General features: G+C 43.2%; 4 protein-coding genes across 6 annotated transcripts; 3 read left to right on the top strand and 1 right to left on the bottom strand.

The window, feature by feature from the left end:
• The first annotated feature begins 5128 nt into the window (after window positions 1-5128).
• LOC133927346 (probable histone acetyltransferase HAC-like 1) lies at window positions 5129-15027 on the top strand. Its single transcript, XM_062373770.1, has 16 exons — window positions 5129-5335; window positions 5534-5636; window positions 5752-5899; window positions 6071-6580; window positions 7415-8853; window positions 10093-10389; window positions 10485-10766; window positions 11436-11564; window positions 11694-11894; window positions 12005-12147; window positions 12269-12581; window positions 12684-12823; window positions 13155-13233; window positions 13325-13708; window positions 14147-14364; window positions 14518-15027. The coding sequence occupies exons 1-16, from the start codon at window positions 5175-5177 to the stop codon at window positions 14627-14629; spliced, it is 4659 nt and encodes a 1552-aa protein (XP_062229754.1). The 5' UTR covers window positions 5129-5174; the 3' UTR covers window positions 14630-15027.
• A 572-nt stretch (window positions 15028-15599) lies between these two features.
• On the top strand, window positions 15600-25253 carry LOC133927345 (protein HIGH CHLOROPHYLL FLUORESCENCE PHENOTYPE 173, chloroplastic-like). Its single transcript, XM_062373769.1, has 13 exons — window positions 15600-16533; window positions 17305-17517; window positions 17594-17798; window positions 17890-17965; window positions 23100-23235; window positions 23336-23440; window positions 23549-23626; window positions 23839-23928; window positions 24016-24081; window positions 24467-24523; window positions 24622-24699; window positions 24803-24850; window positions 24992-25253. The coding sequence occupies exons 1-13, from the start codon at window positions 15808-15810 to the stop codon at window positions 25061-25063; spliced, it is 1950 nt and encodes a 649-aa protein (XP_062229753.1). The 5' UTR covers window positions 15600-15807; the 3' UTR covers window positions 25064-25253.
• Window positions 25254-31008: 5755 nt separating this feature from the next.
• On the top strand, window positions 31009-35428 carry LOC133927344 (delta-aminolevulinic acid dehydratase, chloroplastic). Of its 3 annotated transcripts, none has more exons than XM_062373767.1 (13): window positions 31009-31454; window positions 32027-32320; window positions 32416-32527; window positions 32611-32684; window positions 32833-32901; window positions 32978-33061; window positions 33146-33215; window positions 33466-33521; window positions 33617-33738; window positions 33852-33923; window positions 34015-34096; window positions 34171-34248; window positions 34926-35428. In XM_062373767.1, the coding sequence occupies exons 2-13, from the start codon at window positions 32030-32032 to the stop codon at window positions 35094-35096; spliced, it is 1281 nt and encodes a 426-aa protein (XP_062229751.1). In that variant the 5' UTR covers window positions 31009-31454; window positions 32027-32029; the 3' UTR covers window positions 35097-35428. The 3 variants fall into 3 exon arrangements, with proteins under 3 accessions (XP_062229751.1, XP_062229750.1, XP_062229752.1); XM_062373766.1 differs by having other exon boundaries at window positions 32023-32320; XM_062373768.1 differs by lacking the exon at window positions 31009-31454 and adding an exon at window positions 31461-31644 and having other exon boundaries at window positions 32023-32320.
• A 1869-nt stretch (window positions 35429-37297) lies between these two features.
• On the bottom strand, window positions 37298-39922 carry LOC133927343 (leucine-rich repeat extensin-like protein 7). Its single transcript, XM_062373765.1, has 2 exons — window positions 37866-39922; window positions 37298-37494 (listed from the first exon to the last, which is right to left on the bottom strand). The coding sequence occupies exon 1, from the start codon at window positions 39760-39762 to the stop codon at window positions 37936-37938; it is 1827 nt and encodes a 608-aa protein (XP_062229749.1). The 5' UTR covers window positions 39763-39922; the 3' UTR covers window positions 37298-37494; window positions 37866-37935.
• Window positions 39923-51962: the final 12040 nt, after the last annotated feature.

Raw genomic sequence — 51962 nt, 5'->3', positions numbered from 1 at the left:
GGGCCAACTGGAGGAGCACAGTACTGTGCAATTCATTTGTAGCCTTACCTAAATCATCAGCTCCTGAAGGAGTCCCCACTTTCTCTAGCAGGTGATACAGATCTTTCTCCTTAAACCCTTCAGGAGGTAAATAATTCTCACAAACTGCAAACGCCTCTGTTTGACAAATGAAAAGTGCAAATTATAAGACCTCGCAAACATTTTCTATCAACAAGAAACAGGAAGGATTTTTTTTTTTTTTTTTAAAAAGAGTCCTTACTACATAGAACCAACAATCAACGACAAATGCAATCGAAGTGACGTGAACCACTGAAGCTAGATAAGCATACAAGGGGTACATGTTAACCTATCTCCTTTTAGGAGATATAAAGACTTACCAATGCTTGAGTAATATTTTGTTGTCATCCGAGGTTCTTCCATGTGCATGGTTTCATAGGATTCAAGATAAGCTCTTTATGATTGTTTGGTCATCTGCATTTTTATTTCTATTGCCTTTTCAATTGACTTCATCATTTAAAGATCTATTTACTTTGTTCATTCTGCAAACATCTATATGGTTTCTCATGGGATTTTTCACACTCACACAATTTTATATACAATTGATAATGTTTGTTTTGGTTGCCATCTTCACTTTTGTTCAAGGTTCAAGAATTTAGTGGATTAGTAGGTGAACTTTTGGTTTTGGTGAATTTGTAATATTAATACACAATACCACACTGGTATAATTTGGTAGAACATACATCCAACATAAGAAGCATTGTGATTGGAGATGGTAGGAAGAATGTTGAGGACATTCCTTCCATCTGTGGATCCAAGGTGAGACTAATAGTCGATAATTTTTTCATCTAACGTAAAAAGAGTGTATAATTATTGTCCATCAGAATTTTAGCACAGTGATTGATATTTCATTATTTTCTTGATATAGAAATAGCTTGAATTTGGAAAATGTTTGCCTTTTTGTGGTTGTGGACTATAATATTACTATGTTTTTGCTGATAGTAGTGTATAATTGGTGTGAGACCATAATTTGGTCATGCTTTACTAAAATTTGAACCATACATAGGACACAACACGTCATGCTCTTCTGCAAGTTACTCATTGTCGGTTAGTAAGTGTGCAGTGTGTGACTTTTGTGTCACAAGAAATTTGTACCAAGTCTCAATTTTTTGCTTGTTTATTTGCATGAAATGATGAAGAGGAGTCATCAATTTTGCAAGAAAATTGTGAAGGGGTGACTGAAATAAAGGCACTGCAGCATCTATGAAACTGTATATGAGACTTTGCCCCGAAGATATTGGTATATATTTTACCTCTATGGTAAATTAGGGGCATGGAGCAGATAAAATGGTTGAATTTGTTAGACATACATTTGTTATATTTTGTGCCTGTGTAATATCTTATGCTATAATGGGTTTTTTTCATATTGCTCACACATACGTACATACATACGTACACACTATAATATATGGCTTCCATGGAATACAAGTTGATATTCCTTTTAATATTGGTTCAATCAATTAGGTCATTCACTTAGATGTAACAACGTGTACTTCTGTAGGTTCACGATGAGATTTTTTTTATTAGCTTTATGTGTCCACAGTCAACAACTATAACTATCGATTTGCATTGTGAGTGTTATCAACAGCATTATAGTTTACATTAAGCAATTGACCACATGATTGTGCATTTTTTTTTCTGACAATTACAATGATATATAATGCACTTATAGGATGTGTACGAATTAAAAAAGAAGTTCCTGGTTGACCTACTAAAATATAATAGGAATGAATCTAAAACTAACATCTCTAAATTTGTACGAGAATGTATTAAACACATCAGATAGTGCATGGTCGGAATGAGAGATTAGTTACACTATTATTTTTTTTCATGACTATTGTACCGTTTATTTTTCTTTTTTACATATTTTTAAAACCATCTAAATATATGTTAGCTTATCCAAAGATACATAATCATATCCGTTATTTCACTTTAGTTATGTACAATTGTAATATGTGACCGTAAAGTTTTATAGCATAGTTTACTTAAATGATATAATAGGTGATCAAAACTTCTACATGTTAGTTTGCTTAAAATTTCAACTCATGTTGTTACAATATTACTAATTTTATATGTATACTCTTATCATAATACTATTAATTACACGTACATGTTTACTTAGTACTTTTAAATAGATTATGCAGCTCTTGCATACTGTACCTTTTTGCAAGAACTTATCATTTAATTTGGAAACTCTTGACAAAGGATGCATCGTTTCATGATTTTGCCAAACGATTTTTTGTCGCTAAAAGCCACGTAATCCAACCCTCAGAGCCTCTTATGGTCGCCACATGTGTTGGTTCTTGGATTAATGCTAACACCACACGTGTTGGTGAAGTTGGGAGGAGTGATAGGTTCATAAATACATAACTTTTGGGTTGGGAGCTCTATATCGTGATGTATAGATTGTTTAGATGGAATTATTTATATTTTGAATCAATTGCCAATATGTGGCGGTGTTTTGTTCGGACTATTTTGGGTGTAATCGGTTACACTGCAAACTAATTATGTTAATACATGTTGGTTTGGATGGGTCACGTAATTGGTTCCCAGCCCAATACAAAGGCTTTTACACTTGTCCGCTGGAATGAGATCTTAATACAACCAAAGTTCATTGTCTACCTCGACGCCTCCTGTCTTCCCCACCTAGCTTTTGTTGAAAGAAAAAATAAATCCTCTCGCCTCCAGCCCTCCGCCATGGACACCTCTTGGAGATGGAGGCCACGGGCGAGGAGAGACCGTTGAAAGCTTCAAAGCTGATCTGCTTGCTAAGATTCTAGGACCATCTCGACAACCTACGGCTTAGGCATCATACATCTCCATTAGAGGTGGCGCGGTGATGGGTTTGGTTGGATATAACAAGTCAATGGATGGGTTGCGACAGAAAGAGTAGACCAATAATTATATATGAGGACCGTTATTAGAGTAGGTCGTAGATTACTTGATGCTTTTCAATTTCTTCTACACTCTCTTCTTATTGGCCTCCATCAATGACAGCCATCACTGATGGTGGGATTAGACTGGTCTTCATCAATGATAGCCATCATTGATGGTGGGATTGGGCGAGGGAGGCGGTAGCGCCAACACCGACATCGGACGTAGCTGGAGGACTATTTGCAGCGACGGGCACATGCGCCTAGTGCGGCCAAGCAGTGGTGTGACTCCACGAGGTCTGTCAGGAGGTGGATGACGCTAGTTGCCTAGTTCCGATTCAAATATTGTAATGGAAACATATCCCATTGCATAAGAGAACCAAACAAATTCTATATTCGCTTCATCTAATTTCACTACCGTCCCTTTCTATTACCATTAACGTTTATTGCCATTCTTCATTCTTGAACCAAATAATATCTATAGTTTTATTAATTTCACTACCGTTCCCCTCGCAGTGAGTAGCACTTCCGTCATTGCCTGCCGCGTCCCCTCCGCTTCCCTTCACCCGCTGCCCTCTCCGCCGGCCTGCACCACCGTCGCCGTTCCCTGTGCGACCGTAGTCGTCGAAGGTATTGTTCGCTGGAATGAGATCATGATACAACCAAAGTTCATTGTCTGCCTCGACACCTCCTGTCTTCCCCACCTAGCTTTCGTCGAAGGAAAAAAAATCCCCTCGCCTCTAGCCCTCCACCATGGACACCTCTTGGAAATGGAGGCCATGGGTGAGGAGAGGCCGTTGAAAGCTTCAAAGCTGATCTGCTTGCTAAGATTCTAGGACCATCTCGAAAACCTACGGCTTAGGTATTATACATCTCCATCGGAGGTGGCGGCGACGATGAGTTTGGTTGGAGATGACAAGTCAATGGATGTGTTGTGATAGAAAGAGTAGACCAACGATTGTATGTGAGGACCGTCATTAGAGTAGGCCGTAGATGACACAGAGTACTTAGTGCTTTTCAATTTCTTCTTATCTCTCTTCCTATTAGTCTCTATCAATAACAGCCATCATTGAAGGTGAGATTGGGCTGGCCTTCATCAATGATAGCTATTATTGAAGGTGGGTTTGGGTGAGTAAAGTGGCAGCGCCAACACCAACATTAGACGCACCTGGAGAACTATCTGCGACGGTGGACACATACGCCTAGTACGGCCAAACAGTGGTGCAACTTCACAAGGTCTGTCAAAAGACGGATGATGCTTGTTACATAGTTCTGATCCAAACGTTGTAATAGAAGCATATCCCATTACATAAGAGAATCAAATAAATTCTGTATTCGCTTCATCTAATTTACTATCATCGCTTTCTATTACCATTAACGTTTACGTTGCCTTTCTTCATTCTTAAACCAAATACTATCTATAGTTTTATTAATTACAAGAGTACTTTTTTTTAAGAAAATCCGTAGATTTGGTATCGTCGTCTCGTAAAGTACGGCGTGTGATACATAACCTGACATTTTTGGTGAAACCGCGTGAAAGTACTAGAAAATCGCACCCCAAAATAACACAACGTTCATGACATGTGAGTCTCTTTCCAGATCCAGGTGGCATGCATGGGTCCTCCACCTCGGATTCTGACGTGGACGGGTGTACTTGAGATCGATCACATCAAGGACCCTCGATCACGACGTAACGGCCGCCTCGTCCGCCGCCGCCGTTCCCTTCGCAGCGACTAGCACTTCCGCCGCTGCCCGCCGCCTCCCCTCCCCTTCCCTCCGCCCGCCGCCCTCTCCGCCGGCCTGCACCACCGTCGCCGTTCCCTGCGCGACCGTAGTCGTCGAAGGTATTGTCGCCGTTACCCTACTAATCCAATGCAGCATCCACCCACGGTTCGATTAAGTTCTTCTTCCTCCTGTCGATCGACAATTTTTCGCAACATTTGGCTGCTTGGTATCCGATTAAGAAAGGGCGCAGTTTATTTTCCTGAATTTTTGGGGGTTGAACTTAACCCCCATGCCCCATGCCAAGTCCATCCCTGCGGTGGGGTGGTGCTGATCAATTGCTCGTGTTTTGTTCCGGAATATGGATAAAAATTGCCCCTTTTGTTTATTTATTTATTGCCATGTGTATTGGGCTGCTAATAAAATCTAATCGTGTTTTGTTCTTGTTTTGGTTACTGCATTCAGCTTCGTTTGTTTGACTGTTGATGATGGCAATACATTGGCACTAGTTCGGTGGGCAAGATGAATGTGGGGCAGGAGGCACACCTGTCCAGGCAGATGTCGGGGCAGCCCGTTCAGATGAACTCACGCGGCGGCAGTGGGCAGCGGCTGCAGGTTGCTTCGGGCCACCATGGCATGGATGCTAAATTTGTACAAATGCGCCGAACCTTGTATGAGCGGATGTAAGTATTACCTTCTTGCCAAAGGCCATCTGATTACAAAAGGCGTGTCTTTTTTATCGAACGCGCAGGAGAGCTGCGTGTCATTAATTAAGAGAGGGAATGTGCAAAAACAGAATCCAAATACAAAGCCGTATCAATGGCCGGGTTATCCACAATATTTAAGTATGATGTTAGTTAACGCCAATTTATCATTGCCAGAGTTGAGCGTCTTAGAGAGAAGAAGAAAAATGCTGCACGCCGGAGCCTTGAGCAACTCGCGAGCCGGTTAGAGGGCACATTGTACATGTTGCATTCGACTAAGGTAAAACTTGCATTTTTTTCATATTCATTCTCATCAGCTTTGAGTACATTGTGTCCATCTTTTCACTGTTGTGTGCCTCTTTCCTTATTTTGTTTAATTAATTTCCTATGAGCAGGCTGACTACTATGTAATGTTGAACGAACCAATGGACCAACTTTTGCAAGTTGCTATTAAGGTCCTTTCCACCCAAGGTCATCAGCGTCAACAAATGTCTCAGCAGACACCAACTTCCTCCACCTATGCCACAATGGTTCCACCACCTGGTATGGTTCAGAGTGCAAATAGAAATTCTAGAATGCCCTACATGGACAACATGAGCGTTAACTCGACGACAGGTGCAAATGCCTGTAGTTGCCTTATGTTCTTGGATACTATATTCTCCTTCCTTTTGTTGGTTCCTTCATATGCCGCTACTTACTATATGCTCCTTGTAGGTTCCATGTCTAATGGCTACCAGGATCCATCCACCAATCTCCCACAAAATTGTACCACTATTAGCATCTCATCAGCGATGTGTCCAGTGAGTATGCCACAGCAGGTTACTCATATGATTCCGACTCCAGGATTTAGCAATCAGAAGACTTTACCTGTCAACTTTGAGTACTCAAATGAAGCTGGATACCTCAATGGGGAGTCGAATGTCATGCCACAAGTACAGCAGCAGCAACAGAAGCCATTTTCTATTGACCAAAGTAGCTATCCAATGCAGCACGTAGGTACCCATGTTGGGTCTGGAGTACATTCAAGAATGCTGGAGAATTCCTCCGCATATGGTTTGTCGGATAAACAAATCAATGGTGGAATGGGGTTACATGGCTCGAGTATGCAGCTAACAAACAGAGCTGCACCACCGGAAGGGTTCATGAACTTACCTCCCTACAGCAGTTCGCCTGACAAACTATTGCAGCAAGAACTCAATAGTCCTCCTCCACAGAGGACAGCAAGTATGCATGCTATCTTTTCTTTATATGTTCAATATCTCCTTTATGCCATTATGTTTAATCATTTGCACCATTATAAAAAGGATAGGTTGTCAATGACAGCACTACTTCTTTGCAGCAAGTGCTGCAGAAGGCATATGCTTTGAATTTTTATTCGTGATCTATACTTTATCCATGTCACCTAAAAAGGATACATTTCCAAAAGGAGAAGGGAATATTTCTTTGGAGTGTTTTTCCTTATTTAGAGAGCAAATACAAAAGAAAAAAACTTTCTAATTTTTGCAAGTACATGCTACCTGTTGGGAACATTATTTTATACAAGCGGGATGATGCCACCATAATTTTAGCTGTGCAAAACTTGAAATATATGGGGAAACACATATTTTTGACGAAATCAATAGAAAAATATGCACAATACTGCCAAATAACATACTAGTTTAGGCTAAAATTACCAATAAAGGTCAATATAGGTCCTGATCATTAGTGTGTGATCTAGATGTGAGATAGTATGCATAATAATTGGCTGTTTGGTTTAGGCTTGTTGTCTTGTACTCCTGTCCTTTTGTCGAAAAAAATCTCGTACTCCTGTCTATTTTAACAATGTGGAACATATAAGTGACTTTTAACTTCTATCTGCTAAGCTTATCATCTGCACTAGACTTGTCTTGTTGCTAATAATTTGATCTGAAGTCTTGGAGGTAGTGCTGCATATTTTGGTACAGTTCATATGTGTTCCACATGGTTTACCTTGTTACATTTTATTACAAATTAGGAAATTAGTGCTCATTATTGTCATTTGGCATTGCAAAACAGTTAATATACTATTTTCTTCTACAGGATCAGCTGGTATGTCTGTTTATGGAACTTTTTATGGCACCGTTTCTTCCGTCTTAACACCTACAAGTCATACAACCAAGAAACCCTTTCAACCGAAACCTCTCATAAAAGCTGAAGTGTTGGATCAAAAAGAAAAGGTGAACATTAGGAAATCACATTTATCTTATGAACAACTACAGCAGCAACGTCAGTTTAAGCCTAATCGTCCATGTTCCCAGTTTGTGCAAAATCAAGGAATTTTGTCAAGGATCAACTCCTTGAAGCAATGCCAACTTGGTTCTGGTCGTGATGAGCGACTATCAGATGAAAGAGTTTTACCATATAATGAGCCAATGTATTCGAAAGCAACCGAGGATAGTGACAAAAGGGACCAGACATCTCAACAATTTGTCTCTAAAAATTCTCAACAGTTATTGTCTCCACATGTGGCAAATACTATATTGACGAATAAGCAATTTAGGGATGATTTTTGTCAGAGAACAATGTCACAAGATGCAGCACAACAACCTATTTCATCTGATGGGCTCATTGCTGGTCGTGCAATGACTTCAATTGATCCTAAACTGTCAAAGCTTCCAACAAGAGGATCTGAACAGGCTACTAGAAATATTAAACACTACCTACAACCGCGGTGGTTGCTACTGTTGACTCATGCAAAATCATGCCAAGGTCCTCTAGATAGTTGTAAATCACAAGATTGTGTTCGTGCACAGGAGCTACTGAAGCATGTTAAGAACTGCCAAAGAAAAGATTGTTCATATAGGTACTGCAGCCAATCAAAGAAGGTGATTTGTCACTGCAGTAATTATGTTAATAAGCAATGTCCTGTATGTAGCAAAGCAAAGGAAAGTTTGTGCCGCTATTCTGAACAGACAAACAAGCTCAGTGATGCTAAGCCTATTTCAATTACAAAATCGAATGGTGATAGAATGGACATCGACCTGGTGGCAGTTGAAACTTTTGATGATCAACCATCTGTATCAAAGCGTTCAAGGTTTCCCAATGTGTCTGATAGTGCTCATGACCCTGTTCCTCAAGCATGCCCAGGTTTTGTGTTACAGAAAGCCCATCCTAAGTATCTTGGGCAGGATAAAAGGATATTCCCAAAACAAGAGCTAAACATGAAGTGTGATATACGGTCTCCACAAAAGCCTACGATAATCAGTTCTTGTACTACTGGAAAAATTGGTGCCGCGCAAAGTTATATGATTCCGGATGTTCCAAATGAGCTAGATTCTCATGTTGAGCAAGAAAACTGGTTGTCCAACAAAGATACAAATGATAATGTTCCTGATATTGAGAAGAATGTAAATGGATCTACACATGCCATGCTGTCCAAGAGAGGGAAAACAAAGAGAAAAGGTATTTCACTCATGGAATTGTTCACCCCAGAGGAAATATATGAGCACATCCTCAGTCTAAGCAAGTGGGTTGGCCAGGTATACTTCTTGTCTAGAAAAGATATCTAGCTTACTCTATATTTTGGCATAATGGGTATGGTAAATATAAATGGATGACATTAATTAAGAAAACTTATTTGCTCATATTTCTGCTCACTTGATTCTATTTTAAATCTGCTGAACTGGGAAATAATCAATGTTCACAGAGTTCTCTATTTCTTTCATGCCCATGTAATGTGTACCAGATTTTTAAAAACCAGTTCTAGAAAATTCTCTCTCGTCAGCTGTAAATAATTCATTTTAATCAGGCTGTCCCAGTTGTCAAATTCAAAAGACAATTTAAATGTGGTCAATTTTCTGGGATTTTCTGCTGACTAACAACATAAATGTTAGCTGTTCTAAGCATTATGCATCATGCATCAAATATTTTGGGAAGGATGCTGAACTTGCCATAGCATTAGTAAAATGAAAACCTATAGATGTTGACTGTTAGCAGATCACAATTTTGTAACACTGCATGCAAATGGGGCAATACCCATGTACAGCATCATGATACAAACACTCCTTTCATTCAAATTTTCAACTTGACAAGTTAAAAATTTGAATCCATAAAGCTTTCGTTGGTCTTAACGTTCTTGCCCTGAGCTGTTCGCTTCCAACTCATTCAATTTTTTATTACTATCTTTTATTACCTCAGTACCCAGCTGGTCACCATCAGAAGTTGTTACCCTGATCCATGGCCAGTTATCGCTGGAATTTCTAAACCCTATATATATATTGATTTCTTAAAAAAAAAATCTGTTATGAGCAAGATCAAATAGAGAGAGAGGGAGGCAGGCGGCGGTCACGGAGCAGGTGCCCTAGGTGGGTGCATGTCCGAGGGGGAGAGGGAGAGAGAGAGGGGAATTCTCCTAAACCTGTTTATCCTTATATAGAGAAGGTAACTCGACCCCTAAGAAACAAGGTGACTTGAACCCTAAGTAACTATTAGATTGGTTCTTATAGATAGAATCCAATCTAATTACAATCCCTTCCTTTAATAAACCCTTCTATTTATTAATTGGGTGGGACCACCTGGGCCCACATGACTCGATTAGCCGGCCACTGCTTGGTCGCGGCTCCCTTTGTGGTTATAAGTAATGCCAACCATAACAAAATCTTTTGATTGGATTCATGTTTTACTGTTGTCACACGTATACATAATTTAAGCATATTCAGCAGTATATGTTTATGGCACTATGAAGTATGACCTATTTGTATAATTCCTTCGTTTGACAGAGTAAGGCTAAAGCTGAAAAGAAACAAGCAATAGGACATTCCGAAAGTGAGAACTTATGCCAGCTTTGCAAAGTAGAAAGGCTTACTTTTGAACCTCCACCAATATATTGTTCTCCTTGTGGTGCTCGGATAAAACTGAATGCACCATATTATATTGGTACTATCAATTACCGTCACTACTATTTTTGTGTACCATGTTACAATGAGTCTCGCAGTGACTCAATTTTGGTAGACAGTATTCAACTTCTCAAGTCAAAACTTGAGAAAAGAAGAAATGATGATGAACTTGAAGAAGCGGTGAGTATTTCAGTTTACCCATTTCCAGGCTGTATCCTCGTAGTTATCCATTTTTTCCTTGCATACTAATTTATCCTAATTGATTGGTTCTACAGTGGGTTGCATGTGACAAATGTAAACGTTGGCAGCACCAGATTTGTGCTCTTTTTAATGCCAAAAGGAATGAAGAAGAAGAAGAAGCAGAATATACTTGCCATAATTGCTATATTCAAGAGATAAAACATGGTTTCCGCATGCCTTTACCAAAGAGTACTGTTCTTGGGGCAGAAGATCTGCCAAGGACTGTGCTTAGCGATCATATAGAAGAACGCCTTTTTCAACGCCTCAAAGAGGAGAGACAGAATCGGGCCAACAAAAATGGGAAAAGTTTCAACGAGGTTGGTAATAAAAGCTGATTCAGGAGATCACTAACCTAACTCTTCCCTGTTTTGCCCTTTCAGAGCTGTACTTTGCAAATTCATAAAGCTTACAGACTTATCTTTTCTTTAAGCTTTACAATATGGTTACATCTTGGTTTCTCCTTTGCGGAAGTATAAGGATTTGCAGGTCCTTTTCTTCTGCAGCTATACCTTTTTAGTGTTGTTTGTTCTGCCAGGCTCCTTAGTTACTTCAGGTGAACTTTTTGAGCATTATTGGTTTTGTTATTTTTCTTTTTTCATCCTTCTTTGTTGGATCTTGTTGGGTTTCATCTCTAGCCTACCCCAACTTGTTTGGGACTAAAAGGCTTTGTTGTTGGTTTTTCTATGTCCTGATTTACTGTGGGTGCACTTTCTAGTATTGGTTGCCTTTTATGATAGAGGTAATATGGCCAGCATGAAGGTTGACAGATGTGTTTCGTAACTTCTTTGCACATCATGCAGCTATGACCAACTGTGCACTACAGCATTTCCTGTTCCCTAATCATGTGTGTTTCTTTTATATGCAAGAATACAGTAAAGTGTGCTGCTAAAAAAGCTTCCAGGAATGTGCATCCATAATGTTTTTTTCATTCTTCACTAAATCTAGGACGAGAGATTCTTTTGTCCTGATTTTCTCCCACTTATTAGGTTCCTGGAGCAGAGGGACTTGTAGTTAGAGTTGTTTCATCAGTGGACAAGAAATTAGAAGTTAAACAACATTTTTTGGAGATTTTTCAAGAAGAGAATTACCCAACAGAGTTTCCTTACAAGTCCAAGGTAAAAAGTGCTCTGGTCGTTTCAAGTATAAAACCACATGTGACTGTTGGTTATTCTAATGACCCTTTCTTGAAAGAAAACTTTTGTTAACAAAAACTCCTTATATGGGTTTTGCCAAATTTTTTGCAGACCATTCTTTTATTTCAGAGAATAGAAGGTGTAGAAGTGTGCCTATTTGGCATGTATGTGCAAGAATTTGGCGCAGAATGTGCATTCCCAAACCAACGTCGAGTTTATTTGTCGTACCTTGATTCTGTCAAATATTTTAGACCGGAGATTGAAACAGTGTCTGGTGAAGCCTTACGGACATTTGTCTATCATGAAATTCTGGTAATTTACTACGATCAATATGGTCTTTTTTTTTTCTTTTTACTTTTAGGGCCTGTAAAATCCCATTTCTCAGAATCTAACATTAGTTTTCCATGCGTATATGTGTACAGATAGGTTATCTCCAGTATTGTAAGCAGCGAGGATTCACTAGTTGTTACATATGGGCGTGCCCACCATTGAAGGGTGAAGATTACATTATGTATTGCCATCCGGAGATTCAGAAGACACCAAAGTCCGACAAACTGCGAGAATGGTATGACAATTTATTGAAATTTTATCATTCTGCTCGTTAATAATGTTGAAGTATAGAGATTTATTAATATTGTATTTGACATTTGTAACTCTTATAATATGATTTACTATTCTGCATACAGGTACTTATCAATGCTTCGAAAAGCTACTAAGGAGGATATAGTTGTTGAGCTGACAAATCTCTATGAGCACTTTTTTACCCCTAAGAGAGAATGCAAAGCTAAAGTGACCGCAGTTCGCTTGCCATATTTTGATGGAGATTATTGGCCTGGAGCTGCAGAAGATATTATCAACCAAATTTTCCTGCCGGAAGACAACAGGATCCTGCAGAAGAAGGGGAAGATAAAGAACTCTATCAAAAAAAGAACTTTGAAAGCTGCTGGTCTTACTGATTTATGTGGGAATGCTTCGAAGGATGCTATGCTGATGCAAAAAGTATATTTTTTTCTCATAAAATTCTGCAGTATATGCACTTATTGATGCCACCAAGTTTTATTTCAGTCATCTCATATCTTACCATCAATTGATGCTGTGCAGCTTGGAGAAATCATTTGCCCAATGAAAGAAGATTTCATCATGGTCCATTTGCAGTATTCTTGCAGTCACTGCTGTATCTTTATGGTGTCTGGAAGACGTTGGATCTGCAATCAATGCAAAAGTTTTTATATTTGTGACAAGTAAGTTGATTTGTTTCGTCACCTGGTACTTTCATGTCATGTGAGTACTTTTGTACGATAGATGTGCATGCTCATGGATCTGCACAACTTGAAAATATCAGTCAGATTCCACAAGTGATGAGTGGATTTCCGTTATTTTTTCTTTTGCGTCATTACACAAATGGAACTGTATGTTCTTGGTAGTATGTAAGAGTTTTTTTCCCTACGAGTTTCTAATTTCTGCACAACTTTATAAGTATCTAAATTATTGCATAGCTTTATTCTTCTTTTGATCTTGTTACAGTTAGTATAATAGCTGTTACCTTTGAGACTGATGAGTCTGCTGTTGCAGGTGTTACAATGTAGAACAGCAGCGTGAAGAGATGGAGAAGCACCCAAGTAATAGTACTGACTCGCATACGCTACATCCAGTAAGTTATCTAGAAATTTGTGTAACTAATCAGACAAAAGTAGAAAAAATGCCAATAATAAGTAACTATTTCACTTGATATCGTCATTTAGGTTGAAATTGTTGGGGTGCCTAAAGATACCAAGGACAGAGATGATACCTTAGAAAGTGAATCTTTCGACACCAGGCAGGCATTCCTGAGTCTCTGTCAAGGAAATCATTATCAATATGATACCCTTCGCCGTGCAAAGCATTCCTCAATGATGGTGCTATACCATCTTCATAATCCAACTCAACCAGCTTTTGTTACCACATGTAATGTCTGCGAGAATGATATTGAAACTGGTCAAGGGTGGCGGTGCAAAGAATGTGATTATGATGAGTGTGCTTCTTGTTACAAAAACAATGGGGGTGTCAATCATGTCCACAAGTTAACAAAGCATCCAGCAGGAGCATACAGGGATGCTCAAAATACTCGGCAGAAGCGTGTTCAGAAGGTAAGCAGACAACTTAACGCTGAAGTATATGTTCTATTTTTACATTGTTGTAATAAATCTGCATTTCATTTTGTTCAATGACCATTTGGCATCGGTGATCACAATAGAAAAGCTCAGTTGCTCCATACCTTCATTCACATTGCTAAGGTCTATATTGATAGCTGTTGATTTATCATGCTATTGAGCCACACACCATGGGACAACAACAGATATGTCATCCTTTGTGCATAATGTAACTGACAGCTTGCCTGTTTCTTACACTGAGCCCCCTTTTGTATTTTACTCTATTAGCTGTGTTATCAATAAACTTTACTGGTGGAGTCAATTTCTTCTTTTGTGGAAAGTCTGAATTCGTTACTTGTGCTATCTACTTTGTGGATTAATCCCAGAAAGGAATTGGTCTTGACTACTCTGTGACTTTTTCTTGTGGTGCTGCAGGCACGGAAAATGCTTGAAAGTTTGGCGCATGCAGTAGCATGCCGTGCTCCTGGTTGCCAGTATCCTAACTGCCGAAAACTCAAGGCACTCTTCCATCATGGGAAAAAGTGCCAAAAACGTGCATCGGGAGGTTGTCCTCTGTGTAAGAAAATGTGGGGTATTATTCAGTTCCATGCACGAGCTTGCAAAGAATCACAATGCAATGTGCCAAGATGCAGGTGTGTCCCCCCCCCCCCCCCATTTCTTTCGTCTCTCCCTCTCTCAACACAATCACAGTGCACCGACACAGCACGCTCGCCCGCCTGCCTGTGCACCATTCGTTCTTATGTGATCACTCCCTGGGATTAAACTGAGCTGTGATTGGAAAACAGTGATCTGAAGGAGCATATGAGAAGGCTGCAATCGCAGTCTGAGTCCAGGAGGCGGTCTGCGGTAAATGAGATGATGAGGCAACGAGCTGCAGAAGTTGGTGTGAGTAAGTGAAGCCAATTGTACCTGTATATCTCCCTGAAAGAAGATAATTAATAAGGCTGATCAAGAGGATCTGCACAAAAACAGCATCAGCGTAATATGCATTGTACTGGAGATGAATTTCTTGGCCATTTCTAGGCATGATCAGCTTGTTCCTTTCATAGTTCACATGCCTGTAAAGTGGAACTGCAGAAGGTGGTTGATCCCTGACTGACTATAGGAAAGAAGGCCAGCCCTTTCACTCGTTGATTTCAGTCCTCACATTTTGTAATCTGTGTAGGACTTATCTTCATTTAAATTGAAATTTACAAAGAACAATAAATGATACAGTTCATCTTTGTATTCTACTCTGCCGTCACACACTTGATTTTGTGTGTGCATGGTTCTTATTCATCCGAGGAGTAGTAAAACTTAACGTATAGTCCCTTCTGTCTGAAATAAGTAGCATTTTAATATCAACACAGTTTTCAAAATATAACTTTAACTACTATCTTTTGTTTTAATATATTAATAAAACATATCAAAAGTATAATATTATAACAATATTTTTCAAAACAAATATACTCGTGTCATTTTCAGTATCTAAACTTACTATAAAAAAATAATTTATAGCTAAAATTTAAAATAGTTGATTATGTGAAACCTAAAACGATATTTATTTTGGATTGAAGGGGGTATAATTTTGCTTGCCAAGCCCAATCTGCAAAATATTTTTTCATCCGAGGAGAAATATGTTAGGATCTTGCATTGCACTTTGCTGTAATTCAAGTGGCTTGTACGAGCAAAGCAGTCCAGGCTGAGCATGCTGGTGGGCACGGCCAAGCAACATCGAAGAGCTGGAGCAAGTGAACGCAGAGTGACCACGTCGCCGCGCCAGCCGCCGCCGCGCGGCCACGCCTCCCGCCTCTCCTCCTCTTTACATGCCCCGCGGCCTTTATCCACTCCGGAAACAGCAGCGAGTTCCCGACGGCGACACGCGCCCACACCTGCCTCGTCTCTCTGCGCCGGGGGTCCCACCCCGAGGCAAGCGACGCGAGGTGTGCCTAGTGCCAACCCGCGCAGCAACGGCAGCCACAATCGGAGCCCAGCACGGCAGCCACTCAGACCGCGCCCCCGGCTTGGCTTTATCAGCGCGGCCCGAGATTCAAGCGAGGATATTGTGGCGACGACGCCGGATTCCCATCGGCGGCATGGCGGCCATCGTGGCGGCCCGGGCGTCTGGGGCGGCGGCGGCGGCGGCCGTGAGCACCATCGCCTCGTTCAACAGCCACCACTGCGCGCCGGCCTCCCCCTCCCGCGCGCTCCCGCCGCTGGCCGTGGCCGGCGCCTCCTCCATCGGCGCCAGGCGCTACCACCACGGCGCGTGCTGCTTCGCCGCGAAGCCCACGCAGGTGTCCGCCGAGTTGGTGGACCAGGACGGGCCCGAGCCTGCGGCGGCCAGCGCAGCTTCCGCGCAGGAGGCCAAGCCGCGGAGGAAACGCCGCTCCAGGAAGGCCAAGAAGTCGTCGTTGGCCCAGTCCACCACCGCCGAGCTCGAAGAGGAGGAGGATAAAAAGGACAGGCCGGCGGCGGAGGAGGAGGAGGCGAAGAAGAAGGAGGAGGCCGGCGCCGAGGAGAACAGCCGGGCATTAGTGGCTGGCCTCGACGAGGTGATTGTGAACCCGGTTGGGCTGGGGCGGCGGTCGCGGCAGGTGTTCGACGAGGTGTGGCGCAAGTTCTCGCGGCTCGGGCAGATGTCCAGCGCCTCGTCCACGGCGTTGGCGGAGGAGGAGCAGGCCGTGCTCATCCGCGGCGGGCCCATGTGCGAGTTCACCGTGCCCGGGGCGCAGGACACCACCGTCCTCGTCGTCGGCGCCACCAGCCGAATCGGACGCATTGTCGTGCGCAAGCTCATGCTCCGAGGCTACAATGTCAAGGTCAGCTAGCACGAAAAATTTCTCTCTCGGCTCCCATATACTCTACTGATCGTGATAATTACTAATAAAAGGGCCACTGATTTTTGAGTTTAATGTTGGAACATTAGAATTTAGTGCCTAGTGATTGGCCTCGGAAAGCAAACATAAAGAATTCAATTTTAGTATTTCACAACTTGCTTCTTCCATCAGTAAGACTTTGATGTCGTGACTATTAATTTTCGTTGCATAGAAGAATTCATATGATCTGTGGTTTTTTATTATTTCTGATGTCCCTCTCACAACTTTTTTGCGGGTTCACTTTCACAACTTATGTAGCTGCTGGTATGATCACATTGTCAGCTTTGCATGTTACATTGCCGACCTAATGTAATTGAGTTTAGATCATGCACGCATTTGATTACCACTCCCATCATTACATGCTGAAATATATAGACTTTAAGGTTGAATTGAATGAAACAATGTATCTGATATGCAATACGGTTATACGGATAAGCTTATTAGCAATCTACAATAGAGAAATGGAGAATGAGAAAATTTTATGAATGACCAAAAACTGGTTTATAATTCTAATTGGCCAATTGAAAACAACCAATGTTAGCAGACAACATGTTCCTTAAATTTCCCACAGTTATCAGTACATGCTTAGTACCTGACCTGTTTCTTATATAATCAAATCAGCTGCAACTGTATTTGCTATGCTTTAGTTGGCTTCTTACATTTCTTGTTTTCGGAAAGTAGGAAAAATTGGGCATAACTTTCTTACCATAACAGGCATTAGTTAGAAGAAATGATCCTGAAGTGATAGATATGCTTCCAAGGTCGGTGGATATTGTTGTTGGTGATGTTGGTGATCCTTTAACTGTCAAAGCAGCTGTATCAGGTTGCAGCAAGATAATCTATTGTGCAACTGCACGCTCAACTATTACGGGAGACTTAAATAGGGTTGATAACCAAGGAGTAAGGAATGCTAGCAAGGCTTTCCAGGTATTCTTTCTAACCTTAGGGTTGATCACCACCGCTTACTAAAAAGATAATCATCAAGCTCTGCTTTATACTGCAGGATTACTACAATGAGTTGGCACAGCTCAGGGCCGGTAAAAGCAGCAAGAGCAAACTCCTGATTGCGAAATTTAAATCTGCCAAGTCCCTGAATGGTTGGGAGGTGCGCCAGGGATCCTACTTTCCAAATACCTTTGCTTCTAGGTTCGATGAAGGCATTGATGCATCGTTTGAATTTTCAGAAGATCGGAAGGCCATTTTTTCAGGTAACACCTTCTGTTAACTTTTAGGGCATGCTTCTCCACTGATTTTTGTTTTGCATGTCCTAATTTTGTTATGAAACCTCCTTTTTTTCAGGATTTGTTTTCACAAGAGGTGGATATGTTGAAATATCGAAAAGGCTATCTCTTCCTCTTGGTTCCACCCTAGACAGGTATCAGGTGCTCTTATATTATCTTAACAGCTTCTCTGATGCCGACGAACCTTTGTGCATCACAATGAGTTGTGTGAGAATATGACATGAAAGGCCTACAACCTCACAGGTAGTCTAGTAATTCACCCAAGACACACGTACACTAGCAGTGATATTTTTTTTTGCTGCAATGGCTTGCTTCCTTTTCTGTTTTCCTCTCTATTTATACACTGCTGACCACTACAATATGGTCTGAATCAATCAGCTAATAACTACAGCCATTACTGCTTTAATTGGCTATTATTCTCCCTAATCTGCTAGCTATAAATCTCAGCCATTACTGCTTTAATTGTCTATTATTCTTCCTAATCTGCTAGCTGAAAATCTGCACACTAATGATTGTGAACCTAGACACTAACATGCACCTGGACTGAACCTGGATACTAGCAAGCACCTGTACACATGCGCACACATCAAGGCTTATTGCTAACAATCTCCCCCTAATCCTTATGGGTGGACTTGGGATTGATGTTGACCATTCCAATCCTAGCACAAAGCTCATGGAATCTATCTCGTCCAAGTGCCTTCGTTTGAATGTCAGCAAGCTGGTCTTTAGTGCCGAAGAAATCAGCACTAATCCTCCCATCTTCCTGGCACTCCCTGATGAAGTGGTAGCGCACATCGATGTGTTTGCTACGTTCATGGAAGATATGGTTTTGTATCAGCGCTAAGACTGACTTGTTGTCAATCTTCAGCTCAACGGTGTCGGCGTCCCTCCTCTTGAAGTCGCCGAGCAACTGAGCCAACCACACCGCCTGTGTGACTGCGGTAGTGGCAGCAGCATACTCTGCCTCACAGGACGAGAGTGCCACCACCTTTTGCTTGAGAGCATGCCAACTCACCAAGCTGCTGCTGTAGAAGAACAAACCGTCGGATGTACTCCTCCTTGTGTCAACATCACCGGCGAGGTCGCTGTCGGTGTACCCAACAAGCCGTGCCTCCGTTGTCCTTCCGTAGTGGCAACCGAGACTTAAGGTCCCAGCCACATAGCGCAGGATCCTCTTCACTGCCGCAATGTGTTCCTCCGTAGGCCGCTCCATGAAGCGACTCACGTACCCCACGCTGAAAGCGAGGTCCGACCGCGTGTGGACAAGATAGCGGAGGCTTCCAATGATCCTCCGGTACTGAGTGACGTCCACCTCCGCCGTCGTGCTGTCACGGCTCAGCTTGAGCCGCTCCTCCATGGGGGTGTGCGCAGGGTTGCAGTCCTGCATCCCCGCCATCTCTAGGATGCGCTTGGCGTAATGCGCCTGGCACAGCGTGTTCCCGCTGCTACTCTGCTACACCTCGATGCCAAGATAGAAGGAGAGCAACCCAAGGTCGCTCATCCTGAACCTCGCCTTCATCTCCTCCTTGAAGCGGTTGATCTCCGCCTCGGCTGATCCAGTGATGATCAAGTCATCCACATAGGCCCCGAGGAGCAACAGCGAGTCGCCATGGCCACGCCTGTACATCACCGCCTCATGCGGGCTCTGCTTGAACCCGAGAGCTCGCAATGTCGTGTGCAGCTTCTCGTTCCAAGCCCGCGGTGCTTGCCGCAGCTTGTAGAGCGCCTTCCGCAGGCGTAACACCTTCTGTTCTGCTCCGGCGACGACGAAGCCTGGCTGCTGCGTGACGTACACCTCCTCCCCCAAATCGCCGTTGAGGAAAGTCGACTTCACATCCATGTGATGCACCGGCTAGCCATCTTGCGCAGCAACAGCTAGCAGCAACCGAATGGACTCAAGATGAGCAACGGGTGCGAATACCTCATCGAAGTCAATGCCTGGTTGCTGCACATAGCCCTTGACGATGAGGCGAGCCTTGTGCTTGATCACTGCTCCTGCCTCGTTCTTTTTGAACTTGAAGACCCACTTCAGCCCAATAGGTCGATGCCCATGAGAAAGCTCCACCAGCGATCATGTCCCGTTCTGCTCGATGGAGTCCATCTCCTCGCGCATGGCCGCCTGCCATGCTGTATCGTGCTCTGCTTCAGCGAAGGAGCGCTGCTCTCCTTCCTCGCTGACCAGCAGCAGCCCTTCGCCATCGACGACGCGATTGGCAAGGTCTGGTGCCTCTCCCCCTCCAAGCACGTCGTCGATGCTACGGTAACGGAGAGGGGAGGAGTCGTGGTACGCATCCAGCCTGGCAGAGTCGTTTGGCGGAAGAGAGACGAACTTCAAGAGCGAGGCCGCCGCGGGAGAAGCCCCTGTGGGAGTGGACGATACGCCAGCGGGCGAGGCCCGCGCCGGATCCATCCCCGCGGATGTGGGGGCTGCCCCTGATCGCCCCTGTGGGCGCCGGCGCAGCAGGATGAGCGCCTTCTGCGCTGTCTGTGGACGAAGCCAACACGCCTGAGTGGGTGTAGTTGACCACTGCCTCCACATGGAAGTCATGTGTGGCTGTTCCACCGTCTTGCAGCACTGCCTCCCAGTCCCAGCCAGCGGAGATGTGGACGCGCCCACCTTGGAGCCATCCTCATAGCCGATGAAGACCATCGGGGTGCTGCGGTCGTCGAGCTTCCGCAGGTCTGGTCGTGTATCCTTTACATAACCAAGACACCCGAATATATGCAAGTAGTTTATCGCCGGCTTGCGCCCGTGCCATGCCTCAAATGGCGTCTCGCCGTCAAGACTGTTCGTCGGCGCCCGATTGAGGAGGTAGAGAGCCGTGGTCACAGCCTCTCCCCAAAATTCAGCGGGCATCTTCCGCTGTTTCAGGAGGGCGCGTGCAGTGGTGAGGATGGTCTGGTTCCTCCTCTCCACCACGCCGTTTTGCTGCGGCATGTACGGCGGGAGAAGTGCCGCTGCACGCCGTGGTCCTCGCAGTGACGTGCGAATTCAACGGAGGTGAACTCGCTACCATTGTCCGTGCGTAGAACGCGGAGCTTGTGCCCGCTCTCCACCTCCGCAGCAGTTTGGAACTTCGTGATGACCGCTGCAGCATCACTTTTTGCTGTGAGAAGCGCCAGCCACATGTAGCGGCTGACGTCATCTACCAACAGCAAAAAATAGCGGCACCCGCCTGGCATCGCCGGCGTGATGGGGTCGCAGAGGTCGTCGTGGACGAGGTCTAGGACCCTCTGCGCGGTACTTCGCCTTGGCTGGGAACGGGGCTCGGCGATGCTTCGTCATGACGCAGGTGTCGCAGAGCTGCTCCACGTGTTCTAGCCGTGGAAGACCACGCACCATGTCCTGGCGGCCAAGCTGGTGCAGTGCGTCGAAGTTGATGTGGCCGTAGCAGGTGTGCCGGCACCACGAGTCGTTGTTGTGCTGCACCGCGAGACAGATGGGGCGCGTGACGTTGAGGCGTAGGATGTAGAGCCGGTTCCGCCCACGGTTCACCTTGGCGATGAGATGGCGCCGGCGATCCCAGATGCGCAGCACGCCATCCTTGATCAGCATCTTCGAGCCACACTCATCGAGTTGGCCGACGCTGATGATGCTGTTCTTCAAGCGCAGGATGAAGTAGACGTCGGAGAGCGCCTTGTGCTCGTTGTTCTTCTCGGCGAATAGCACCGTGCCACAGCGGTGGATCTCGACGAACGGTCCGTCGCCGAATCGTACGGTTCCCTGTACCGCGCGATCAAGCTTGGTGAAGACGTCGCTGCGGCCTGTCATGTGATTGGTGGCGCTGATGTCGAGGTACCAGCCCTCCTGGAGTTCACCGGCGTCCGCCTCGCTGAGGAACGCCTGCGCTCGCGGTTCATCGAGGTGGACTGTTGTCGACGCCGGCGCGGTGTCGTCGTTCAGCGCACAGACCTACGCCATTAGTAGCGCATGATCGTAGTTGTCCTCCTGCACGAGGTGCGCCTGACCTCGCTTGGGTTGGCAGCAATCACGAGCCCAGTGACCGGTACGCCCGCAATTGCGGCAAGTGTCCACGTGTCGCGGTCGTCGTTGCGGGCAGCGTTCTTGCCATCAGTCGCGCCCTTCTTGCGCGAGCCACAGGAGCGGCGATTCTTGTCGACGCCTTTGGCAGACCGCGACCCCCCCTCACTAGCTCGCCTTTCCTTCTGGTGCGCAAGCCACTACTCCGTGAGCAGCAGTTCGCCATCGAATGTATGGCAGCACCTGGTCCGGGTCGAGGTGGTCCTCCGCCGCCTTGAGCCGTCCCGTGATCTTCTCAATCGTCAACGTTGAGATGTCGAGGAGCGTTGAGATGTCGAGCGCGATCTGCGCAAACTTGGGCGGGACAACCCGTAGGTACTTGGCCACGACCTTGGTGTCGTCGACCGGATCACCGAGTACCTCCAGCTAGTGGACGATCCCGGTGAGGCGCATGGCGAAGTCGTCGATTGATTCGCCGTCGCGGAAGGAGATCGCCTCGTAGTCCTTCCTCACCTTCTGGGCAGGCGCCTTGTGAGAGCGCTCAGAGCCGACGCGCATCGTCTTGATCGCGTTCCAGGCCTCCTTCGCCGTCTTCTTCGCAAGGGAGGTGACCATCTCCGGCGGGACTGCGCGAAAGATGGCCTCCATTGCCAACCTGTCGTCGACCCTGTCCATGCCGCCCTTGTCCACGACCTCCCAAAGGCCGCGGGCTTCAAGCATCACCTCCATTATCACCGACCACTCGGCATAGTTGTGCTTGGTGAGCAGTGGGTACGCGCCTCCGACATCTCTCACCACGCATTGTACCACAGGCGCAAGAGCTGCAGAAGAGCCATCTTCACCCGCCATGACACCCTTCTGATACTAATTGAAAGACCTACAGCCTCACATGTAGCTCAGGAACTCATCCAAGACACACGTACACTAGCAGTAGTATTTTTTTTGGTGTTGCAATGGCTTTCTTCCTTTTTCTGTTTTCTTCTCTATTTATACACTGCTGACCACTACAATATGGTCTGGGTCAATCAACTAATAACTACAGCCATTACTGCTTTAATTGGCTATTATTCTCTATAATCTGCTAGTTGGAAATCTCAGCCATTACTGCTTTAATTGGCTATTATTCTCCCTAATCTGCTAGCTAGAAATTTGCACACTAATGATTGTGAACCTAGACACTAGCATGCACCTGGACTGAACTGGACAGTAGCAAGCACCTGTACACATGCGCACACATCAAGGCTTATTGCTAACATGACATGCCACTTCTGTCGTTCTATGCAAAGGTATGATGGTTTACTTCTTTCGGTGGGTGGAAATGGAAGATCATATGTTGTTATTCTTGAGACTGGTCCACTGGCTGACACATCGCAGAGCAAGAAGTATTTTGCTCGGATGACTACAAAAGTAGGGTTTTGTAGGGTAAGTAGTGTTCAATAACTTAATATACTAGCAGCTTTTGCTGAATGGTAGGCAATCAAAACATGTATTATTTGATCATTTTTATGTTTGTTTTCTGCAGGTACGAGTGCCATTTTCAGCTTTTCGGCCCGCAAACCCACAAGATCCTCCCCTAGACCCTTTTCTTGTGCATACACTAACCATTAGGTTTGAACCAAAAAGGCAGGTTAGTGTGTTTGCTGAATTATTTTCCATCGTCACCATAAGACAAATAAATGTATATTTGTTAGTTATGACATGAAATAAGTGGCTTAGCTACTAATTCATTATGCAGAGGCCTGGTGATGGATCTCAAAATGCTAGTGACCCCCGAAACTTTGAGCTAATATTGGAATACATCAAAGCTCTACCTGTAAGTTACCCTATATTGATTAATTTTCACACGGCTTAGCTACTTTCTTTCCTTTTTTGTCCTAATTATTATTGAAACCAAGTCTTTTCTTTATTGAAAATATCTTCAATATTTCCATCTGATAATTTAGCAGGAAATATTACCCTTTATCATAATTGAATTTCCCTCTCTATCTCAGTGTATTATAAGTATATTTCTTTGATTTTTTGCAGGCTGGTCAAGAAACAGACTTCATACTGGTCTCATGTGCAGGTTCTGGAATTGAATCTAACAGAAGAGAACAAGTTCTCAAAGCGAAGAAGGTGCTACTTTGGATAACCATTTAACACCTCTATGTTTATCTGATTCAAGTGTTCATCAAATCGTTAAGGATCTTGGTATTCTTCTAGGCTGGAGAGGATGCGCTACGAAGGTCAGGCCTTGGATATACAATTGTACGCCCCGGCCCACTGCAGGTATAGCATACTAACACACCTACTGACATCAATGAAGTTTCTAGCAATTCACTTTGTGCTCTTGAACTTAAATTTCACTTTTAATGTATGTGTTAACCTAGTAGCAAAGCTATTGCCTTGTTATGTTCAACAATCAAAATATAAAGAGCGCACTAACCTTGTAGCAACCTATTTCCTTCTTATGTTAAAAAATCAAAATATAAACAGTGTATTAACCTAGTAGCAAGCTATTTGCTTCTTATTTTCAACAATCAAGATATAAACAGTGTATTAGATCATACCTTCTGAAGCAGGATTATGAGAGAAGACTAGTTACTTTCATAATATTATATGCACTTCATTGAAACTGACTGCATCATGACCATGGCAATCATTTTGTTTTCAGGAAGAACCTGGTGGTCAGCGTGCATTGATCTTTGACCAAGGGAATAGAATCTCTCAGGTGAGAAGAAGCATCATGAACTATAGTTGCTTGTGTGATGCCATATTATGCGGATCATATGTTATACAGAACACTATATCTTTAACTCTTTTATGTAGGGTATCAGCTGTGCTGATGTAGCAGATATTTGTGTCAAAGCATTGCATGATTCCACTGCGAGGAACAAAAGTTTTGATGTAAGATTTGTTCTCTGCTCTCTTTCATGTATGACGATGCTTTTCTAACTGCCAATAATCTGCAATTGTCCTACTACTAACTTTTTACTACGTGCTCAATTAGGTGTGCTACGAGTACGTTGCTGACCAAGGGACCGAGCTGTATGAACTTGTAAGTTTATAACGGAAATCCACAGGTTCTCGAAAAAATAACGAAATCCAAAATTGATAGATCTTCATGTTCCAATCAAGGCATAAATTGTTCTTTGTTGTTCATTTTCCTGTTTGACAATACGCTGTGAACGTTTTTCAGGTGGCTCATCTGCCAGACAAGGCTAACAACTATCTTGCACCGGCATTGTCTGTTCTAGAGAAGAATACCTGATTGATGTGCCTCGGGGACTCAGATTTGTGTGATATACGGGTCATATATATTTTCTCCTCTTGTAAAGCCATACGTTTTTCGTATATAAGCCTTGTGGAATTCACATGGTATGCCATTTTGGCCCCTTTTTGTAAAGATCATCGACAGATTGATTTCAGGAAACAAATTTGATGAGTTGCTGTAACGATAAGTTCTCCTGTTCCTACACTTTATCATCTAAGAATGTAAACTTGCACAATTTTACCTAAAAGAAAAGGCAGTAGAAAAGAAGCTGCCTTTGAAACAAAGCAAGCAGTGAAATGATGATATTATTTGTTTGCAAGGTCGTCTTGATATCTTGAAAGAGCAAGAGTGGTCATAAGTTCAGGATGCAAACCTGGCCCACTTCTCCCAGAGTAAGTTGCAATGTCTAGCTACATTCACCATGTCACGACTCCTGCAAGCGTAAAATCCTACCAGATATAGCATCAGTGATTTCGGCATCTTTTTCCAGCATCAGGGGTCCGGAGCACTCTTACTCCCTTGGGGAAGTTGGTTTCAGCTTTGTCTGCTGCTCTCGCAGTAGCAGCAGACAGCACCTGATGCTGATGTTGGGCAACCAAAGCTTCAATGCTCTGTGTTAGAAATAAAGTACGATAAGATCGAACACGAGACACGATTTTTACGTGAAAAACCCTTACGGGAAAAAACCACGGGCGCCAATCGACGATCTTCACTATATCAGGGATGTGTACAATGCAGGGGATTACAATGAGCGTCTTTACTCTCCTTGCATCTTACAAGATATATTTATAGGGGTGGACACATACGACTCTAATCTAATACGGACTGTTCCGGAATATAGGCCGAAGGCGTCCCTTGTCTGGCCCAACAAGAATTCGGATCACAATCCAACAAACTCCACCTTAAGACGAATTCTATCTTATAGCAAATAAAGAATCATCAATAAACTCCCTTCAATAATAAATATCACCGGCACCAAAAGTCTCTAGAACTCAAACTGTAACACTAACTAAATTTGAGCTATGCTCAAATTTAGTAGCAGGAACTGGCTTTGTCATCATATCAGCAGGATTATCATGAGTGCTTATCTTGCATATTTTAATATCACCTTGAGCAATGACATCTCGAATATAATGATACCTCACATCAATGTGATTTGTTCTTTCATGAAATATTTGATCTTTTGTAAGGCAAATAGCACTCTGACTATCACAGAATATATTAATACAAGAATTATCTCCACAAAGCTCAGTATACAAACCTCTCAACCAAACAGCTTCTTTGCATGCTTCAGAAATAGCCATATATTCAGCTTCAGTAGTTGATAAAGCAACAGTAGCCTGCAAACACGCTTTCCAACTAACAGCACAACCACCAACGGTGAAAACATAACATGTGAGAGATCTCTTCTTATCCAAATTACCAGTATAATCTGAGTCAACATAACCAATAAGTCCATCTCCAGATTTTTCAAACTACAAACAAGCATTAGAACTACCACGCAAATATCTGAAAATCCACTGAACAGCTTTCCAATGCTCTTTGCCAGGATTAGCCATGAACCTACTAACAACACTCAGTGCATGAGATAAATCAGGACGAGAGCAGACCATGGCATACATAAGTGAACCAACTGCACTAGAATATGGAACTTTAGACATGTACTCAACATCATAATCTGACTCAAGACATAGAGCTGAAGATAATTTGAAATGTGTAGCTAATGGAGTACTCACTGGTTTTGCATCATGCATATTGAAACGACGAAGGACCTTCTCAATATAAGCTTGCTGACTAAGATATAATTTGTCAGCTTTCTTATCTCTAATGATCTCCATGCCAAGAATTTTCTTTGCTGCACCTAAATCCTTCATCTCAAATTCATTACTCAACTGTGATTTCAATTTGGCTATTTCTGATTTATCCTTTGCAGCAATCAACATATTATCGACATAGAGAAGCAAATAAATAGCTGAACTATTAACAGTCTTCAAATAGACACAGCTATCATAATTAGAACGCTTAAAACCATTAGAGAGCATAAATGAGTCAAACCTCTTGTACCACTGTCTAGGAGACTACTTCAAACCTTAAAGAGATTTCTTTAATTTACAGACAAAGTCTTCTTTTCCAGGAGTAACAAAACCTTCAGGTTGATCCATATAAATATCTTCATCTAACTCCCTATGTAAAAATGCAGTTTTAACATCTAATTGCTCAAGTTCATAATCACGCATAGCAACAATACTGAGTAAAGTGCGAATAGAACTATGCTTCACAACAGGGGAGAAGACGTCATTATAATCAATACCTGGAATCTGGCTATAGCCTTTAGCAACCAATCTTGCTTTATACCTTGCTGCTTCATTAGGGGAAATACCCTCCTTTCTTTTGAAAATCCATTTGCAACGAACAGGCTTCTTCTCTTTTGTCAATTTGACTAAATTTCAAGTACCATTCTTTTCAAGTAACTCCATCTCATCTTACATTGCAGTCATCCAATTATTATAATCAGCTGAAGTAATAGTCTCATTGTAATTAGAAGGTTCTGCATTACCTTCAACTTCTTCTGCACAACTCAGAGCATAAGCAGCAATATTACACTCCTCAATTAACCTCTTGGGTGGATTAATTTGCCTTCTAGGCCTATCAACTGCAATAGAATATTTTGTAGGCTGCACAACGGATGAAGGATGTGAAACACTAGATGAATCATGATCAATAAATAAATTTTCAGCAATAGGTGTATCTTGGACAACGGTATCTGGTGTACTTTCTGCATTAATAAAATGCTCCACCTGCACGCTAGAACTCTGCTGACTCTGAACAAGAGCATTTGGCAACATAGCAAATTCATTAAAGACAACATTCCTGCTAATCACCATCTTTTGTGTTGCAGGATTCCATAATTTATACCTTTAACACCAGATTTATAACCAAGAAAGATGCACTTAATAGCTCTAGGCTCCAATTTACCATTATCAACGTGAGCATAAGCAGGACAACCAAAAACTCTCAATTCTGAATAATTAGCTGGAGAACCAGACCATACCTCAATTGGAGTTTTCTTATCAATGGCAATGTTGGATGATCAATTAATAAGATAGCAAGCAGTAGAAGCGGCTTCAGCCCAAAAACGTCTATGCATACCTGCATTAGACAACATGCAACGGGCCCTCAAGATGATAGTTCTGTTCATACGTTCAGCTACACCATTTTATTGTGGAGTACCAGGAACAGTGTAGTGCCTCACAATGCCTTCAGACTTACAATATGAATCAAATTCATTAGAACAAAATTCCATCCAATTATCAGTGCGAAGCTTCTTTACCTTCTTTTCAGTTTGCCTTTCAACCATAACCTTCCACTCTTTAAATGTTTTAAATGCTTTTGATTTATGCTTCAAGAAATAAGGCCAAACTCTTCTCGAGTAATCATCAATAATAGTTAACATATAACGAGAACCACCTAGTGAAGACCTACGAGATGGTCCCCATAAATCAGAATGCACATAATCAAAAATACCTTCTGTTGTATGAACTGAAGTGTTGAATTTCATCTTCTTATGCTTGCCAAAAATACAATGCTCACAAAATTTCAGCTTGCCGATACTATGTCCATCAAGAAGACCTCTCTTGCTCAATTCTGCCAAACCAAGTTCACTCATATGCCGAAGACGCATATGCCAAAGATTAGTAGCATCAGAATCTGATAATGAATGTGAACTTACAGCGGCATCACCTGTGATTGTAGTGCCTCGGAGATGATATAAATTGGCAGACTTTAAATCACCTTTCATTACAATAAGGGAACCTTTTTTCACCTTCAAAATACCATCTCCACCTGACCAATCATACCCTTTATTATCAAGAGTACTCAAAGAAATAAAGTTCCTTTTCATACCTGGAACGTGCCTCACATCTGTCAAGGTTCTAACAATGCCATCATGCATCTTTATCATAATTGATCCAATTCCAATAATTGGATATGGGTTATCATCACCCATCCTAACAGAACCAGCATCTTGAACAGAATTATAAGTGGTGAACCAATCTCTATGTATGCATATATGAAAAGACGCAGCAGAGTCAATAATCCATTCATCACCACTACTAGCACATCCAGCAAAAGCAACGAGAGTCTCTCCATCTCTCCATCAGAACTATTATCAGAAGTAGCAACAGATGCTTTACCTTCTTCAATAGATTTACCTTTCCTCTTTTCTTTATTCTTCAACTTGTAACATTCAAATATGTCATGATTATTTTTCTTGCAATACCTGCAGAATTTTTCTTTTCCTCTGGACTTTGAACGATCCCTGTAACCGTTCGAACTTTTATCTCTTTGGCTATTATGCGAATTCTTCTCCTTTGTCCTGCCACGCACAATCAGACCTTCTCCATTGGAAGTAGAGCCATCAGTAGACATCATCTGTTTCATCTTTTTCTTGGCATGCAAGGTCTCATAAACTTCTTTCAAAGTTAGTGTATCATGACTGTATAATATAGTATCTCTGAAGTTTGCAAAAGAAGTAGGTAATGAGCACAAAAGAATAAGACTCAAACCCTCATCATCATATTTTACCTCCATAGACTGTAGGTCAGCAACGATCTCCTTAAAGACCGAAAGATGATTCAACACAGAACCACCTTCCTGTAATTTGTGCGTGAATAACTTCATCTTCAGATGTATTTTACTGGTCAGATCTTTAGACATGCAGATTGATTCCAGCTTTAGCCATAAAGCAGCAGCGGTTTTCTCCTGCAAAACCTCCTGCAAAATATTGTTTGATAAATGAAGATGAATTTGTGACAAAGCCTTACGATTCTTTCTCTTTTCTTCATCGGACCAAGACTTTTGATCTTTGTTTCCAAAATTATTAAGCGCATCATCCAGATCAGCATGCGCAAAAATAACCCGCATCTTTACTTGCCATAGAGAAAATCTTGTATCACGATCTAGCAGCGAAATATCATATTTTAAAGAACCCATGGCGAAGAATAATCAGCAACAAAATAGCTTATGTGTACCAAGCAATAAACCGTAGAAGTCCTGGTACACAAGCTAGTGCGTATAGAAATTTCTGGCCAAAACAGATCTGTGAGCAAATCCCGGTGTGCTAATCTGTGTGCACTTAGCAATATCCGGACAAAAAGACTTGATGCAATACGGTCAGACTTCACGTGGGCACGCACAAATCACGTTCTGGATTGATTTAGGCTGACCGGGATCTTCTTTGGCGGATGGGATCTGCGCAGGCCTCCTCTGGTGTCGCTCGGATCAGAGTGAGGTGTCTCGGTACTTGATCCGTCGGTTTGATGTCAATACGGCAGCGCGAATCCAAATCGTAGACGATACAGCAAAATTCCCAAACTCAAGAGGCAGCTTCGGACAGCACGATCTGCAGCAGGAGACGTTGAAATCTCGACGAGAGGTGACAAATCGCATGCACAACCGTGAGCGGCACGGTCCGAGGCGGCGGCGTGCGGCGACGAAGACCGATGGCACCAAATCGCGTGAACGCAGATGCAGGCTCGAAATTTGTGACGAACCAATTTTTTTTTCTAATCTCGTGTGTTTGATCCGGCTCTGGTACCACTTGTTAGAAATAAAGTATGACAGGATCGAATATGAGACACGATTTTTACGTGGAAAACTCTTGCGGGAAAAAACTACAGACGCCAATCGACGATCTTTACTATATCAGGAATGTGTACAATGCAGGGGATTATAATGAGTGTCTTTGCTCTCCTTACATCTTACAATATATATTTATAGGGGTAGACACATACGACTCTAGTCTAATACGAACTGTTCCAGAATATGAACCGAAGACGTCTCTTGTCTGGTTCAACAAAAATTCGGATCGCAATCCAACACTCTGATTTTTCTTGATTTCTCCAGCAAATTCGTGATTGATAATTGCATTTGTTGGTTCCATTACAGAAAGAGCTAGCTATGGAGTTGGTCTATGTTTAAGCGAGTTCGCTCGAAATTGACTTATTTTGATTTAGTATCATCTCGTTTATAGTTCAGAAGCAATGTTTTTTCTTTTTCTTTTTTAGATGTTCAGAAGCAATGTTACTACTGAGCAAACGAGTCGAGCCAATTGACACAGGTCTAGAATTGAATGTGTATGCAATGTAGTCTAGTTTGTATCTGTGATTCTGTGATATGTGCGTGTCAGAGGTAAGAACTCAGACCTGGATACGGAGTAGGTGACAAAAGAAGAGAGGGTGGAGAATGGAGACAAAGAAACGCAAGCCTCTAGTCTAATAAGGTGGGCGTCGCCATCGGGAAACCGAGGCCACAGGATTACCTACCCTTCTCCGAAATCTCTCTCGTGTTGCTGCGTCTTCTCCCCCTCATCTTCTTCTCCAGCCTCCAGGTACGCCATCCCCTCCTCCTCATCTTTTTCTCCAAGATTTGGACGTCTTGACAAAGACAATCTCCAATCTCATCTGAATTACCACTCCCAATCAATTCAATCCAACTGCTCCACCTCTTGTGCTAGCCAAGATTCAATTTTTACTTGTTTCTCGGAGTTTGCGACCAAATTTCAGTCGAATTGTACTGCGGTGGAAGCTAAGAATAACTTTCAACACTCCTTTTTCATGGAAGCATTTTCGATAGCAGCCTGGGAAATTTGAAAGCAGAGGAACTTGAAAATCTTCCAGAGGAAATCCTGTTTTGTAAATAATGTTCTTCTCCATCTTAATAGAATGCATAACTCCCTTAGTTCCTCTGTCTCCTCTTGGATTAGTTCTGCTGTATAGTTGTACTTTCTCCTTGCCGAGTGGTTGTACAGAGTTGTGATTGTTCGAGAACCTTGTTTTATTTAATATATAAAAATGCAGCAGTAGGGAATTCCCCTACTGTACTTCTTAAAAAAAAAGGATTGTTTCCAATGGCTAACCATGGCTGCGGAATCCATCTTATTGGTGTTGATGTTTCAGCTAGGCCATGGCTTCCACCGTCTCCTTCTCCCCCGCCAATGTTCAGATGCTCCAGGCTAGGAGCGGCCACGGCCATGCGGCCTTTGGGAGCTGTTCCGCTGTTCCAAGAACCGGGTCAAGGCTGCGCTCCACGGCCGTCAGGGTCAGCAGCGAGCAGGAGGCCCCGGTGGCCGTCAGGGCGCCGTCCGGGAGGACCATCGAGGAGTGCGAGGCCGACGCCGTCGCTGGGAAATTCCCTGCTCCCCCGCCGTTGGTCAGACCAAAGGCCCCTGAAGGAACACCGGAGATCAGACCCCTTGTATGCGCCCACTCGATTTGCAATGTCAATTTTGCTTCACAGTGTAATTGCAAAAATCTGAATTATAGAATCTTTTTTTTTCATGAATTGCTCAGGACATGACAAAGCGCCCTCGTCGCAACCGGAAATCACCTGCTCTTAGGGCCGCGTTCCAGGAGACAAGCATCTCACCTGCCAATTTTGTGCTCCCATTGTTTATCCATGAAGGTTGGTAGTGAGATATACATTTACACGAATGGGGAATACATTTGAGATTTGATACATCGAGCTTTGTCGCTGATGGTCTGCAGGAGAAGATGATGCTCCTATTGGAGCTATGCCGGGGTGCTATAGGCTTGGGTGGAGGCACGGGCTTCTTGATGAGGTATTGGGAGTATAGGGATTAAATCAGATTGTAACTGTATATTCTGATGTTCTTCTGCATGAATTTGTTGGAGAAAGATAAATATATGATTTCACAGCTTGGATCAATAGTCTTAAGTAGCTCTTCAAACCTGTCCTCTTATATGCAGGTTTACAAGGCACGCGATGTTGGTGTTAACAGCTTCGTGCTCTTTCCAAAAGTTCCTGATGCATTGAAGGTCTTTTAACGAATAGTATAACTAATCTCTTGTTTCTTTGTGTCTTTGGAGTGACTCATACTCTTTTTTCCTCCAGTCTCCAACAGGAGATGAGGCATACAATGATAATGGTCTGGTTCCACGAACAATCCGGTTGCTCAAGGATAAGTTCCCTGATATTGTAAGCTTTGTACCCCTCAATCAAAATATGTTGTGGCTTGCATCGATGTTGCTAATAAATTTTAAAATTGTATAATTGGTTTAGGTTATCTACACAGATGTCGCGTTGGACCCTTATTCATCTGATGGCCATGATGGTATCGTGAGGGAAGATGGTAAGGAAAATGGTCACCTTTTGACCTTGATCTCCTCACAAAGTATGACATATATGATTTGTGAACATTTTCATCCAATAGTTATATTGAACAACAACAACAAAGCCTTTTAGTCCCAAGTAGTTATATTGAAATACTTAAAAAGGTTATTAACAGTATTAGATGATGGACAAGAAAAAAAATAGGTGGTCCCCAACAATAATTTTTTTTAGCTCCAGCTAATTGTTGACTTGTTTCCATCTTGAATCAGGAGTAATTATGAATGATGAAACAGTTTATCAGCTGTGCAAGCAGGCAGTTTCACAGGTGGTCCACCTCTTATCTTGATATTGTGTTTGGTCATGATGACACAACTGCAATAGTTCAGTAACAAAAAAAAAAAAAAATCCATGACTAAATAGGCTCGTGCTGGTGCTGATGTCGTGAGCCCTAGTGATATGATGGATGGCCGCGTTGGAGCACTCCGTGCTGCTCTGGATGCCGAGGGTTTCCATGATGTCTCAATTATGTCCTACACTGCAAAGTATGTCTCCAATGTTCTCCATGTCGCCATCTCATTTGCATGCCCCATATATGTCATCATGTTACACTTCTAGTGTGAATTCAATGATGCATCTGTAATTTTTATTTTTGCAGGTATGCTAGTTCATTTTATGGTCCCTTCCGAGAAGCTTTAGATTCAAATCCACGTTTTGGAGATAAGAGGACGTATGGAACTGACACTGAAGATACCATTTGCATCAAGTATACAGTTTTCATTGCTTGATATCTAAATGTTTGCTTTCTCTTCATTCTGAAGTTATCAGATGAACCCAGCCAACTACAGAGAAGCCCTCCTTGAAACTGCAGCAGATGAGGCAGAAGGAGCTGATATTCTTCTAGTAATGCTCTTATATAATAACAGTGGCTTGTTATTATTTATGTGTTGCTCTAAAACTTTGGTTCCCATTTGCAGGTGAAACCCGGATTACCATACTTGGATGTGATTCGACTTCTTCGGGATAATTCAGCGTTGCCGATTGCTGCTTACCAGGTTAGGTCATTGGCTAATCCACACTGCTGCGAAATTTTCCCTTTCATTTCGACAAAAGGTTGATTTTCCTTGTTTGTTGTCAACTGTCAAAGTCCACTGCCAATGCCATCAGTCTTTCCAATTGCCATTTAGCATAGCACTATACTGCACATAAAAAATTCATTCTTTCCAATTGCTGGACACCTGACTGGTAATCTAATATTCATTACCTCACAAAAACCTCTCTTTTTTCTCCAGATCACATCGCAGTCGTATATTATTTAATGCTTACTTTAAATGCCATATGTTAAATCATTTTGAGCACGATCACTTCACACTCTACATCTGCGCACATGCGACTGGGCATTGATGTTTATGGTACTGTTCAACAAGCATGAACTAGGCTCTTTTTGCTCAAAGATTTTGTATCTCTGTTCTGTGTTTGCATGTGTTATGTGTTATCTGAAAATGCATTTGTTGGCATAGCGCGTCAATTAAGAAGGTAAACAGATTTTAAATCGCTGAATGTCAGATAGACCAGTTAACTCGTGATTCCAAGGCCGTACCAAAGTTTTCAGTAACTCGATATAATCTTTGCTTCCAAGGCCTATGTGCCAGATTAAGTTCTCTGAAATATTTGGCTTTCGTCGTTGAATGAACCTAATAATTCCGGCCTTTTTTTCTGATGGATCCTTCAGGTTTCCGGTGAGTATTCCATGATCAAAGCTGGCGGAGCCCTGGGCATGATCGACGAGCAGAAGGTGATGATGGAGTCGCTCATGTGCTTGAGGCGAGCCGGCGCTGACATCATCCTGACGTACTTCGCCCGTCAGGCTGCCACCGTCCTGTGCGGCATGAGTTCGAAGTAAATCAACTCTGGACACGCTGAGGAGCTGATCAAGCCGGCCACCATTCTTGGCGTTGCGTGCCACGCGACATGGTGAGACGAGGCTGGTTTTGCTGTTGCTTGCTGCATCATTTGTGTAGTTCAATTGATTAGTACTAGCTTGCAAATAGTTTGCGAGGATGATTTTGACTCCAACTCTCCGAGGCCTTCAATAATCCGTGAATGATTTGCCAGGGAATAGTTATGCAAAAATCTACAAATTTTTTCAGTTTTTTTACTAACCTCCCTATTGCTGAACAAGTACCAACCACTCGATCAATTGATGAATCAAAGTTGATGAACTTTATTGTTATCCGATCCCTTCGTTCTTCGTTCTTCGTTCTCCTGGTTGATGAGGGCTGCCTATCACCTTTGGCGCTTCGTGGCAGTGACTGCTGTGATGTCCTAGGACTCTTCTTTGAGCTTACGGTTTGGCATCGGAGCAGGGCTTCGTCTATTGAGTTGTCGGGCTGTCTTGTTTGAGATGCTAGTAGGATATAATTGCTTGCGGTATAGCATTATTTGGTGTGGATGATGTTTGCTATGTAGTTGTCGGGTTATAGCTACTTTCTGTACCTTCTTCGTACGGTTGTTATGGCGGGTTTGCGGTTTTTTTCCTTTCTTCTTGTCTTGCGTGTGAGCTGAGCTTCGCTGGTCTCGAACCCGATTTTTCTTATAAAATAGGTTACTCTTTCTTCTTAATACAATGACACGTAACTCTCTTGCATGTTTGATAAAAAAGTTAATGAACTAGAGCTAGTTGAACTAATGGATAAGAAGAGCTGATTACCTCTCATAAGTGAGTCTCTACTATATAAAACACGAGTCGGTTTCTGCATCATCTCTTCCCCTATTTTTCTCCATCTCATAAAAACCATTAAAATTTAAATAATTTACTTATTTTTGTCATCCAGTTTTCCTGTCTCGTTACCAGCTACGGATACGTGACTTGTTTTACTAATATAAAAAAAAGAATTTAGGAGGGAAAATTAGCGGATAATCTTCTTCGTTTTTTTCGAATCTTATCTGTATTAAATTATGATATCATTCCTGACGTATTCATTCGACGACGCTCCTATAATATTATCACACCTAATATTTATATTTTTATTGTAACTCACGGTATATAGCCGGTGTATGTTAGCCGATCTCACATGGGATGAATCGCATGATGAGACCAACTAGAAGCAGGTTTCTCGGTTGCCGTAAGAAGAAACGATGATCCAAGCAGCACAGGCCCCAATGGCAGAAGATGGATCGCATGGAAGGATGTGTCAGCAGTAACGCTGAAGCACTACTGATCGGATCTCGACTCGAGTTACTTACACCGGTAACGAAGCAGCTAATGCTAAACCAATACAAGTTGCGAAACGGAAGCAACAGCTGGGCCTGAAAGGTGAAACGGACACAAACACCCAAGGATCCCTAATTAAAATGAAAGGCTCTAGCTCCCTCCCAGGTCGAGTATGAATGAATATGATAGAGATTCACTGCCCTTGTCGAGTACATGCATGGAGTAATTAAACTTATGGTTGTCTCTTGTCGATCTGTATCGTAGTAACAAGCGACTTGCTATTCTTCAGCTCATGAAATCGTGCGGTGCATGTTCTTTCTTCTTTCTCGGTCACACTCTGATCCCGTTGTGCTCTCGCTCCGCATCAGCCCTAGCTATCTATATCCACAACTCATTGTCACATTAATCACTCTATTTTTCTCATTCCACCACCAACTATTAACCCACAACACTGACACCGCCACTGTCATCTTGCTGCACCGTCATACCATAGCCCACCGCAAGTCTAGCCTTCATTCCACATCACTTCTAGTCATCTCCGACATCACCCCACCACCATGCTTCTAACCACTTTATTTTCCTCGTCCCGCTGCCAATTGCCCGCCAACTCCTCGCCCATGGCACCGGCACTTACATACAATAGCCCACCGCCGACTCAACCTTCATTTAACCTCGAGGTTGCAGGTGAACTCTGAGAATCCCGAATCCAAACTCCCGCCTCTAAACTTGTTGGCACTATTATGTTAGTCTAAGGTCCTATTTATTTCCACCCTTGATTCTAGATTGTGAATTATGAAAACTCATATTAAATAGATTATGTTATAATCTAGATATATATTTACAGAATCTATTTCTAAAATCTAACCATTTATTTACAGAATCCACGATCAACGCAAAGAAACATCCTAAACTCTCTCCCCCTCCCTCAAACTCGCTGGCACTGTCGCGTTGGTCGGGAACGGGGAAGCCTCTCGAATCGAATCCGTAGACCGTATCCATGCCATCGAGCTTGCCGTCCCAGCCCTAAGCATGTGACATTGTCCCCTGGAATGTTGCCACCGGAGTCCACTGTACTTCCTCGTCGTCCCTGCACGCATGGCCCATGGACTTTAAGGTTTATGATTCGCTTCTCGCCCTCGAATCAGATCACGCCTGCTGTTGATCTAAACAACGGCGATCGATCGATTAATCATGGTGGTGCCGATTAATCTGCTCCCCAGAGTTATGCTAATCCCAACTCCGACAAATCAAGATGCTACAAATACACTACAGATACGGTGAGAAGAGAGCCACATGAACGATGAAATAGTGAAGAGCTACTGAAGAACTAAAGAAATCAGAATCCGCAGAGCCTTTGAATCCAATCTGATAACCTCAAAAGAAATCCAAAACTACAGTAAAAAATAGTGCAGGAAGAAGAAGAAAGAAAGAAGCTACTACAGTGCAAGATGTACTGACGACGACACTGATGGGTGCACCGAACGTCCGGGCGTGGAGGTGCCGACCGATGGAACAGCAGCTACAGGGCCTAGTAGTATGGTGGCGGCGGCGACGCGTACGACACCCCGTAGACCGCCAATGGTGGCGGTGGCGAGGCGTACGACACCCCGTACACCGGCGGGAACGGCAGCTTCCCGCCAGGTGCTGACGGTGGCGGCGGCGAGGAGTATGCCACGCCGTGGACAGGAGGGAATGGCAGGCCACCGCCGGGTGAAGATGGCGGCCAGTGCTGGTTGCCGTGGTCACCACCATGGTCCCCGTCGCCGCCCTGAGGTGGCGGCGACCAAGAACCTGGAGAAGATGGTGTTCCCGGGGCCGGAGGGTGGTAGCCTGGTGCCATGGGCGTGGATGGCGATCCTGGTGCGCCGGGAGCCGTGGGCGTGGATGGCGATCCTGGTGCGCCGGGAGTCGTTGGCGTGAGCGGCGGCCAGACGCCGCCGGGGTGCTCAGTGGGTGGTGCTCCCGTGGGTTGACCGGAAGGTGCCCACCCGGACGGCGGCTGGTAGCCGGAGGACGGAGGCGAGCCATGGGATGGTCCAGATGAAGGTGGCATTGACGGTTTGGTGCTGACGCCGTCGGTGGGCGGCGGCATCCAAGAGCTCCCTGGTGGGGACGGGTATGACGGAGTCGTGGAGCCTGGCGGCGGCAATGGCTGTGAAGGACTGGCGGACCCCGACCCAGGCGGCGGCGATATGAAAGAGTGCCTCGGAGGGGAACCTCTCGGAGACGCCGGCCCGGTGCCACCTCCGCGCCCGCCCATACCAGTGGGGCTGGTCGGCGCTGCCTGGCATTGCGCCGTGCTGCAGTCGAACGGGGCACCCGCCGTGGCGCACTGTGCCGGCGGCCGCTGCGCGGGAGCGCCAGGGATGCAGTTCCACCTTCCGTCCGCCGTCGCCGCCGCGCACCCGGGCCGCGAGGTGAAGAAGTTGTCCTCGTAGGTGAAGTTCCTGAGGCTTCTTTGCAGCCCGCACACACCCGCCGGCACCGGCCCCTTGAGGAGGTTGCCCGCCACGTTGAGCTGCTCGACGGCCGTCATCCCGGCGACGCTCCCCGGCAGAGGGCCCTGGAGGTGGTTGCCGCTGACATCGAACACCGTGACCTGCCTGAGCAGACCCACCTGCGGCGGAATGCAGCCGGTGAGCTCGTCGTCGATGAGCACGATCTCGTTGAGCGTGTTGGCCATCCTCCCAATCGACGGCGGGATGCAGCCGCCGAGCCTGTTGTGCGCGAGCACGATGACCGAGGCCGGCGAGTTGCCAAGATTCGCCGGGATGGGGCGCGTGAGCCGGTTGTTATTGAGTATGATGGCGTCGAGCCGGCGGTCGAAGAGCGCCGGCGGTATCGGCCCCTCGAAGTCGTTGTACCTGAGGTCGAGGTACCTGAGCGACGGCAGCGTGAGCACCACCGCGGGGAAGGGGCCGACGAAGCGGTTGTTGCTGAGGTCGAGCTCGTGGAGGAGGCGCAGGTGGCGAAAGGTGTCCGGCAGGACTCCGCAGAAGCGGTTGGAGTTGAGGTGGAGCAGCGAGAGGTCGGGCAGCCCCCGCGGCAGGTCGGGCGGGAGGTGCCCGGCGATGTCGGCGTGGTTGAGGTCAATGCCGGCCACGACGAGCACGCCGTCCGCGGGATGCGGCGCGCAGTAGATGCCGCTGTAGGAGCAGACGTCGGGGCCGACCCAGTTGGCGGTGAAGTTGGCCGGGTCGGAGAAGATGGCGTTGCGCTTCCACGTCTGCAGCGCGGCGTACGCCGCGAGCAGCCGCGGGTTGGTCGGCTGCGACGCTGCCAGGGACGCGAGCGCCACGAGGAGGAGCGCCAGGCATTGGGGGCGGCGCGTCCCCGTGGAGACGAGAGGGGCCATGGGTGATGAGGCCGGCAACGCGGCGGGGGCCGTGAGGTTTAGGAGAGGGGAGAGGGGAGTGAAGTGGAGGCAGGTGGCAGCTAGAGGTGTCAGGGGGATCACATGGCAACGCGGAAGCACTGAGGGCTCGCGGTGGGCGGCGGGTTTACGGCCGCCTGGCCTGTAGCGAGCCGAGGCACCGAGACGTAACGGGATCACCTCACTTTTAGAAGGTAAGTGACTAGTACCTTCTAAGACCATCTCTAACAGTTTCTCTTCAGGGACTAAAATCCCTTCACGACGGGATTTTCGTTCCCTTCAGCGCTCCAACGGTTTCCCTTCATGGTTCCCGTCACGACGGGATTCCCAGGATCATTCCCTTCAGGACGGGATTCTCTCTTCTTTCCCTTCACGATTCCCCTCGAGGGGAAGCTGTTGGAGATGAGAGAAAATAAAGGGAATGAGAACAGAGAAGGGAATCGGGAAGGGAACAAAATAAAGGGAATATGGTTGGAGATGGTCTAAGCCAGCTGAACAGTAATATTACTACAGTAAACCGGTATACTTGATGCTACAGTGTTTTTATAGTACCATGTGAATAGCAACATTATTATAGTATTTAGCTCTATCTCTGCATATTGTTCTACGTCAGAATATTATTCACATTCTCACAATTTAATGTTCACCTTCAACTTCACAAATCAGAGGATTTGAATCCGATGCTTGTGCTGTTGGGTTAGGTGGCTCGCGCAAGATGTCGTTTCGCGCAGAGCATTTGAAGATTGGACATGACTAAATACTGACCGTATATGCTATAAGCGGATAGCATACACACTCTTTATTAGAAAAATACTTAATTAATTGTTTTTCTAATCAGGTAAATTGGCATCCGCACGCAGAGCACGCCTGCGATATCACTGAGAAAAAACGAATTTCTGTATCCATAGGCAAAAATCATATGTATTGAAAAAAGTATTTTATATACTATGAAAAAGCATTTCATATGCTGTGAAAAAAGCATTTCATTTGACCATCTTTTACATTTTTAGTAATCCTAACAAAGACTAGCAGGATAATGCAGCAAAGAAGAGAGGCGTATCCAAGCAGTCCAGAAAATCCAAAAAGCAAATTGTTTCAATTTGCAAAACTCAAATCCATGTAAACTCATAAAAAAAACATATTGGTTCCAAATTACAAGCAATTCATATGAACATAGAAAAGCATATTATGTGAATTTGAAAAGCAAAATTAGCATAATTAGGTACAGATTTGAGAAACACATTTCGACGAATAAGCAATTTTTGTAAAGTCATGAGCAAGTTTTCAAAAAATTGTAAACAAATTATAATACACATAGAAGTATTTTTGTATATAAAGTTGATGTTAAAAAAAATATCATCAAAATATACTGAACTGGGGTCTAGTTTTGAAGCTCTTATCGCACGAAACACAATGGTGTAATCGGATTTTAATTTAGATGCTCGGTTTGAAAAATATGATTTTTTAAAGTTTTGAAATAGAGTTGCATGTGAATGACGTCACCAATTTTGTCATCTTTCTCTTCTCTATATATGCAACAGCACATGAGCCAATAACATCTGTTGCTCAATGAACGGCTCATGCAAATCGTGCATGCCGCACGATAAGAACATGCACTCTCAAAATTTAGTCTTTAGATTGAAGATTTGGAGTTAGATTTTGGAAGTCAAAGCAATGGATCTGATTCCGTCCATGTGATGTGAATCACATGATCCCAAAAACTCGAGCTTGCATGTTTGTTTTGAGTCTAATTTTGTCATACTTAAACTTATTCGCATTATAATTTTTTCATAACTGTTTAGTTGACTATCGGTAACAAGTTATACTTGGTTAGCCTTAGTTGACTATCGGTAACAAGTTATACTTGGTTAGCCTTAGTGCTCATACGCCATACATTTAGTTGTTTTAATTAATTTGCTACACTTGTGAGTAAGAATTTATTAACCATTTTTTTAAGATACACTTGGCTAATAACCTCTTTTGAACACATGATTCTGAAAATATAGGGATATGAAAATTATAGGATGGAGTCGTTTGGTACTTGCAATCATATAGGAATCTGGAATGCAATAAAACTTCTAGTGAACCGTTTAGATGCAATAAAGTAAAAACGCAGAAATAAGATAAGAGTGGTAAAATTAAAGGAAATTTTCTATAAAGTTGGACCTAATGTTAGAAATTCTTCAAAATTCCTATAGAAAACATTTCTTAGGAATTTAATAGAAATTCTAAAGGTCCAATCCTTTGTTCCAAAGAATTTCATAGAATTTTTCTATATAATTTAAATCCTTTAAAATTCTTCTATTTTTCCTTTATTTCGAAGGGTCCTAAACTTACTGAGTTTAAATATGACAAATATAGTTACAATCCAATTAGCCCATTAACGTCGCGCGTAAAGTCCTTGGAAAGAACAAATGCAGATACCACTTGTGAGTAGTTGGTGACCATTTCCTTTTTGAATATTCGGTCATTAGTATCGCTGTGCATTCCACATACTACTACTACTACTACTACTACTATAAAAAAGAAGTACTCGCAGCTCACATGGATCGATCGACACCAGCACCAGCTAAATAAGCAAGAAGACGGAAGAAAGTAAAGTATTCTTTTCATACCGTAACACTGTTCCATACTGAATCCACCTTATCGCCAATTAGAACTTTTGTCCTCTGAACCGATGTCCGTTCGAACTTATTAGGCCTCTCTTCGTGCGAAACTGCATAGCAGTTTCTTAGCTCCCTCCACAGCATCAAGAAATAACCGAGAAAATAAGCTCTTCAACATCTGATTTTTAATGTCCTTAAATCATGGGCCACATCATATTTTTTTTCTTCTCCCTTCTCTCATTCTTTAACAATGGCCCCTTCTTCCTCCAGCGTGTGGGCGCGAGGCAGCATAGGAAGCCTATCATGAAGGGGCAGCTAAGAGGAGGCCCGGCATAGAGCTGTGGAGCGGAAGGGCGGTGGGCGATGCGAGGCTCGCGGCAAGCTCGTAGCTGAGCGGGGACACGTAGGCAGCTGAGTGGCGGGGGCGCTGCATCGCTGGAGGCTGAGTATGGCTGAGTGGCTGAGCCTGCAAGCGCGACGCGTGCAGAGAGCGGAAGGACACGGCAGAGGCCAAGGCACAATGGTGAGAAGCTGAGCGACGCCTGCTTCTCGTCTCTCCCACCGTGCAATGGTGGCAAATGCAAATTTACTGACGAGCGCTGTGAGAGCAGCACGATGAGCCTACGAGCGGCACGGCAGGCCGATCTATTTGATGTAGGCTATGACAGTAGCGATAGACACTGTAGGATCGAGAATGTCGATTAGAGAGTGGTAAATAGGTGTTCCAATAAATTTCTTTCAAAATAGTTTATCTTCTCCTATTTTATCACCTAACTCACTAAAAATAAAGTGTAACACAGAAACACAGCGAAAGCATAGAGCTCAACCCAAAAGATTGAATGTACGTGATGTCGCCTAGAGGGGATGAATAGGCGTTTCCTGAAAATTAAAACTTTATAGCGGATTAAACAGTCCGGATATTCAGGGTCAAACCGGATACTCTAGGGTCCGGAGGTTCCGGACACAACCCGAATAGTCCAGATAAAAATAGAAAATTGAAAGCTATGAACTCCTAAGCAATTATAATTGATTCCAAGTGTTATCACAACTTCTTAGGGTTGTATATAAGCTTTTTCACACTTCACCTGTAGCTAGAAACACAAAATCATATAGATCGGGGTAAATCACCCAAAATCAACTAAAATAACAACAAAAGCAAAGGAGACACTAATTTGTTTCCCGAAATTTGGATCCAATGATCCTACGTCTTCGTTGAGGTGCTCACAAAAAGCCGAGTCTCTCTCAACCCTTATCCACACTAAGCGACCAGAAGATAAAGCTCAGGGCTTACTCAACTTTCTTTTTTTCTTTTGGAGCCGAGGATGACATTCACAAACTTTCCGGGGCACTCCACAAGCTTGGATGCTCTTCAGACGACGATAGCCATCTAGGAGCTCGGAGCTCTAAGAGTAAAGAACACGAATCGACGACTTGATGACGAACTCAAATGCTCAAAGATGGATTTATGCTCACAAGCACTCAATCTCACTTTCCCAACCTAACTCTCAAATCCTTACAAGATTTAATACACTTAAGGAGTGGGAGGGCTCTAAAGAGGCTTTGAATGCTTTTGTCTTGAGTTGGTTCAGCAGCAAATGAATGAGGGGGTATTTAAACCTATTCCAAAAACTAGTCGTTACATTATTTTTTGTACTGAACCGGAGTATCTAGGTCAACCCAAAGACTTCGAGTTGGTACTAAAACACTCAGCCGAGGGCTATGTTCGGAACCCAACCCGGAGGGTTCGGATAGACAAAAGAACCTGGAGTATCTGGGTCAATCCGAAAACTCTAGGTGGAACACTTTGACTCAAACTGAGCACCTCTGTCAGAGCAACATCTGGAGACTCCGGTCACCCGGAGTATCCGGGCCAACCCGGAGACTCTAGGTTGGACTCCAACACCAAATCGAACACCCTCTACCGGAGCTAAACTCAGAGACTCCGACCAACCCAGAGACTCTGGGTTCAGACAACGACTAAGAACTACCCAGTGTTCATAGGGTGATTTGTGACTCACATCTTTTAATCTTAAAAAGTTATTTGGGCACTAAGACATCTTCAAGTTAATCTAAACGCATCCCTCTTGATAGAACAGCACACTTATACTCAAATTCAAAAATTAATCTATTGAGTGACTATGTGCTGGTTTTATTTTCTTTTTGAGCGACGCCAACGTCATTTAACTATTTCAATGGGGCTAAACCCGTTCATAACCTCAATAAACTCATTAATACCTTAATCGTTTGTCATCAATTATCCAAAATCTACATAGGAGGTCTAGATGCACTTTCAAAGATCTGGCTAGAACAGAACAGGAACTCGAAGAATTCAAAAACCAAACTTAAAGATCCAATCAAAGGTGGATCTCATAGTTGGAATCGAACACTAGGTTCCACAACAAACCAATCCATAACTCATCCCCACACAAAGTTTGAAACTTGAGAAGAAAGATTCAAAAATCAAAGATAAGGTCACCGGTTGATGAAATTCTCCAAGTTGATGATCTAGAGGCAAGAGAGTTCAAGACCCATGAGTATATACTCGTATGTGATTTTTATTCCTCTAGCAACAAGAATAATAACTTCACAAGGTGCTAAAAATTCAGCCCAAAAAACAAAATGAAAATCACAACGAAACAACGAAAACTTGCAAAGGAACCAATAGAGAGAAACTAGAAGGAGGGGAATTCAAGCATGCAAAAACATAAACTTTATTACTCAAAGAGATCAATCCTATTTTAGGCGAATTACAAAGATTTTTCACTCAAAACTCTCACATAATATGTAAGCTAAACACTCATCATTTATCTCTTTTAAAACCCTAGTACTAGGTTCTCAAATATGTGTCACAATAGGCTCAAGTGGCTGCTTCTAATTCTTCCATAGCCCTACATTTCTTTTTATAAACTAAAAAACTTGACCCCTAAGTTTTCTAGCTTTTTTCAAAATACATCTCTCTTGTAGTATACTCCTACCTATCATCGAGGGTATTTTTGTCCATTTTCTTTTCCATTCATCGAACGGCCGCAGTGACTTTACAATTTAGCTTTGCCTCGACGTAAGCTTCGCGATTGTGCCACGTATTCCTTCAGTCCTCTCACGGTTTTGAGACCAAACCGCGAAACCCTCTGTACGCTTCTCAAAGCGTAACTCACCACTTGCTTACACCTTAAGCAAACATTCTGATATCGACATGTGTATTCCGTCTTGTGATCCTGATCACCGGCAAATCTCTCCCGCTCCTGATCCCTCGGACCACCTTGTCACTTACACCGGTATCCCTTTCGCTTGACTTTATCAACATGTTCGCTTGACTTTATCAACATGTCATCTTTATTCTTCGTTCTATACTTTGCTTGACCTCCACATGTACAATTATGATCGTCATTAACTCTGCATGGTCTACTTGATCGTCCAGCACCAAACACCCACTTAGCTCCGATCACCCGCCGTCGATCGTCAAGTTACATCCGTTACCTGTACACAATGAGACAAGAAAGCATATTTTTCCAACTTCAGCTCCGGTTAGTTCATAATCAAAATGCTCAAATCAAACTCAAGCAATCCAAAACTTGACAAATCAAATCGACAAACTTATTAATTACTCATCACATATAAATCAAAACACATTTCAACTAGATCTCTCAAACACTACTTTCCTCTCGAGCGTGGTTTCTTTAAGATGTATCGATTGGATTTAATGCCCAGCCAGTATCAAAGACATCAATTACTTCTTTTTTCAATAAAATCATTGTCACTCAATTTTTATCTTACTTGACATATAATTAATACCTAAAACATCAATCAGCGTGTAGCATGAGGAGTGATCTTAGCATCTTCCTCTTTTGATTTCACCAACCGTGAAGATGATCGAGATCACTAAAATACTCTCAAGCAATTAATGGGGGGCATTGTAGTGTGTACCTCACCTGCGTGCACTCGTGACTCTCAATGCAGCTAACATGAATCTCAAGGCAGCTAACACTCGTGAATCTCAAGACGTACTTACTCAAACCATCACACATATCTATTTATACAATATTTATTGAAAAGCTAAGATACAAAGCTCGAAGATCGACGAATAACAGCTAACGTTTGAACCGAAGCTTCTCTCGCTCCATATTCCCCTCCATGTCAGGCCATGCACGCCAAGGTTGTTGACGCCGACAAGAAATTGCCGGTAGCTAACCCTCTAACTGCTTGAGCTGTAACGTGTCACTGCACATGTAATCTTCACCTTTTCCACTACTAATTTCTCATTCGCGACATTATTTTTTTAAGAAAATCTAGAGTTTTACGATCGAATATGGATCATCTCGATTTTTTAAAAGATTTGATTTTATCTTTTAGAGTTTTTAGCACTATATATACGAGACAATACCTCATATTATAAACATAGATGAATAAAGAAAAGACAGTCTTTCCCTACATTATGTCTCTCTTTTGCAATCGTTCTCTTGAGAAATTGCTGAACTACACCCAGTAGCAGCAATTTCTCAACACATTATCAGCACGAAGCTCTGTCAGAGACTAAGCTAACAGAACGAATCTGCACTGTATCGAAATCGTCGTCAAGCGGGTAGGTCATGACCTCGCCTATATGCCCTACGCGGTACGAATCTGTTCGCAAGAATTAAAAGGTACGATCGATTCGGTACGTATTCTCGCAACTACTATTTTTCCTTTGGATATGTACATTTGTGTGAATAGCATAAACAGTATGTGAACGGTAGCATGGATATCACATCACAGAGAATACATTGTAACATGAACTGGAATAGATCTGTACGGCGCAACAACACTAGTGGGGCCCGTAACTGCCACCACGCCACCAACCGAACACCGGCGGCCGTCCCTTTGCACAAAGACGCAATGGCTCGAAGGCCACCGCCATAGGAAAGGGGGGGGGGAGCTTGGCTCACCCCCGGCATGGAAGCCGACGGTCTTCCCATAGCATACCATGCCGCTCCACTGCAGCCCCCGTAGCGCCGCCCGTCGCCCACAAGCGACTGGGCCGATGCTCGTCTTGCGCCCAACCACGTAGTGCCTCTGCGCCGCCCAAAGCAGTGCCACCCGCACGCGAGACCACCGGTGCTACCGCATCGCGTCTACAAACATATATTCTTGATAAACATGTTAGTCCCAATGATTATGTTGTCATTAATTACCAAAATCACAATCATGGTCTAATATGACCATTTTCGCTATAAGTGTGCCATTTTTGTGTGACAACACCAGTGCTATAAGTTTAGCCAATAATCCAGTCTAACATTAGAGAACCAAACACATAAATGTGATATTCCACTTTTTGAGAGACCACAATGAGAAGAGGGATATAGACTTGAAATACATTGATACCTAACACCAGCTAGCCGACATCTTCACCAAGCCTCTAGATGCTACTAGATTTGCCTATTTAAGGAGAGATCTTGGTGTGTGTTATCCCTATGACATTGTGTGAGAGGGAGTTATCTTTGTATATACTCTATCTTACTTTTGTTGCATTTGCATTGCATCGCATCATGTAAGATAATCATAGTAGTTGAGCTTTGACTTGTATGTCTTTAGCATTTTCGATTGCTAGATTTGAATTTGGACTAAGTTGAGTAGTTGTGCAGAGCAAGCTTTTAATCTTAGACTCTTCTTGATGCTTTTACATGAAATATTTCAAGAAAGTTAGCTTTACTTAAGATGAAATTTGATAATTTTATGAATCATGTAGACTATGAAATGCTAAATTCTTGATCATCATGTTTGTAACTGCTTTGGCTTAGTCAATAATTTTGTTAATGCTAGTTTGATGAATATCTTGCTCTAGGTTTTTTGGTTCAAGTCAGTTGATTGGGGAATATTACACTATATTTTTATCTTTATCAAATGTTTAGCTCATAATAGAACCTTAGGGAAACATGTGCTCCTTATATCACAAAGACACTACTTGACTTGATCATATGAAAACTTAATTCTTTGTGAAAATGTGAATAATCTTGTGAAATCAAGTATCTTGTGTTCAAATGTGATCTAATACAGTTATCTTGAAGCCTCAAGGTGTTTGTTGTACCCAGTCATGTGATACTTTGCTTGGATAAGAGACAACTGGAGAATAAAAATAAAAGAAATGTGCCTAAATGTTTGATTTTATTTTAAATCACTTGATTTAACAAAGTCTTGGTTTCATATGTGAGTGTTTGCAAAGCCTACTGTCATAAATGCTCGTTTACCTAGTTTAAGATTGAAGTTGGCTAGTTCTTAATACTTATATTGCCTCAGCACGGGTGGATGCTTGTGTGGTGATCGTTTTGAACATGATTCTACTATGTGAAATTAAATGTTCTAACTAATTCTTTGGGTTTAGCATTTATAGCTTCATGTTCTTGTGTCACTGTTCCTTTTTGAGCCTTTGTGCATTTGTGAGCTCTGTCTTCTATTTTTCATAGCCCTTTGACATTTCTAGCTTTTGCAAATTCTTTGTGTTATACTTGTGAAAGCTTATTAGGATTGCATGTTCATGCATTGCATAATATTTTGTCCTTGATGTTTGTATTGCTAAAGGGGAAGAAATGAATCAAAAAGAGAGAAATAAAAAATATGCACCAAATCACAAAGAAGAATCTTACATAAATAAAAAATATGCATTCATCAAGGGGGAGCATTTGAGGTTTTTGGATTGTCTTTGCCTCTCTTAGATTTTATGTAAAATTTCTTATACCAAGTAACATGTTTTTACTTTTTCTTGAGTTTTTAGTCACTTGAATGAGCATATCTTCTTGAAACCAAAATCTTTGTGCTTTGAGGTGTTGCTAATGCACTCATCAAGGGGGATATTGAGAAACCAAGTTAAAATATGTTTTGGTTTATATGTAATGAATGATTGACAAGGTTGCCGATCTGGTTTGTCGAGTTTTGGATTGCTTGAGCTTGGTTTGAGTATTTTGATTATGGACTATCTAGAGTTGGAGTTAAAAAAAATATGTTTGCTTGTCTCATGATGTGCAGGTGACAGATGCAACTTGGCGGTCGACGGTGGGTGATCAGGGCTAAGCGGGTGTTTGGTGCCAGACAATCAAGGAGGCTAGGTGGAGTCAAGGGTGATCCTAGCTATACACGTGGAGATCAAGCAAAACATGAAACAGATGATGAAGATGGCGTGTTGACAAAGTCAAGCGAAATGGATGTTAGTACAAGTGACAAGGCAGCCCGATTGATCGAGAGTGAGAGAGACTTGCCGGCGGTCAGAATCGCAAGACAAAGTACACGTGTTGACATCAGAGCGCTTGCTTAAGGTGTAAACAAGTGAGAGTCATGCTTTGATAAGCGTGCAGAGTGTTCCGTGGTTGGGAATCAAAATCGTGGAAGGATTGGAGGAGTATGTTGCACCATCGCAAAGCTTGCGTCGAGGCGAAGCTAAGTTGTGAAGGCGCCATAGTCGTTCGATGGATAGAGCAAGAAATGGATCAAAATGCCCTCGACGATAGGTAGATGTATACTATAAGAGAGGGGTATTTTGTTGACAAGCTAGGAAACTTAGAGATCAAATTTTTTAGTCTATAAATAGAGGGGTAGAGCAATGAGAGAATTTGAACTAGTCACTTGAGCCCCTTTGCCACCCATCTGAGAGTCTAGTGCTAAGGTTTTCGATGAGAGGAATGATGAATGCTTAGCCTATGTAATATGTGTGAGTTTTGAGAGAAAAATCTTTGTAATTTGCCTAAAATAGGGCTGAAATATTTTAGTATTGAAGTTTATATTTTTGCATATGCTTGAATTCCCCTCTTTCTAGTTTCTCTCTATTGGTTCCCTTGCTTTTTTCAAGTTCTTGATCTCAGTTGCGATTTTTGTTTTCATGCTTGAGCTAAATTTTTCCATCTTGTTTGAGTTAATCTTCTAGTTGCTAGAGGTATAAAATTCACGTATAAAAGTATATAATTGGGTATTGAATTCCTTTGCATCTAATCCATCAACTTGAAAGTTTTTTTTTCACCCAGTGATCATCTCCTTGAGTTTTTGGTGTTTCTCCTAAAGATCTAATTTTTTTTTTGCAGGATTGAGTCATGGATTGGTTTGCTGTGAAACCTAGGCTCCGATTCCAACCTTGAGACCCGCCTTTTGTTGGATTTTCAAAATTGGTTTTTGAAAAGGAACTTCCGGATTGATCCTAAATTTCTGCTGCGTTGCTCTTTATTGTGATTCCTTCTTTAGATGTGTTGGGTGAAAATACGAAAAGACCATATGTTTCGAAAGAAATTTATTGAGAAGTCTATTCACTCCCTCTAGTCATCATTCTCGGTCCTACAAGCTTCCAATGTATGCATATATTGTTAGCTATTTTAGAACTCACAAGACAATTTATTGTCTCACAGTCATCTAGGATTGTTCAAAGAGCTAGTTTCTTTCGTAAGAAACAAACTCTTTCTCTCTCATCCATAAATTGCTTGCCACGTCATCTTTTTGCTTAGGTGGATGTTGATGTAAAGAATAAGAGGTCCCCTGTCAAGAGGGCCTACACCGACAAATGCCAACTGATAGTTTATATTTTCAAAACCATGGTCCCTTGCGCGACCAGGTAGGGCTCGCACGATCAGTCCCATGGTCATAGATGGAAGCCCCACAACCAGCTCTTGCTGTTTGCGGGGCATGTATTCACCTAACCAGTCCAATCGTATTTAGTGTCATTCGCTCGTACGTTTTCCTTCCCTAAGCACCCTTTCAGCGAGCGAAGTCGTGGGCTAGCACAGAGACAGTGTGACCCATCCTGTAGCATTTAATGCGGAATGGCCTGGTAGGTGAGCGTGACAGCCTGGCAGATGAGCGCGACGAGCTTATAGCGGGTGTGACGACGTTTGGCGGATGGGACAGGGCATGCAGGACAATAAGAGCGGACCGAGCGTGCCCACCCTTGTAATGATGACCTAGGAGTATCTGTTTTCGTAGGTATAACGCAACCATCGTATTTGGCACAGTCTGTTTGTATGTACAAGGTACACATCGTCTCCTGCTATATAAAGAGGGAGGATCTGGCTTGTAAGGGAGGACACTCTGGATAAGTTCATCCAACTCATAAGAAAATATACAGGATATATGACTATTATTTTAAGGAAGGTTTGATTTTGGATAAACCTTGATGTTCTTGAGTTCCTTAGATACCCACACACCCACCAATAACCATTGAAAACGTTGATCACACATCCATCGTCTGGCATACCTCGGATACATTGTCAGAGATTAACCCTCGATAGTGGACATCTAATTAATATCTAAGAAACTAGTATTAAGAGTGGCCTTAGCAGCATAAATGTCTTCTAACATTTGTTTGTTTTATTGCCATAATTATGATGAGTTACGTATTGCCACACACTTACTTATGATGTCGTATCCTCCTCTTTGACTCCTAGCGACATATCCCTGGCTCCAACCCACCACCTTCCACTTCTTCGGTTCATGGCATGCCCCACCCGCTACAACCCCCATTGTTGGCACCACCAATTGGACTCTCGACAGTTGTCTCATAGTTCACACCATGATCAGTTGACGGTGTCATCACACGTTGTTGCTTCTTGCCTTATCGCTTCTCTTCGA

This window comes from Phragmites australis, chromosome 8, assembly GCF_958298935.1.
Source record: "Phragmites australis chromosome 8, lpPhrAust1.1, whole genome shotgun sequence".
Classification (NCBI taxonomy): domain Eukaryota; kingdom Viridiplantae; phylum Streptophyta; class Magnoliopsida; order Poales; family Poaceae; genus Phragmites; species Phragmites australis.
The sequence above is the reverse complement of the archived record's forward strand: the minus strand, read 5'-3'. Positions and strand labels throughout refer to the sequence as shown.

Bases quoted from the DNA above. Each gene is read 5' to 3' on its own strand.
- LOC133927346 (XM_062373770.1), top strand. From the start codon at position 5,175: ATGAATGTGGGGCAGGAGGCACACCTGTCCAGGCAGATGTCGGGGCAG. The intron at 5,336-5,533 runs GTAAGTATTACC...TATCATTGCCAG, and splicing joins CGAACCTTGTATGAGCGGAT to AGTTGAGCGTCTTAGAGAGA. The intron at 10,390-10,484 runs GTGAGTATTTCA...TTGGTTCTACAG, and splicing joins ATGATGAACTTGAAGAAGCG to TGGGTTGCATGTGACAAATG.
- LOC133927345 (XM_062373769.1), top strand. From the start codon at position 15,808: ATGGCGGCCATCGTGGCGGCCCGGGCGTCTGGGGCGGCGGCGGCGGCG. The intron at 16,534-17,304 runs GTCAGCTAGCAC...TTACCATAACAG, and splicing joins TCCGAGGCTACAATGTCAAG to GCATTAGTTAGAAGAAATGA. The intron at 23,929-24,015 runs GTGCTACTTTGG...GTATTCTTCTAG, and splicing joins AAGTTCTCAAAGCGAAGAAG to GCTGGAGAGGATGCGCTACG.
- LOC133927344 (XM_062373767.1), top strand. From the start codon at position 32,030: ATGGCTTCCACCGTCTCCTTCTCCCCCGCCAATGTTCAGATGCTCCAG. The intron at 33,924-34,014 runs GTATGGAACTGA...TTCATTCTGAAG, and splicing joins CGTTTTGGAGATAAGAGGAC to TTATCAGATGAACCCAGCCA. The intron at 34,249-34,925 runs GTTAGGTCATTG...TGGATCCTTCAG, and splicing joins TGCCGATTGCTGCTTACCAG to GTTTCCGGTGAGTATTCCAT.
- LOC133927343 (XM_062373765.1), bottom strand. From the start codon at position 39,762: ATGGCCCCTCTCGTCTCCACGGGGACGCGCCGCCCCCAATGCCTGGCG.